We start from the raw sequence: 72,089 nt of genomic DNA, 5'->3' as shown, positions 1-72,089 counted from the left end.
TTATCTAGAAGAGAAGGAAGAAGAAGACCTACCTTTTGGAAGATCCGACGACCGGGGGGATGAAGAAGAGCGGACCTTGGCTGGAGGTAAACGTCTTCTACAGTTCAAGGATGCTGTACTTCACCAAAAACGGCACCTATTGCAGCTGCTACACGTTGGAGATCCACCGGTGATGGAATGTGAGCCGATTTCGCGATCGGAGGGTGTAGAAAGCCGGATGGAGGTAGGGCCGGCTCACCTTGGTGGTGTGTTGCGCACTCCCGCCCAAGGTTAATGGTCTCCACCTCTGCTACACCTGCAAAAGTACAGAAAAATGGTGAAAAGACAGCAAGGAATAAGAAAGAAATGAAAAGAAACCAAAGAAAGCTTGAAAATATGCTTGAAAATCAAGCATAGGTCGATCTTCAATGGCCAACACTTGGGGAAGATGGAGAGGAAGGAGCTGCTGCTGTAGAGTCACTGTAGGGGGCGTCCAAACACAGCCAAAGACGCCTAGGGTTCTTGAAAAAAAACTATTTATAGTTTTGACATTTTTCAGAAAGAGTGTTAAAAAATAAAATATTGCTAGGCGCCACTTTCTGGGGGGTTTTTAGAAAAACTTTTTGAAATGAGTATGGATAGGTGTGTGGATTGGGTTTTGGGCTTTCTAAGAGTTGATCCAAGGTCCAATTGACCTAATTGGGTCGGATATGGATCCGATCCACCTCGAAATCCGTGCCCAAACACTGAAATAGCCATAACTCTCTCATTTTAACTCCGATTTTTCTGAAATTCGAACCATAGCCCCTTACTATCAAAACACATCTAAACATGGGTTTAAAACCTTAAACTTGATACAAAACGCATGAAAAACTTGTTTACATGATGTGCATTTCATGCATCATCAAATACCCCCATGCTTGAATGTTTGTTAGTCCCTTAACAAACCCTAATCATGATATGCACTGAAGACAAGAAATGCTAAGCATGAATGCATAATACTACCTCACTTTCGTAGGAATCACGGTTGCATTTAGCGTATGCAACAAGCCCTTTAAACCCCTAGCTTACACTAGTGGACGAGTAAGGTCTCGTGAGGGTTTGCAGCGATGCTACCCACAAACATCAATAAAATGCAAGGATGATCTTTCAAAAATATTAGGCTCTTAAGAATGCAGTTGTAACAAATATTTCATGTAATTGACATTCTCAAAACAAGTTTAAAAATCTCATGCCTCCACAGTAAAAATTCTTTTCCTTCACTTTTCTAATATTGTAGCTAGTTCATGATTTTTCTCCGAAAATCAAGTATTCTCATGTTTTACTCATTTATTCTCACTTGTATATTTTCTGCACAGTAATGCACATATACTTAAGCAATGAAAATTTTCTCATTCAGCACATTCTTTTTCTTTCATTTTCAACTTTTGATCTCTTGCGTATTCTTCTCATATGAGCACTATTTCGAATAGTCAGTTTTCGTGACCCGTGTAGCGAGCTTTGGGTCAGTGACTCCCAAGTCGGCCGACCTTAGGGCACTAGATACAGAGTATCCCTCGGACTTAATTGCTCGAGTCACTAGACCTTCTATTCTAATAGTTTACGTATAGTCTTCCTCTTGTCATGTGCAATGTCTCTATCTCTTAGGCTTTCTATGCAGTCCATGTAACAAGCTTTCGAACCGGTGGCTCCCAAGTCAGTTGGCTTTGGGGCACCAGGTGTAAAACACCCTTCAGATTCTACTTACTCGAACTGCAAAGGCCACAAATATAGACTTAGACAAGAAGATGATCTCCTTCGTTATCCTTTTCGTTAAGACACTCAAACACTTCATCTCGTGTCTGAGTTCCACTACTAGGATTCACGAATACATCAACAACTAAACGTCGCTTTATTCTTTTAAACTCATTTTTCAAACACATCTTTCCATTGCTTATTTCTTCCTCAAAACATACTGTGCATACTTATACAAAAGTGATTCAACATTTTCTAACAATCAAATACTATCTTTTCTTTGAATTATCTCATAAACAACTACTATATTTGATTCAGTTCAGAAAAAAAATTTATGGGGCTTAAAAATTTTTAAACTGTTAGATTATGCCAAAAACAATCATATATGCTACACTTTGTTCTTAAATGCCTACTTTGATTACCAGTCATACAAATTTTTTTTTTTTTTTTTTTGTGTATTTTTGTGTGCATGCATCTAAACCACCCCCCCATGCTTGAATGACACTGTCTCTAGTGGCATACAAAATGAATAAAAATGTAATGCAAATGCACACTAAAAGACACTAACAAAAATATGGGAGAAAGGATAGATACAACCTGATTTGCTCTGAGCTTTTGAAGTTGATTTTCCTCTGATTCTTGAATTCTTTGAAAACTGTTCTCTGTACCTGGTAATTGATACACTAATTGTTAAGTTCATCCTGCATACATCAAAACACAAATTAGCACATGTGAAATGAAATACTAAATAAAAAAAAAAAAAACTCTGAAATGAAAAATAAATAATGTACATATCATACATCCCTCTGGTCGAATCTTCATGCCTTCGTGAGATGCACTATCTCACACTCACCATCCTGTAAGGCATCTGAAATGAATGGCTTCAGTCTTTGCCCATTTACTTTGAATGTACCTTGGGTCATAGGATCGAATAATGTCACTGCTCCATGGGGAAATACTTCTTTTACAATGTATGGACCTGTCCATCTCGATCTTAACTTCCCTGGGAATAAATGTAAACGAGAATTGTATAGCCACACTTTCTGATCTGGCTCAAACACTTTTCTGACAATATGCTTATCATGAAATGCTTTTGTGCGAGCCTTGTATAATTTGGCATTCTCATATGCATCATTCCTGAGTTCCTCTAATTCTGAGAGCTGCAGTGCTCTCTCTTTGCCAGCCTGGGTGAGGTCAAAATTCAATCTCTTTATAGCCCAGTACGCTCTATGCTCTAGCTCGACAGGAAGATGGCATGCTTTCCCGAATACAAGGCGATACGGAGACATGCCAATGGGAGTCTTGAATGCAGTTCTATATGCCCAAAGTGCATCATCTAAGCGCTGGGACCAATCCTTGCGGTCCGGACGAACTGTCTTTTCTAAAATTCGCTTAATCTCCCTATTGGACACTTCAACCTGTCCACTAGTCTGCGGATGATATGGAGTGGTGAATCTATGATTGACAGAATATCTTCTCAGCAGAGAAGCTATCTGAACATTCCTAAAATGCTTGCCACCATCGCTAATCATCGCACGTGGCACTCCAAAACGACTGAAAATGTTGTGCTTAATGAACTTAAGCACTACTCTGTGATCATTGGTCTTGGTGGCCACAGCCTCGACCCACTTGGACACATAATCAACTGCCACCAGAATATATAAATTTCCGAATGAGGGCGGAAATGGTCCCATGAAATCAATGCCCCAAACATCAAAAATTTCGACTATCAAAATCGGTAGCAAGGGCATCATGTCTCTCTTGGACATGTTTCCAATCTGCTGACATCGCAGGCATCGCCTACAGAACTCATGAGCGTCCCTGTGGAGTGTGGGCCAATAAAATCCTGACTGCAAAACCTTTGCAGCCGTCTTCCTACTACTAAAATGCCCTCCACAGGCTAACGAATGGGAAAAATTCAAAATGGATTGGTATTCCTCCTCCGGAACGCATCTCCTAATGATCTGATCTGCACAGTATTTGAACAACTCCGGTTCATCCCAATAATAGTGCCTCACCTGAGATAGGAACCTCTCACGCTCATTCTTGTTCCAATGCTCAGGTATCTGCCTCGAAACCAGATAGTTCACAATATCTGCAAACCAGGGTAACTGCGATGTACTGACTGACATGATCTACTCGTCGGGGAAAGAATCATTGATCGGTCTCTGATCCTGCGTGGTCTCCACGATCAGTCTGGAAAGATGGTCTGCTACTACATTCTCACTTCCTTTCTTATCTCGAATCTCGAGATCAAACTCCTGTAGTAGTAGGACCCAACGAATCAATCTCGGTTTGGTGTCTTTCTTATTCAACAAATATTTCAATGCAGAATGATCAGAATAGACAACCACCTTCGAACCGAGTAAATAGGACCTAAATTTATCCAATGCGAAAACTATCGCAAGTAGTTCCTTCTCTGTCGTAGTATAATTCATCTGTGCATCAGACAGAGTTCTACTCGCATAGTAGATCACATAGGGCTTCCTATCAATGCGTTGTCCTAGAATGGCCCCCATAGCATAATCAGAAGCATCGCACATAATCTCAAATGGGAGAGTCCAATCTGGAGGTCTCAAAATAGGTGCAGTAATCAAGGCCTCTTTGAGAATCTCAAAGGCCTTCATACAATCCTCACCGAAAACAAAGGGCTGGTCTTTCTTCAATAACGTGCAAAGCGGTCGAGAGATTTTGCTGAAATCTTTTATGAACCGCCTGTAAAATCCCGCATGCCCTAAAAATGATCGAATCTGCCTCACAGAGGTGGGTGGAGTCAAACGAGAAATGGATTCCACCTTTGCTCTGTCAACCTCAATACCATGCTTGGACACAATGTGTCCTAACACAATCCCCTCCTGGACCATAAAATGGCTCTTTTCCCAACTCAGGACGAGATTGGTCTCCACACACCTACTCAGTACTCGAGCAAGTTTACGGAGGCAATCTTCAAAAGAAGAGCCATACACTGAAAAGTCGTCCATAAAAACTTCCATCACATCATCAATCATGTCCGAGAAGATAGCAAGCATGCACCTCTGAAAAGTAGCCGGGGCATTACAGAGCCCAAAAGGCATACGTCTAAATGCGAAGGTGCCATAAGGACATGTAAACGTGGTCTTCTCTTGGTCGTCAGGATGGACAGCTACCTGATTGTATCCTGAATATCCGTCTAGAAAGCAGTAGTAGCTCTGTCCTGCGAGTCGCTCTAAGATCTGATCAATAAATGGCAATGGGAAATGATCTTTCCTAGTTGCCACATTCAACTTCCTATAATCGATGCAGACTCGCCATCCTGTAGTGGTCCTCATCGGAATTCTCTCACCCTTCTCATTCTCAACCACAGTGAGTCCTGACTTCTTCGGCACAACTTGAATCGGACTGACCCACTGACTATCAGAAATAGGATAAATGATTCCGGCATCCAACCACTTCACCACTTCTTTCTTCACCACTTCCTTCATGTTGGGATTTAGCCTTCTCTGCATATCCCTAAATGGCTTGATTTCCTCATTACAATGGATCCTATGCATGCAGAATGAAGGATCAATCCCCTTTAGATCAGCAACTCCCCATCCAATCGCTGCCTTGTGCTCCCGAAGAATAGTCAGCAATCTCTGTTCCTGCTCTTCAGTGAGCAAGGACGAGATGATCACAGGCAGAGTCTCATCATCTCCGAGATATGCATACTTGAGTGAATCCGGTAAGGGTTTCAACTCAAGTTTCGGAGGCGACTCGATCGACGATTTGGCGGGGGTCTCCGCAAGTGGTGGAAGGGGTTCCCTGACTGCTCCCCAAGGTGGTCTCTCCGACGACACTCTAGACACATCTACACTATCTAAACCGCTATTCTTCTCTATATGGTACAAATCTAAAGAATCCTCAGTAATGTACAACTCGGGCTGCTCCTCCACTAACTCCTGTGCAATGTCTACATGAAAGCAGTCCATGTCTCCTGCTGGTCCCATCGCGGCATTGAAAATATTCAGTTTTACCTTCCTATTGCCAAATGAGAGATCCATGGCTCCAGTTCTACAATTGATGCACGCATTGGCAGTCGCCAAGAATGGTCTGCCTAAAATAATCGGAGTCTGGTGCTGGCTGTCTACTCCTTCCATATCAAGGATAATGAAATCGACTGGAAAATAAAAGTCATCCACTTTAACTAGCACGTCCTCCAAGACACCTCTCGGTACCTTGACGGAACGATCTGCCAGTTGAAGTGTAATCGGAGTCGATCTCATCTCCCCTAACCCGAAAGAATCAAAGAAATATCCGGGCAGAATGTTCACGCTTGCTCCAAGATCGAGCAATGCGCGTTCTATCCGGATGTTCCCTATAGTACAAGCAATGATAGGTGCTCCAGGGTCCTTGAGCTTGGGTGGTGTCTGATGCTGAAGTACTGAACTCACCTGCTCAGTCAGATGGACCCTGTTAGGAACTCGCTCTCTGGATTTCCTCTTTTGCGTACATAGCTCCTTCAGAAATTTGGCATAAGCCGGCACCTGCTGAATCGCATCGAGCAAAGGTAGGTTGATCTGTACATGCTTGAAGATATCAAGCATGTCCTGGATCTTCGCACCTTGCTTCCCTCTATAACCAGGAGACTCTAATGCTTTGGGATAGGGTGGTGGGGGGATATACTCTGCTGGCTCCTCCTCTTTGAGAGAAGGCTCACTCCTATCCTTCTTCTTCTCTGAGGATAAAGATGATGAAGGTGATGATGGGGATGGGGATGATGATTGAGCCGACGTAGGTGAAACAATGGTCTCTGGCTCCTCTATCTTCTCTCTACTCTCAACGTGATACTCACGTCCACTCCTCAAGGCCATAACTGATTTAGCCTGCTGCTGTGTCTCAGTATGAAATAGGCCTCCAGTCATCTGGTCCTTACCCTTCGGGTTCATGACAGCCTGACTCGGCAATGTACCCTCGGGTCTCCTACTAATAGCCTCAGCTAACTGTCCCATTTGCGACTCTAACTTCGCAATGGACTGCGTATGTGAGCTCAAAATCTGGCTACACTTCTCGAAGGCGTTCTGATTAGAGGTTTTCACCTCTTGGAATGCCTGGAGAAGTCTCTCCTCAAAAGATGTCTGCGGGGCAGACTCCTGCTGAATCGGGGAAGGAACTGAAGAAGAAGAAGACTGAGCATAGTTCGGTCTTTGAAATGGCTGAGTAAAAGATGGCTGCCGAACTGGCTGAGAGGAAGAAGGCATCTGTATAGAAGACTGTGGATTCTTCCATGAAAAATTGGGATGGTTACGCCAACCCAGATTATATGTCGATGAAAATGGGTTATTTGGCGGTCTGACGTAACCCTGAGCTGCCTGAACTTGTTCTTGAACAAATTCAGGGTACTGAGCTGCTGAAGGGCACTCAGTGATCTCGTGTGCCGGACTGGCACAAAGAGTACACACCTGCTGTGTAGTGGATGGTCCTGAGAGAAGCTGGTCCAGCTTCTGAGCAATCATGTCTACTTTACACTGTAGTGCAGTAGATGGACCAATCTCAAGAACGCCAGCTTTCTTCTGAATGCTGGGTGTGGCTCTATCAGAATGAGAGCTCGAAGCATGGTGGAGTGAATTCTCGGCCAATGTATCAAATAGCCTCCATGCTTCGTCCTCGCTCTTCAGCATGAATGTCCCACCGCATGAAGAGTCGATCATCTGACGATTCTTGTCAGACAATCCATCATAGAAACTCTGCACCAGTTGCCATTTCGGCACCTGATGATGGGGGCATTTCCTGAGGAGATCCTTCATTCTCTCCCAGGTCTCATGAAAGCGCTCACCATCTAGCTCTGAAAAGCTAGTGATGGCTCTACGATATTGGTTCGTGCGACCAATGGGAAAGTATTTCCGAAGAAACTCCTGTTGCAACTGATCCCAGGACTCTATTTCTACAGAATCTAAGGACTTTAGCCAATACTTGGCTTTGTCCTTCAATGAAAAAGGGAATAGAGTCAACCTCAACGCATCATCATCGAAATTCTGTATCTTAACAGTAGAACAGATTTCGAGGAATTCATCTAAGTGTCGGTAGGGATCCTCATGACTAAGGCCATAAAAGGATGGAAGCATTTGAATAATGCTGGCCTTAATCTCATAATGTGGCGCTCCTACATCGGGTCTCCGAATGCAGGATGCCTGAACATAGTCTGTGGGAATGAAGTATTCCCGCAGAGGGCGCGAAAGAACTGGGGGTAGAGGTGGAGGATCCATGTCAGCCATTGTTGCCGAACTTCGATGAGAATGTAAAATTCTCTCTGGGTTGTCAACAAATGGGTGTAATGGGGTTCCTAGACCTCGTCGACCCTGCATACACTGGTACTAAGACCATATGTAAGCAAACGACCTAACTAAAAAAAAATTAAACTAGCACAGGTACTAAAATGTAAATAAGCAAATAACAGTAACTAAAAAAACAAACAAATATGCTATATAGCTATGTCAGAATTCTATACTAAATAATTAAATAACAAAGTAAACTATTCTAAAATGCTAAAACAAATAAATACAGGAAATCACAAACTATGTTTTTCTAAAACCCACCTGTCTAATCGCTCCTTGCAGAATGATAATTAAGTCAATCCTAAAAAGAACAATATGTGAATCCTATATTTACTAACTATGTTAATCCTATATTCACTTACTAATCCTACTAACTAAAAAGAAAACAACTAATTAACTAACTAAAACAAAATAATAATAAATTAAACTCTAAGAAATAAAGTAATTAATTCGCCGTTCCCCGGCAACGGCGCCAAAATTTGGTTGATATTTTGGAATGCTCTTTTTAAAACAGTTATTTTCAATAAAACTTTGGAAAATCGTCAACCAAAAATATAAAAACCGACTTTCCACAAAGTGGTAAGTACGGGTCGATCCTCAGGGAACAGGAATTAATCACTATAATTCTAGAAAATTTAATTTATTAATATCAAATGACAATCTACAATTATAAAGTGAATACAACTACAATTAAGCACTAAAAGAACAATAAACAAGCATTTAGTCTTCTGCTCCACGCCAAGGGTAATTCTGTCTTTTCGCCACTTAGAGAATCTTTTCACTTGTATACTAACCCTGGAAACTAAATATGCTTTTCAACCTAAAAAATGCAGAAAAATACAAAGTTAGTTTTCTATTTTAATGATGCAAACAACAATTAAAACTATGTCTAATTCTACGAAAATAATAAACAAATGCTATTTATCAAACAAAAATTAAATAACATACTAAATTAATTCTAAAATTAACCAAATTACTTCTACTAATGCTGTATGATGATTATGCAACTTCTAAAATACAGAAACTACTGAAAACAAGTCTAAAATGCCGAAACTAAGAAAATTACGAAACTGCCCCTAACTAGTGTAAACTAGCAATCTGACAGGTTATCGTAAAACCACTGTTTGATAGGGCAAACGAGGTCCGATTTTCCCGAAATTTGTTCTGTTCTGCAACTGACAGATTAAGTAAAATGACAGTTTTTACAGAATTAAAAAACAGTATCTGAAACTCCAGATATAAGCGTTTCAAATCTGGGAAAAATCAGGATATCGCCAGTCCTGTAATTTAAAATCCAGAAAAAGCGGTTTTCATAAAACGCTTAAAAATCAGACCAACTCAACTCCGAATGAGCTGAAATTCGGTCTGAAGTTAAATAACACGTCAATACAGTGAATAGAAAAAATAAATTTGGAAAACACAGAGTTTTTGATCAGAAAATAATTCTGTTTCGACAGGGCAAAAATCTGGTTTTTATTTGAGTGCACTATTCACTTTATGAACCTATGGAAACACTATCAAATGCAATCTACACCTAATGCAATCTAAATGACACTGTATAACAGTGTATATACAGATGATAATTAGGAAAATACTAAATGCACGACGCACAAAACCTACAAGCAATTTATGACTAGAACTAAGTTAACTCACAATGGAAATGCAACTATGCTAAATAATAAAATGCAATCTAACCACTAAGTTAACTAATATCTAACTATCATTCAAAACACAACAAAACACATTTCATACATATTGAATAAATACGTACACACACTTCTATACTAAAACTAAATTAGATAAATAAACTAATTAATATAGAAATCAAAGGAAATAATAAAAATGACTTACTTAACTAAAGAACGAAGGCTAAGGTTAGGATTCACTTGGTTGACTCGATCTAGGATCGGTTTCGACTTGAGTAGGTTCAGTTTGGGTTTGGATGCACTCGGATGGGATTAGGTAGGCTCGGTTTGACTAGGTTGAAAGAGATAGGTTCGAGCTAAGGTGAACTCACTAATTGAATTCGGTTTTGAGTTACCTTAGTCAACTAGGTTCGAATTGACTTAGGCTCAACTAAGTTGGACCCAGCTTAGGGTTTGACTAGGCTCGAATGGGCTAAGGTAAGCTCGGTTGACTCACTAGGTTTAGACTAAGTTTTGACCCGAGTTAGGTCTTTGACTAGGTTTGACCAAGATTGGGTTTTGGATGTAGGTTTAGCAAGACTAGGGTGAACTCGGTTTACGTAGGCTTGAACTAAGTTTGACTCAACTAGGGTTGACTTAGATAAGTTAGGTAGACTAGGTTGACCTAACTTAGGTTAAGGTTGACTCCACTAAACTTGACTAAGGTTGGGCTTTGGTCTTAGACTTGACCTAAGTGCGGTTTAGGCTTTGACTTGGGCTAGGCTAGGTTTTGACTAGACTCAAAGGGGGTGTAGACTAGGGGTTGATTCGACCTAGGCTCGGTTTGACTAGGTTAGGTCTAGACTAAAGTAGTAACCTCCTAATTAAGCTACAATTAATCCAAAGTTCACGATTTTAATGGAGGAGGTTGGAAAAAGGAATGTAATAATTACCAATATTCAAACTTTGAAATGCTTTGGATTCTCAAAAATCGCCCCATTTAAAGAGGGAGTTACACTCCTTAATTGCCTTTAATACCTTTTTGGAAATCTGAAAAGACCAATCTAGAAATCCACGATTTTTGCTTTTCAAGATGGAATTAAAATGCTTTTAATGCTCTATGGAAATCGTGTAACCTAGATTGGAATTTTGGTTTAATTGCAAAACACTTTCCAAAGTTAAGGAGTAACTCCTTCTTTAATACACATTCAAAATTCAAATTTTCCTTAAATGCCTCACACGATTTTTGAAGAATATCCTTTTTCCAAAAGCTTTCCAATTTTCAATTACTTTAATTACCTCCCTTCTCCAAAAATCGCCAACTTCAATGGATGCTACTTTCTAAACTAATAGACTTAATTATACCTAGGGAACAAAAGAACTTAAATGGAAAATCGATTTCCTAGGAGTTAATGCTAACCTAATTCCAAAACTTACCTAAATGCAACCCTAAAAACGGCTAAAAAAAAAAAAACCTAATACATTGAACCTAGACACCTTCTTAACTCAACTAATGACCATTAAGACTTGCTAAAAAAAAATCGACCAAGAGCTCCAGGGGAGCTCTAATGGCTGCCGCCCCACCTTGGGGAAGATGGAGAACCACACGAAAATAAAAAAAAAAAACTAAAATTATAAATTAACAAAAAGCAATAAAACTAAATAACCACTAATTTGATAAAACTAAATTAGAGAATAATACAAAGGACTCCTAATTACACCAAGGCTAACAAGAACAGCACTATGCTGGAATTAAAAACATGAAAAAAAAAAGAAAACTTGATTTTTATAATTTTCAACAATAGACTCAAAACACAAAAACGAAAAATTGATTAAAACAACTAATTAAATCAATCCTAAAACAATGAAATGACTAACACAAATATATACTGCTGTTAACACCTAAAACACACAGCAACTACACGATTCACCAACATCAACACAAACATTTAACAAAAATACAAAGATCGGCTAGAATATCTCTAGCCGATTTTTTTTTTTTCTTTTTCAAAAATACAATCAAAACAAGACAAGCAGCACCCACAATCAAAATGAATTAAAATAAACTTTTTGGAATAGGATTTTCAGCAAAACAACACAATACACATGCTAGACAAAACAAAAATATCAAAACAGAAAAATATTTTTGTAAAAATCAAGAATCGGCTAGAATAAGTCTAGCCGATTTTGGATTTTTTTTTTCTTTTTAATTAAAACCAAATACAACCCACTCAAAAACCGAATAAAGTAAATCAAAATGAACACTTTTTTTTTTGGATTTTCAGTAAAACAATATCAAGAACACTTATGACAAACTTGAAGAATCGGCTAGATGAAGATCTAGCCGATTTTTATAAAAAAGATGAAAAATCAATAAAAACTCGATTCCAATAAATCGATCAAATAAATAAACCTAAGCTAACGTGCTGGCCTATGCACGAATGCTATTCTAAGGTTGAAATAAAAAGAAAAACAAGAAACATACAGAAAATAACAAAACAAAAACCACACACACAAATCGGTTTTATCTAGAAGAGAAGGAAGAAGAAGACCTACCTTTTGGAAGATCCGACGACCGGGGGGATGAAGAAGAGCGGACCTTGGCTGGAGGTAAACGTCTTCTACAGTTCAAGGATGCTGTACTTCACCAAAAACGGCACCTATTGCAGCTGCTACACGTTGGAGATCCACCGGTGATGGAATGTGAGCCGATTTCGCGATCGGAGGGTGTAGAAAGCCGGATGGAGGTAGGGCCGGCTCACCTTGGTGGTGTGTTGCGCACTCCCGCCCAAGGTTAATGGTCTCCACCTCTGCTACACCTGCAAAAGTACAGAAAAATGGTGAAAAGACAGCAAGGAATAAGAAAGAAATGAAAAGAAACCAAAGAAAGCTTGAAAATATGCTTGAAAATCAAGCATAGGTCGATCTTCAATGGCCAACACTTGGGGAAGATGGAGAGGAAGGAGCTGCTGCTGTAGAGTCACTGTAGGGGGCGTCCAAACACAGCCAAAGACGCCTAGGGTTCTTGAAAAAAAACTATTTATAGTTTTGACATTTTTCAGAAAGAGTGTTAAAAAATAAAATATTGCTAGGCGCCACTTTCTGGGGGGTTTTTAGAAAAACTTTTTGAAATGAGTATGGATAGGTGTGTGGATTGGGTTTTGGGCTTTCTAAGAGTTGATCCAAGGTCCAATTGACCTAATTGGGTCGGATATGGATCCGATCCACCTCGAAATCCGTGCCCAAACACTGAAATAGCCATAACTCTCTCATTTTAACTCCGATTTTTCTGAAATTCGAACCATAGCCCCTTACTATCAAAACACATCTAAACATGGGTTTAAAACCTTAAACTTGATACAAAACGCATGAAAAACTTGTTTACATGATGTGCATTTCATGCATCATTAAATACCCCCATGCTTGAATGTTTGTTAGTCCCTTAACAAACCCTAATCATGATATGCACTGAAGACAAGAAATGCTAAGCATGAATGCATAATACTACCTCACTTTCGTAGGAATCACGGTTGCATTTAGCGTATGCAACAAGCCCTTTAAACCCCTAGCTTACACTAGTGGACGAGTAAGGTCTCGTGAGGGTTTGCAGCGATGCTACCCACAAACATCAATAAAATGCAAGGATGATCTTTCAAAAATATTAGGCTCTTAAGAATGCAGTTGTAACAAATATTTCATGTAATTGACATTCTCAAAACAAGTTTAAAAATCTCATGCCTCCACAGTAAAAATTCTTTTCCTTCACTTTTCTAATATTGTAGCTAGTTCATGATTTTTCTCCGAAAATCAAGTATTCTCATGTTTTACTCATTTATTCTCACTTGTATATTTTCTGCACAGTAATGCACATATACTTAAGCAATGAAAATTTTCTCATTCAGCACATTCTTTTTCTTTCATTTTCAACTTTTGATCTCTTGCGTATTCTTCTCATATGAGCACTATTTCGAATAGTCAGTTTTCGTGACCCGTGTAGCGAGCTTTGGGTCAGTGACTCCCAAGTCGGCCGACCTTAGGGCACTAGATACAGAGTATCCCTCGGACTTAATTGCTCGAGTCACTAGACCTTCTATTCTAATAGTTTACGTATAGTCTTCCTCTTGTCATGTGCAATGTCTCTATCTCTTAGGCTTTCTATGCAGTCCATGTAACAAGCTTTCGAACCGGTGGCTCCCAAGTCAGTTGGCTTTGGGGCACCAGGTGTAAAACACCCTTCAGATTCTACTTACTCGAACTGCAAAGGCCACAAATATAGACTTAGACAAGAAGATGATCTCCTTCGTTATCCTTTTCGTTAAGACACTCAAACACTTCATCTCGTGTCTGAGTTCCACTACTAGGATTCACGAATACATCAACAACTAAACGTCGCTTTATTCTTTTAAACTCATTTTTCAAACACATCTTTCCATTGCTTATTTCTTCCTCAAAACATACTGTGCATACTTATACAAAAGTGATTCAACATTTTCTAACAATCAAATACTATCTTTTCTTTGAATTATCTCATAAACAACTACTATATTTGATTCAGTTCAGAAAAAAAATTTATGGGGCTTAAAAATTTTTAAACTGTTAGATTATGCCAAAAACAATCATATATGCTACACTTTGTTCTTAAATGCCTACTTTGATTACCAGTCATACAAATTTTTTTTTTTTTTTTTTTGTGTATTTTTGTGTGCATGCATCTAAACCACCCCCCCATGCTTGAATGACACTGTCTCTAGTGGCATACAAAATGAATAAAAATGTAATGCAAATGCACACTAAAAGACACTAACAAAAATATGGGAGAAAGGATAGATACAACCTGATTTGCTCTGAGCTTTTGAAGTTGATTTTCCTCTGATTCTTGAATTCTTTGAAAACTGTTCTCTGTACCTGGTAATTGATACACTAATTGTTAAGTTCATCCTGCATACATCAAAACACAAATTAGCACATGTGAAATGAAATACTAAATAAAAAAAAAAAAAAAAAAAACTCTGAAATGAAAAATAAATAATGTACATATCATACATCCCTCTGGTCGAATCTTCATGCCTTCGTGAGATGCACTATCTCACACTCACCATCCTGTAAGGCATCTGAAATGAATGGCTTCAGTCTTTGCCCATTTACTTTGAATGTACCTTGGGTCATAGGATCGAATAATGTCACTGCTCCATGGGGAAATACTTCTTTTACAATGTATGGACCTGTCCATCTCGATCTTAACTTCCCTGGGAATAAATGTAAACGAGAATTGTATAGCCACACTTTCTGATCTGGCTCAAACACTTTTCTGACAATATGCTTATCATGAAATGCTTTTGTGCGAGCCTTGTATAATTTGGCATTCTCATATGCATCATTCCTGAGTTCCTCTAATTCTGAGAGCTGCAGTGCTCTCTCTTTGCCAGCCTGGGTGAGGTCAAAATTCAATCTCTTTATAGCCCAGTACGCTCTATGCTCTAGCTCGACAGGAAGATGGCATGCTTTCCCGAATACAAGGCGATACGGAGACATGCCAATGGGAGTCTTGAATGCAGTTCTATATGCCCAAAGTGCATCATCTAAGCGCTGGGACCAATCCTTGCGGTCCGGACGAACTGTCTTTTCTAAAATTCGCTTAATCTCCCTATTGGACACTTCAACCTGTCCACTAGTCTGCGGATGATATGGAGTGGTGAATCTATGATTGACAGAATATCTTCTCAGCAGAGAAGCTATCTGAACATTCCTAAAATGCTTGCCACCATCGCTAATCATCGCACGTGGCACTCCAAAACGACTGAAAATGTTGTGCTTAATGAACTTAAGCACTACTCTGTGATCATTGGTCTTGGTGGCCACAGCCTCGACCCACTTGGACACATAATCAACTGCCACCAGAATATATAAATTTCCGAATGAGGGCGGAAATGGTCCCATGAAATCAATGCCCCAAACATCAAAAATTTCGACTATCAAAATCGGTAGCAAGGGCATCATGTCTCTCTTGGACATGTTTCCAATCTGCTGACATCGCAGGCATCGCCTACAGAACTCATGAGCGTCCCTGTGGAGTGTGGGCCAATAAAATCCTGACTGCAAAACCTTTGCAGCCGTCTTCCTACTACTAAAATGCCCTCCACAGGCTAACGAATGGGAAAAATTCAAAATGGATTGGTATTCCTCCTCCGGAACGCATCTCCTAATGATCTGATCTGCACAGTATTTGAACAACTCCGGTTCATCCCAATAATAGTGCCTCACCTGAGATAGGAACCTCTCACGCTCATTCTTGTTCCAATGCTCAGGTATCTGCCTCGAAACCAGATAGTTCACAATATCTGCAAACCAGGGTAACTGCGATGTACTGACTGACATGATCTACTCGTCGGGGAAAGAATCATTGATCGGTCTCTGATCCTGCGTGGTCTCCACGATCAGTCTGGAAAGATGGTCTGCTACTACATTCTCACTTCCTTTCTTATCTCGAATCTCGAGATCAAACTCCTGTAGTAGTAGGACCCAACGAATCAATCTCGGTTTGGTGTCTTTCTTATTCAACAAATATTTCAATGCAGAATGATCAGAATAGACAACCACCTTCGAACCGAGTAAATAGGACCTAAATTTATCCAATGCGAAAACTATCGCAAGTAGTTCCTTCTCTGTCGTAGTATAATTCATCTGTGCATCAGACAGAGTTCTACTCGCATAGTAGATCACATAGGGCTTCCTATCAATGCGTTGTCCTAGAATGGCCCCCATAGCATAATCAGAAGCATCGCACATAATCTCAAATGGGAGAGTCCAATCTGGAGGTCTCAAAATAGGTGCAGTAATCAAGGCCTCTTTGAGAATCTCAAAGGCCTTCATACAATCCTCACCGAAAACAAAGGGCTGGTCTTTCTCCAATAACGTGCAAAGCGGTCGAGAGATTTTGCTGAAATCTTTTATGAACCGCCTGTAAAATCCCGCATGCCCTAAAAATGATCGAATCTGCCTCACAGAGGTGGGTGGAGTCAAACGAGAAATGGATTCCACCTTTGCTCTGTCAACCTCAATACCATGCTTGGACACAATGTGTCCTAACACAATCCCCTCCTGGACCATAAAATGGCTCTTTTCCCAACTCAGGACGAGATTGGTCTCCACACACCTACTCAGTACTCGAGCAAGTTTACGGAGGCAATCTTCAAAAGAAGAGCCATACACTGAAAAGTCGTCCATAAAAACTTCCATCACATCATCAATCATGTCCGAGAAGATAGCAAGCATGCACCTCTGAAAAGTAGCCGGGGCATTACAGAGCCCAAAAGGCATACGTCTAAATGCGAAGGTGCCATAAGGACATGTAAACGTGGTCTTCTCTTGGTCGTCAGGATGGACAGCTACCTGATTGTATCCTGAATATCCGTCTAGAAAGCAGTAGTAGCTCTGTCCTGCGAGTCGCTCTAAGATCTGATCAATAAATGGCAATGGGAAATGATCTTTCCTAGTTGCCACATTCAACTTCCTATAATCGATGCAGACTCGCCATCCTGTAGTGGTCCTCATCGGAATTCTCTCACCCTTCTCATTCTCAACCACAGTGAGTCCTGACTTCTTCGGCACAACTTGAATCAGACTGACCCACTGACTATCAGAAATAGGATAAATGATTCCGGCATCCAACCACTTCACCACTTCTTTCTTCACCACTTCCTTCATGTTGGGATTTAGCCTTCTCTGCATATCCCTAAATGGCTTGATTTCCTCATTACAATGGATCCTATGCATGCAGAATGAAGGATCAATCCCCTTTAGATCAGCAACTCCCCATCCAATCGCTGCCTTGTGCTCCCGAAGAATAGTCAGCAATCTCTGTTCCTGCTCTTCAGTGAGCAAGGACGAGATGATCACAGGCAGAGTCTCATCATCTCCGAGATATGCATACTTGAGTGAATCCGGTAAGGGTTTCAACTCAAGTTTCGGAGGCGACTCGATCGACGATTTGGCGGGGGTCTCCACAAGTGGTGGAAGGGGTTCCCTGACTGCTCCCCAAGGTGGTCTCTCCGACGACACTCTAGACACATCTACACTATCTAAACCGCTATTCTTCTCTATATGGTACAAATCTAAAGAATCCTCAGTAATGTACAACTCGGGCTGCTCCTCCACTAACTCCTGTGCAATGTCTACATGAAAGCAGTCCATGTCTCCTGCTGGTCCCATCGCGGCATTGAAAATATTCAGTTTTACCTTCCTATTGCCAAATGAGAGATCCATGGCTCCAGTTCTACAATTGATGCACGCATTGGCAGTCGCCAAGAATGGTCTGCCTAAAATAATCGGAGTCTGGTGCTGGCTGTCTACTCCTTCCATATCAAGGATAATGAAATCGACTGGAAAATAAAAGTCATCCACTTTAACTAGCACGTCCTCCAAGACACCTCTCGGTACCTTGACGGAACGATCTGCCAGTTGAAGTGTAATCGGAGTCGATCTCATCTCCCCTAACCCGAAAGAATCAAAGAAATATCCGGGCAGAATGTTCACGCTTGCTCCAAGATCGAGCAATGCGCGTTCTATCCGGATGTTCCCTATAGTACAAGCAATGATAGGTGCTCCAGGGTCCTTGAGTTTGGGTGGTGTCTGATGCTGAAGTACTGAACTCACCTGCTCAGTCAGATGGACCCTGTTAGGAACTCGCTCTCTGGATTTCCTCTTTTGCGTACATAGCTCCTTCAGAAATTTGGCATAAGCCGGCACCTGCTGAATCGCATCGAGCAAAGGTAGGTTGATCTGTACATGCTTGAAGATATCAAGCATGTCCTGGATCTTCGCACCTTGCTTCCCTCTATAACCAGGAGACTCTAATGCTTTGGGATAGGGTGGTGGGGGGATATACTCTGCTGGCTCCTCCTCTTTGAGAGAAGGCTCACTCCTATCCTTCTTCTTCTCTGAGGATAAAGATGATGAAGGTGATGATGGGGATGGGGATGATGATTGAGCCGACGTAGGTGAAACAATGGTCTCTGGCTCCTCTATCTTCTCTCTACTCTCAACGTGATACTCACGTCCACTCCTCAAGGCCATAACTGATTTAGCCTGCTGCTGTGTCTCAGTATGAAATAGGCCTCCAGTCATCTGGTCCTTACCCTTCGGGTTCATGACAGCCTGACTCGGCAATGTACCCTCGGGTCTCCTACTAATAGCCTCAGCTAACTGTCCCATTTGCGACTCTAACTTCGCAATGGACTGCGTATGTGAGCTCAAAATCTGGCTACACTTCTCGAAGGCGTTCTGATTAGAGGTTTTCACCTCTTGGAATGCCTGGAGAAGTCTCTCCTCAAAAGATGTCTGCGGGGCAGACTCCTGCTGAATCGGGGAAGGAACTGAAGAAGAAGAAGACTGAGCATAGTTCGGTCTTTGAAATGGCTGAGTAAAAGATGGCTGCCGAACTGGCTGAGAGGAAGAAGGCATCTGTATAGAAGACGGTGGATTCTTCCATGAAAAATTGGGATGGTTACGCCAACCCAGATTATATGTCGATGAAAATGGGTTATTTGGCGGTCTGACGTAACCCTGAGCTGCCTGAACTTGTTCTTGAACAAATTCAGGGTACTGAGCTGCTGAAGGGCACTCAGTGATCTCGTGTGCCGGACTGGCACAAAGAGTACACACCTGCTGTGTAGTGGATGGTCCTGAGAGAAGCTGGTCCAGCTTCTGAGCAATCATGTCTACTTTACACTGTAGTGCAGTAGATGGACCAATCTCAAGAACGCCAGCTTTCTTCTGAATGCTGGGTGTGGCTCTATCAGAATGAGAGCTCGAAGCATGGTGGAGTGAATTCTCGGCCAATGTATCAAATAGCCTCCATGCTTCGTCCTCGCTCTTCAGCATGAATGTCCCACCGCATGAAGAGTCGATCATCTGACGATTCTTGTCAGACAATCCATCATAGAAACTCTGCACCAGTTGCCATTTCGGCACCTGATGATGGGGGCATTTCCTGAGGAGATCCTTCATTCTCTCCCAGGTCTCATGAAAGCGCTCACCATCTAGCTCTGAAAAGCTAGTGATGGCTCTACGATATTGGTTCGTGCGACCAATGGGAAAGTATTTCCGAAGAAACTCCTGTTGCAACTGATCCCAGGACTCTATTTCTACAGAATCTAAGGACTTTAGCCAATACTTGGCTTTGTCCTTCAATGAAAAAGGGAATAGAGTCAACCTCAACGCATCATCATCGAAATTCTGTATCTTAACAGTAGAACAGATTTCGAGGAATTCATCTAAGTGTCGGTAGGGATCCTCATGACTAAGGCCATAAAAGGATGGAAGCATTTGAATAATGCTGGCCTTAATCTCATAATGTGGCGCTCCTACATCGGGTCTCCGAATGCAGGATGCCTGAACATAGTCTGTGGGAATGAAGTATTCCCGCAGAGGGCGCGAAAGAACTGGGGGTAGAGGTGGAGGATCCATGTCAGCCATTGTTGCCGAACTTCGATGAGAATGTAAAATTCTCTCTGGGTTGTCAACAAATGGGTGTAATGGGGTTCCTAGACCTCGTCGACCCTGCATACACTGGTACTAAGACCAGATGTAAGCAAACGACCTAACTAAAAAAAAATTAAACTAGCACAGGTACTAAAATGTAAATAAGCAAATAACAGTAACTAAAAAAACAAACAAATATGCTATATAGCTATGTCAGAATTCTATACTAAATAATTAAATAACAAAGTAAACTATTCTAAAATGCTAAAACAAATAAATACAGGAAATCACAAACTATGTTTTTCTAAAACCCACCTGTCTAATCGCTCCTTGCAGAATGATAATTAAGTGAATCCTAAAAAGAACAATATGTGAATCCTATATTTACTAACTATGTTAATCCTATATTCACTTACTAATCCTACTAACTAAAAAGAAAACAACTAATTAACTAACTAAAACAAAATAATAATAAATTAAACTCTAAGAAATAAAGTAATTAATTCGCCGTTCCCCGGCAACGGCGCCAAAATTTGGTTGATATTTTGGAATGCTCTTTTTAAAACAGTTATTTTCAATAAAACTTTGGAAAATCGTCAACCAAAAATATAAAAACCGACTTTCCACAAAGTGGTAAGTACGGGTCGATCCTCAGGGAACAGGAATTAATCACTATAATTCTAGAAAATTTAATTTATTAATATCAAATGACAATCTACAATTATAAAGTGAATACAACTACAATTAAGCACTAAAAGAACAATAAACAAGCATTTAGTCTTCTGCTCCACGCCAAGGGTAATTCTGTCTTTTCGCCACTTAGAGAATCTTTTCACTTGTATACTAACCCTGGAAACTAAATATGCTTTTCAACCTAAAAAATGCAGAAAAATACAAAGTTAGTTTTCTATTTTAATGATGCAAACAACAATTAAAACTATGTCTAATTCTACGAAAATAATAAACAAATGCTATTTATCAAACAAAAATTAAATAACATACTAAATTAATTCTAAAATTAACCAAATTACTTCTACTAATGCTGTATGATGATTATGCAACTTCTAAAATACAGAAACTACTGAAAACAAGTCTAAAATGCCGAAACTAAGAAAATTACGAAACTGCCCCTAACTAGTGTAAACTAGCAATCTGACAGGTTATCGTAAAACCACTGTTTGATAGGGCAAACGAGGTCCGATTTTCCCGAAATTTGTTCTGTTCTGCAACTGACAGATTAAGTAAAATGACAGTTTTTACAGAATTAAAAAACAGTATCTGGAACTCCAGATATAAGCGTTTCAAATCTGGGAAAAATCAGGATATCGCCAGTCCTGTAATTTAAAATCCAGAAAAAGCGGTTTTCATAAAACGCTTAAAAATCAGACCAAATCAACTCCGAATGAGCTGAAATTTGGTCTGCAGTTAAATAACACGTCAATACAGTGAATAGAAAAAATAAATTTGGAAAACACAGAGTTTTTGATCAGAAAATAATTCTGTTTCGACAGGGCAAAAATCTGGTTTTTATTTGAGTGCACTATTCACTTTATGAACCTATGGAAACACTATCAAATGCAATCTACACCTAATGCAATCTAAATGACACTGTATAACAGTGTATATACAGATGATAATTAGGAAAATACTAAATGCACGACGCACAAAACCTACAAGCAATTTATGACTAGAACTAAGTTAACTCACAATGGAAATGCAACTATGCTAAATAATAAAATGCAATCTAACCACTAAGTTAACTAATATCTAACTATCATTCAAAACACAACAAAACACATTTCATACATATTGAATAAATACGTACACACACTTCTATACTAAAACTAAATTAGATAAATAAACTAATTAATATAGAAATCAAAGGAAATAATAAAAATGACTTACTTAACTAAAGAACGAAGGCTAAGGTTAGGATTCACTTGGTTGACTCGATCTAGGATCGGTTTCGACTTGAGTAGGTTCAGTTTGGGTTTGGATGCACTCGGATGGGATTAGGTAGGCTCGGTTTGACTAGGTTGAAAGAGATAGGTTCGAGCTAAGGTGAACTCACTAATTGAATTCGGTTTTGAGTTACCTTAGTCAACTAGGTTCGAATTGACTTAGGCTCAACTAAGTTGGACCCAGCTTAGGGTTTGACTAGGCTCGAATGGGCTAAGGTAAGCTCGGTTGACTCACTAGGTTTAGACTAAGTTTTGACCCGAGTTAGGTCTTTGACTAGGTTTGACCAAGATTGGGTTTTGGATGTAGGTTTAGCAAGACTAGGGTGAACTCGGTTTACGTAGGCTTGAACTAAGTTTGACTCAACTAGGGTTGACTTAGATAAGTTAGGTAGACTAGGTTGACCTAACTTAGGTTAAGGTTGACTCCACTAAACTTGACTAAGGTTGGGCTTTGGTCTTAGACTTGACCTAAGTGCGGTTTAGGCTTTGACTTGGGCTAGGCTAGGTTTTGACTAGACTCAAAGGGGGTGTAGACTAGGGGTTGATTCGACCTAGGCTCGGTTTGACTAGGTTAGGTCTAGACTAAAGTAGTAACCTCCTAATTAAGCTACAATTAATCCAAAGTTCACGATTTTAATGGAGGAGGTTGGAAAAAGGAATGTAATAATTACCAATATTCAAACTTTGAAATGCTTTGGATTCTCAAAAATCGCCCCATTTAAAGAGGGAGTTACACTCCTTAATTGCCTTTAATACCTTTTTGGAAATCTGAAAAGACCAATCTAGAAATCCACGATTTTTGCTTTTCAAGATGGAATTAAAATGCTTTTAATGCTCTATGGAAATCGTGTAACCTAGATTGGAATTTTGGTTTAATTGCAAAACACTTTCCAAAGTTAAGGAGTAACTCCTTCTTTAATACACATTCAAAATTCAAATTTTCCTTAAATGCCTCACACGATTTTTGAAGAATATCCTTTTTCCAAAAGCTTTCCAATTTTCAATTACTTTAATTACCTCCCTTCTCCAAAAATCGCCAACTTCAATGGATGCTACTTTCTAAACTAATAGACTTAATTATACCTAGGGAACAAAAGAACTTAAATGGAAAATCGATTTCCTAGGAGTTAATGCTAACCTAATTCCAAAACTTACCTAAATGCAACCCTAAAAACGGCTAAAAAAAAAAAAAAACCTAATACATTGAACCTAGACACCTTCCTAACTCAACTAATGACCATTAAGACTTGCTAAAAAAAAATCGACCAAGAGCTCCAGGGGAGCTCTAATGGCTGCCGCCCCACCTTGGGGAAGATGGAGAACCACACGAAAATAAAAAAAAAAAAACTAAAATTATAAATTAACAAAAAGCAATAAAACTAAATAACCACTAATTTGATAAAACTAAATTAGAGAATAATACAAAGGACTCCTAATTACACCAAGGCTAACAAGAACAGCACTATGCTGGAATTAAAAACATGAAAAAAAAAGAAAACTTGATTTTTATAATTTTCAACAATAGACTCAAAACACAAAAACGAAAAATTGATTAAAACAACTAATTAAATCAATCCTAAAACAATGAAATGACTAACACAAATATATACTGCTGTTAACACCTAAAACACACAGCAACTACACGATTCACCAACATCAACACAAACATTTAACAAAAATACAAAGATCGGCTAGAATATCTCTAGCCGAAATTTTTTTTTTCTTTTTCAAAAATACAATCAAAACAAGACAAGCAGCACCCACAATCAAAATGAATTAAAATAAACTTTTTGGAATAGGATTTTCAGCAAAACAACACAATACACATGCTGGACAAAACAAAAATATCAAAACAGAAAAATATTTTTGTAAAAATCAAGAATCGGCTAGAATAAGTCTAGCCGATTTTGGATTTTTTTTTTTCTTTTTAATTAAAACCAAATACAACCCACTCAAAAACCGAATAAAGTAAATCAAAATGAACACTTTTTTTTTTGGATTTTCAGTAAAACAATATCAAGAACACTTATGACAAACTTGAAGAATCGGCTAGATGAAGATCTAGCCGATTTTTATAAAAAAGATGAAAAATCAATAAAAACTCGATTCCAATAAATCGATCAAATAAATAAACCTAAGCTAACGTGCTGGCCTATGCACGAATGCTATTCTAAGGTTGAAATAAAAAGAAAAACAAGAAACATACAGAAAATAACAAAACAAAAACCACACACACAAATCGGTTTTATCTAGAAGAGAAGGAAGAAGAAGACCTACCTTTTGGAAGATCCGACGACCGGGGGGATGAAGGAGAGCGGACCTTGGCTGGAGGTAAACGTCTTCTACAGTTCAAGGATGCTGTACTTCACCAAAAACGGCACCTATTGCAGCTGCTACACGTTGGAGATCCACCGGTGATGGAATGTGAGCCGATTTCGCGATCGGAGGGTGTAGAAAGCCGGATGGAGGTAGGGCCGGCTCACCTTGGTGGTGTGTTGCGCACTCCCGCCCAAGGTTAATGGTCTCCACCTCTGCTACACCTGCAAAAGTACAGAAAAATGGTGAAAAGACAGCAAGGAATAAGAAAGAAATGAAAAGAAACCAAAGAAAGCTTGAAAATATGCTTGAAAATCAAGCATAGGTCGATCTTCAATGGCCAACACTTGGGGAAGATGGAGAGGAAGGAGCTGCTGCTGTAGAGTCACTGTAGGGGGCGTCCAAACACAGCCAAAGACGCCTAGGGTTCTTGAAAAAAAACTATTTATAGTTTTGACATTTTTCAGAAAGAGTGTTAAAAAATAAAATATTGCTAGGCGCCACTTTCTGGGGGGTTTTTAGAAAAACTTTTTGAAATGAGTATGGATAGGTGTGTGGATTGGGTTTTGGGCTTTCTAAGAGTTGATCCAAGGTCCAATTGACCTAATTGGGTCGGATATGGATCCGATCCACCTCGAAATCCGTGCCCAAACACTGAAATAGCCATAACTCTCTCATTTTAACTCCGATTTTTCTGAAATTCGAACCATAGCCCCTTACTATCAAAACACATCTAAACATGGGTTTAAAACCTTAAACTTGATACAAAACGCATGAAAAACTTGTTTACATGATGTGCATTTCATGCATCATCAGCTCCCAAATGTCTTAGATCCACCTGTGTGTAGATGGGCTTCGGGCATCTTCGATCAATTTTGTGAAGCCTTCGCAGAGCGATTTTTAAATGCATCTTCCGCCCACTTATCGCACATTTCATCCCAGTAATCTCTCCTGATAGTAATAGGACCATGGCCCTTCCACAGTAATGGATCATCTACTACGCCCGATGCTTTTTTTGCTGCAGTCTTCATAGTGTGCAGCATGTCTGCAAATCGATTGACAGCCACCTTCTGCCACACCTTCCTTGCATCATTTTCTTCCACCGTAGTTGCGAAGCGATTCGAAGCCTAAAAATATTTTCAGAAAGTTAGTAGACATTGCTTAAATAAATTAAATATGAAACACATTAACTATGAGGAATAACTGTATACCCTGAATGAGGACCACAATCTGTCTAACACCTCCTTTGGGTACTCTTTCCATTGAGCAACTGGTCCTGGTAGATGTTGAAGAAGTGAATTCCTAATCTCTCGTACTACTTCTTGTGGCTCAAACCTCGTGCTGCACATGAATTGTTACACAGTAAATATCAATATAAAATATTTAAAAGATATGCAATAATTGAAAACAAAATACTTACGGTCGATTATCGATATACACTATTCGAATGAGTCTTCTTGTGCCAGTCTGAGAAGACCCTGTTTCCTGTGTTGGCTGTTGACTTGTGTGATCAACTGGTGTAGGTGGGTCGTGTACAGACGCAACATCATCTGTAAAAAAATACATTAGAAATTCTCAAAATGTGCATTTGAACTAATCAAGCATCTAATTAGTTATATGATATACCTATCACAGGAGCCCGTGAAGATGAAGGCTGAGCCTGGCTATTACTGGATGAGCGACCACTATAACCTCCACGAACCATATTCTAACAAATAACATATGTCATACAATAGATTCAAATAATTCACGTCAAGTATTACAATGCATTCAAGTCATTCACATCAAGCATTGCGATGCATTCAAATAATTCAAATCATTGACATCAAGTATTGCACTAATTCAAATCATTCGTTAATTGCATAAATTATAATATTTTCAGATAATTGAAATCATTCACATAAAGTATTACAATGCATTCGAATCATTCGTATCAAGTATTAATATACATTCAAATAAAAATTTTAATCATTCACACCAAGTATTGCAATACAACTCACATCAAGTATTACAATGCATTTAAATAGAGGTTTGTAGTATAAGATTTTGCTCACTAGCTTGAGAATTCTTCCTCGTCACTAGTTTGACTTTCTTCTTCTTCTTCTTCTTCTTCTTCTTCATTGTTTGCCCATCCACTTGGTACATCATTTGGATCACATTCCTCTATGAATGTTTCATCGGCCAATGGAGATATGACATGCATATCATGCGCAACATCGTGACCATAAGCGAAGTCATAGACATCATCTGATTGATAGTAATCACTGTCTTCAGCTAACTCATCTTCCTGTAACTGATCATACTCGGGGTATAGTTTGGATTTCACCTTGCAAACTGCCCACCATTCATTTCTATCTGACTTTTTTATACTCGAATATGAAGTATAATAAACTTGTTGAGCTTGCGAGGCTAATATGAATGGTTCATATGTTCCAAACCTGGATTTATGATTCACCTCCACAATGCCTGAAGCTTTGTCGAGTCTTGTTGCAGTTGGATCAAACCAATGACACTTGAATATCGTAACCCTGTTATTCATGCCTAAGTAAGTCAACTCCATTATTTCATCTATAACACCGTAGTAATCATGTTCATTTTCACCGTAGCTGCTACCCTTGACACACACGCCACTATTTATCGTTGATTTGTTTATACCGTAGTCTTTTGTATGGAATCGATAACCATTTACGATATACCCGTTGTAGCATTGCACAACTTTGGTCGGACCATTTTCTAAATCACATATTCCTTGATCTTTAACATCACCATGGCGAACCTACGCACAGACATAAACAATTATTGTGATCACGATCAATTAAGTAACTTAGTGTTGTTTATAAGTACAAAATTTATGTTAGCTTCTTTACCAACTGTTTCAACCACTCCACAAACTTAGTTTCACGTTCTTTTTGTACTTCTGCATGAGTGAGATGTGAAACTTCGCTTTGCAACTCCAGATCAAATCGTCTGCAAACCACAAATACTTATATTACCGAGCCATGTATCCACATATAGAACATAAAAGGATTTATAATTGAGTTGCATATACATATACTTACTCAATGTATGGGTCGATCACTGAGCAATTAAAAAGAATATAGATGTGTGCTGCATCTTGCTCTCGATCTGTCAATAGCCTTGATCGGCAACTACCAAATGCATGCCCAAGTGGTTGAAATATCGACAGCTTGTCAGCTATAATTACTTGTTCTCCATCATCGTTACGGGGCGGGCATGTGTAACGTGTTGGAATATGAGGTTCAAAGTACATAGATTTGAAATTTAAAATCTCTTCTAAAGTGTACGCCTCACAAATAGAACCTTCTACTCTTGCTTTATTACAAACCTTTTTTTTTAGGTCGAACATGCATCTGACAAGAATATACATTTCAAATTTTAAATATCTGTCATTAAAGAGACAAATATAAAAAAACATATACCTTTCAAATGAGTACATCCATCGATATTGCACAGGGCCACCAACCCTTAGTTCATATGGCAGATGTATGATCAAATGTTCCATAACATCGAAAAATGCTGGCAGAAATATCTTTTCTAACAGACAAACAGTGGTGATGACAGAATTCTCGAGATTCTTTACATCTGATACAACGACCTCCGATGCGCACAATGTTCTGAAAAATCCGCTCAACTCAGACAATACCCCCCCATATAGGTTTGTCTAACATATCATGGAATGCTAGGGGTATCAATCGTTGCATAAAGATATGACAATCATGGCTCTTCAACCCATATAACTGTCCATCGTCAATCTTCACAGCCCGAGCAATGTTAGAGACATATCCATCTGGAAATCTCAGTTGTCTCAACCATTGACATACACGTTTTATTTGATCAGGTCCGAGCACGTACTTCGTCTTTGGTTTCAGTACTTTGCCATTATACTCTTTGAGTTTCAATTCTGGTCTTTTACATATTAATTTTAAATCCATACGGGCCTTCGGATTATCCTTCGTTTTTCCTTTAATATTCATTACTGTATTGAACACATTTTCAAACACATTTTTCTCTACATGCATCACATCCAAATTATGTCGTATCAATAGGGTCGGCCAATACGGTAGTTCCCAAAAAATAAATTTTTTCGTCCAATTGTGATCCTTCCCAAATCCACAGAAGGGTGTAGTACTACGGGCATCTGTTAATACATCTGGAAAGTATCGCAATCTTCTTAGAATCTCTATGCCGGACAATCTTGAGGATGGACCTTCTGTTTCAGTTGTGCCTGCTTTAAATGCATTCTTTTGACGTCGGAACGGATGATCGCTGGGTAGAAATCGACGATGGCAATCAAACCAGCAAGGCTTCCTTCCATGCCTCAATCTAAAAGCTTTGGAATCCTCCATGCAGTACGAACAAGCCAACCTCCCACGTGTGCTCCAACCAGATAACATACCATATGCAGGGAAGTCACTGATTGTTCATAGAACAACGGCCTTCATGTTGAAATTTTGTTTTTTGTGGGCATCATACGTGGTAACACCGTCATCCCACAATACTTTTAATTCATCAATCAATGGCCTTAGATATACATCAAGATTTTGGCCAGGTGAGGTCGGACCAGGGATCAACAGAGACAAGAAAAGATTTGGACGTTTCATACACAAGCTTGGTGGAAGGTTGTATGGAGTTACAAATACTGGCCAGCATGAGTATGGAGTTGATCTACCCCCAAATGGATTAAATCCATCTGTACATAGACCGAGTCTAACATTTCACACTTCCATTGCGAAGTTCTGATGAGTATGATCAAAGTGCTTCCAAGCTTCATCGTCAACAGGATGCGTGATCTTGTTTTCATCATGTCGAACTTTATTTGCATGCCATCTCATGTGTTTAGCTGTCCTTGAAGACATATACAATCGCTGCAATCTAGGAGTGATAGGAAAGTAACGGAGCGACTTGTATGAAACTTCCTTTGATCTCGTGCTACCATTGCCTCTTGTCTTTGGCTTGAACCGAGGATGCCCACATGACGGGCATGATATGTCGTTTTCCTGCTCCTTGAAATACAACATGCAGTGATTTGGACAAACATCAATCTTTTTATAACCCATACCTAGAGCGTTGACCATAACTTTCGCACGATAGAAATTTTGTGGCAATTTCTCATCTTTAGGCAACATACTCTTCACAATCATGCACAAACGGTCAAAACATGATTGACTCAAATTATACTCGGACTTCAAATTCATTAGTTGAAGAACTGCAGACAAGATAGTGTGACTCTCACAACCGTTCCAAAGTGGCTCATCAGCATCTCTAAGTAAATCATAAAATCTACTAGCTGCATCGTTTGGTGATTCTTCATCTACGGCAGTTCTTACATCACTAGAACTCATAGCAGAACCCAGTTCTGTTCCTGTGGCATCAAATATCAAATTCGTATATGGATTATCGTGCACCACATTCACCCGTGCATCAAAATCGTTTCTAAATTCTTCTCCATGAAACGTCTAGTTCTGATAATCACTCACAAAACCCTTCTTGTATAGGTGATGTCTAACGCCATGAGGTTCTACAAATCGATTATTCTTACAAATCTTGCAGGGACACCTAATCCGACCTGTGGGATCTACCGTACTGACACTTGCCATTGCAAATTCAATAAAACTGTCAACACCATCCATATATTCATGCGATAACTCATTGTCCACTATCCTACGATACATCCATTCACGGTTTGCAGTCATTCTGTCGTATGATGTTACGAATAGTATCCTAACCAGTTAAAAGAGAACCATCAGAATGCTATGATGAAGAAAATATCAAATTTATCATGCAATATATGATGTCATACAATCACAAGAATTATGATGCATGCATTGATAACTTAATATTTTCATGTGCAAACTATTCATGACACAATACATTCATTTGAAGCATGCTTTCAGTATATAATTTCACATGGAAGACATAATCAAATTGAAAGTAACTACATGTAAGCATGGATACAATCACATCAAACATTGCAATACATCGAAATAATTCATATAAAACAAATGTCAAACATGTACCTGCAGCAAACACACTTCAATATCCCACTAACTACTACCATGCATAGCATGGACTCCGCACTCCAAAAATAAGAACACTTCCATATTCATACATTAAAATCATGCTCAGCATGATCTCCGAACTCCAACAAAGCAGTCCTAGATATCAACAACTAAGTGAGTGTGTGAACAATAAAGTGTTACATTCAATAAATTAAATAACATGTGATGCACTTGCATCACTTACTCACCACGGCTATTTACCCGATTTGCATTGTTTTTCTCACTTACTTACCAAGGGTGGCGGGGCACAAGCGAGTTCTGTTGAGAAATCTGCAAAAACCACTGTGTTAAAATGAATATTGAAGCTAATTAGGGAAACACAAACACTTATGCAATGCAAAAAACAACTAAACTGATGATGATATATCTAATGATGAAATGCGATGAAATAAAGTGTGCAAGTAATGTACTGCAATGAATATTGAAGCTAATTAGGGAAACACAAACACTTATGCAAAGGAAGCAAAAAGACTAAACAGAACTTTTACAAGAATGAAAAACTAAAAGATTAACAAAAATTAGCAGAATAATCAATCACCCATACAGGAGAAAATAAGCAAAACCATCGATGCTTGCAGCCAAGTCTTCCTCTCTCAATGACCATGGTGAACAGCCCATGACTATATATGAGCTTTAATTACTTGTAATTATGGAAACAATAAATGACATTTATTAGTCATACTGCAAAAATATTTATTTAAAAAAAAAATTTGCTAAGATATTTGTAGGTTTATATTTAAAAAATAAATTGCTAAGTTATTTGTAGGTTTATTAGACACATAAATTTGAGATTAACATGTTAATAATAAGTGCATATATGTTTTGTGAAAATGCATGAGCAGTCAATCATTATTAAGCAGCATCAAGTCATATGAGAAATTTTAGTGTATTTTAGAATATTGACTTTTGCAGTTGTTGGAAAACATAATTACAGTTTCCAATCACATGATTAAAAAAATTTTGCTTACTATCCATATAAAAGACGATCCATAAAGCAAAATATTTGTTTTTTGCCATCGGAATATACTGCTGACCAGTGATCACCTTCTTCGTCTTACATTTTTGCAGCAGAGTTTGATATTGTTGTTTTGACTATTTCCAAGTCGCCCAATTTGGTAGAGGTGGTTCGGAAACTATGGCGGAAGTTGGTGCATGCAAAAGACATGCCTAATTTTGTTGGCGAGAAAGATGCAATTGAGCAGCTAAGAAAGGCTGTACAAGACAGCACACCAAACCAGAAACGCGTTCTGGTAGTTCTTGATGATGTTTGGTCCGAATCCGATCTCGCCAATCTCGTCATCGAAAGAGGGGGCTTAATTAAAACCCTGGTCACCTCTAGAAAAAAGTTCCGTAAGTTCCAATGGATTTATCAAGTGCAAGAACTGAAGATGGAGGACGCCAAGTTGCTCTTGCTTGGCCATGCCCTTTCCCAACATGAAGACCCTGAAGACTTGAATGACGAGCTTCTGTCAAAAGCAAAAGATCTAGGCTTGGATGATGAGCTGGTGGAGAAGGTACGTATCCCATCTAGTTTAGCAATTAGCATTAGAGAAAAGCCCACAAGGGCTCGGCTCATCTGGTGGAAATGAAGGTGCAGCAGGTCTGAATAGACCAAGCAAAAGGGGCAGAGGAACAAAGGCTATATCAATACAGCAAAAGCCTCACTTCTCTCTGAACAACTTTGCTCATGATGAAGTAGATCGTTCTGCTGGTGTTGGACCTCAGCTCAAAGGCAAATCACAAGAGGAATCGGAGGAAGAAGAAGAAGAAGAAGAAGAAGAAGAAGAAGAAGAAGAAGAAGAAGAATGAAGATTACCTGCGCGTCGCCGGGCGGTGGCGGGAGGCTGACGGGGAGCGGCAGCTGGCGAGCGGTGGACGACTGGCGACTGGCGAGCGGTGGACGGGGAGCGGCGGCGGCCGGGCGGTGGCGAGAGCCGACGGGCGGCGGGAGGGAGAGGGCGGCGGGCGGGAGCAAGACAGCGAAACAGGAAAAAGAGAAAGAGGGATGGGATTAGGGATTTACGCGACATTTAGCGACGGCTTAGCGACGAAATTATTCCGTCGCTAAGCCGTCGTAAATCAAAAAACCAAAAAAGTGACGGAATATATTCTGTCGCTACGTCGTCGCGAATTAGCGACGAACTAGCGACGACAGAGTTCCCTCTCTAAATCCATCGCTAAAATGGTGTTCTTGTAATAAGAATTAGCGACAAAAAATTGCAGTCGCTAATCCGTCGCTAAGTAGCGTCAGATTATCGATAAAAGTTGTTTCCTCGCTAATCCATCGCGAATTAGCGACAGATTGTATCTCTAGCTAATCTGTCGCTAATTAGCGACGAAAAAAATCCGTCGCAAATTTCTGTCGCAAATTTCCGTCGCTAATTAACAATTTTCTTGTAGTGGGCGAGCTAGAAATATCGTCATCATTACTCAACAAAAACCATTTTTTAGTGATTTATCGGCGAGAATTCTCACCCTTATAGGCCTATAGTGACAAAAAATACGACGATAACAATGAGATATATCACCGTTATTGACCTGCATCCTTATAGTGTAACTTCCCTATAATGAGTAATGAGCATGGATGCATGACAAGCTGTCATATGCATCCATACCCATCTATTACCGTTTTCCAAAAACTCTCTGTCGTGGCTGTTGTTGATATTGCTGTTGCCTTCAAAATGATACGCAATATTTTTTAAAAATTAAAATTTATCAAATTATTGCTTATCAAACTGTTTTTATTAACATTTTTTTGGGTCATCCCAATGGCCAGCCACAGTCGTTTCATTCATGATTTTTTACCAGGTGGGCCTTGTGAATATGAAGTTTTGGTTAGAACGCCTACCGACCTATACTACCAAAGAATCTAATTTAGAATTAGTGGTCCATTAAACTGACTAAACAGTAAAAACTAATTACCTAATTCATTTTAGTTTACTTTTTCAATGACTGGTTCTTGAGAGAGAGAGTTTGGAAAACTGAAAATAGATCATGAATGCATGTCATGCATTCATACCCATCACCCAAAGTCAACAAATTAAATGAATGCTTTGGCACTTACGTTTTTAATTAGGCAACTGGCATTTATGAATTATGATGTATTTATAACTACTTAAGTAAATAAGAGAATGCATTTTAAGTGTTATCATAGTCTTTGGATCTTTTGAGATTCAACAGCTATAGAAAGGAAGTAAGTGCTCAGGAGCACCGTGTGTATATATATATATATATATATATATATATATATATATATATATATATATAGCAGAGCCCATATCTTCTGATGTAATTTTTTTTTAAGTTACGACTTGTAACGGTGGTTGCAACCTCCGCTAAAGGGTAATTTTTAATAAAAAACAACATTTTCCACCGCGATCTTGTGCAATCAGCAGTGGAAATCCGTTTGAAATCATCAAACTATGGACAATTCTTTTTCCTGCGGGGAGTGCCCCTTCGATAGTCATGGGAGCTACCACTCACCGGTCTCTGATTCTATTGCGGCTACACCAGCACTGAGCAGTCCTATCTCATCCTATATGGGTCTGTCCGTGGTCGAAGCCACTCAGCGTCTAGACTTATCGCTTCCTCAACCACAATTATAAAGCGTCGATTCAGTTATGCGTGAAACATTCGTCGCTATCGCTGATGTCTTTTCGACCTTGGTCGAGACAGAGTGGCATAGCCCTGACGTCATCCAAACCTCCAATTTTGGTCAGGGGGTTCTCTCCTTCAGGGCAGGGTGGTCCCCCAATCAGGAGACGTCATCGGCCTCTGCTTTCTCCATCCGGTGAGTTGAGGGTTTCTTCGAGGCGGTCTGTGAGGATTCGCACTCTGAGGGAATTTCTAAATTTTCAGTTATGAAGTTCTTGTGTTGGAATATTCGGAGCCTAAATTGCCCCTCTAAACAACTTTTCCTGGCAAGTTTGATCCGTCAAGAAAAGCCTGATCTCATTACCCTTTGCGAAACAAAGATGACACTTATCTCACGCTCTATCGTCTCAGAAATCTCGCATGGTGCAGATTTTTTCTTCAAGCCTGCGATTAACTATGCGGGAGATCTACTCATCCTTGGGAAGCTTTCTCTAGACTTACACCAGGTTGATGTAGGAACATTTTCCATATCCATCGCTTTTCCACTCTCGCATAAGTCGGCGCCAACTGTGGTCACAAAGGTTTACGATCCCAACCGCAACTCCTGACGAGAGGAGTTTTGGTCGGACCTGAATAGGGTCATTGCTACTTTCGGGGACCAGCATATTATCATGGGTGATTACAACTACCTTCTGTCGCCAACCGACTCAAGCCTTCCGGTTTCCTTCTCAACCTCAATGAGGGGCTTCAAAGTTTTATTCAGATAAACCAGCTGTACCCCGTCCCACATGTAGGTAAAGCGTTCTCTTAGACCAATCGACGTTCTCGATCGTGCTTCCGTCTGCTAGATTGGGTGCTCATATCGCCAAATCTTCTGAACTCTATTAATGACATTTCTTGTTGTCTTTTTCCTCCTTCTGTCTCGGGCCATAGTCAGATTGTTATCTGATGGAGTCAAAGCTTCTCCGGCAACAGAACCTTCAGATTTGAGCAATGGTGGCTTAATGAGGTAGGTTTCGAGTCGTTAGTCCAACAATCTTGGAATAGACCTTTCTATGCGGACCGGGCGGCTTCATAGTGCATGGTTAAACTGCTTCGGTTATCTTGCGACATTAAATCTTGGCTTGTCTCCAATAACATAATCAAATTCCAAAATATGGGGGAGTGGGAGTGCGAGCTGTCTAACATCAATCAGTCGCTCTTGGTTATGACCTCAATGTCTGCATCCGATATTGAAAGCCTCAATGCTAGATCAGTCGAGTTGTCTCTACTGTTACAATCTTGGCATCTAAAAGATAAGATACGCTTAAAGCAATAGTTAAGGGTGATTTGGCTTAAAGCAAGTGATGAGAATACAAGGTTCTTTAATTCTTTCGCCTCTCATTAGCATAGAAGTCATGTGATTCTTTCTATGTCTATCGATGGGGTATCCTACTCGAGCGATCAGGTACTTCATGTTGTCACCAACTATTTCACTAACCTGTATTCCTGCAGCCGCGCGACAGGCGGCGCAATGGGTACTGCATTATTCTTGTCCATGAATTAGGCACTCTCAAAGTTGATTCAGGTATCGTTCTCTGAAGATGAAATCTTATCAGTTGTGCGGGATTTGTCTGGGTGGAAAGCTCCAGAATTTGATGGGTATCCCATGGATTTCTTTTGCATTTTTTGGCAATGTGTTAAGAGTGACATCCTTAGTGTTTTCGCGGAGTTTCATCATTACGACCGATTGTTGATTCATTCCCACTTCACCATTGTGTCTCTTATTCCTAAGGAGATTGCCGCATCAGACATCTCGCTGTTCCGCTCTATTTCTGTTTTAGGAGGTTTATACCACATTATCGCAAAAGTTTTGGCAAATAGGATGCGGTCAGTCGCTCCTAGGATTTTTTCGGACGCTCAGTTCGCCTTTATCCCTAATAGAAGGCTTCAACATTCTTTCATTTTGGCCACAGAAGTATTGTATTCACTCAAGATCAGCGGGGGGGCTTTCTTCTCTCTTAAGCTTGACTTTCATAAAGCCTACGACTCAGTTCATTGGTCGTTTCTTTTCAACATGTTGGCGAATTTAAGCTTCGACAGACGTTTCTCTAGCTGGGTGTAGGAGCTGGTTACCAATGCCCAGTCACAAATTCAGATCAATGGGGTAAGGGGCAAGCAGTTCAAACTTGATCGTGGTCTTCGACAAGGTTGTCCCTTGTATCCTTTACTCTTCAACGTAGTCTCCGAGGGCCTTGTGGTTTTGGTTAAGAAAGTAGTGAAGTGTGGTCTAATTGAGCCACTCGGTATTCTAGAGTTCCCGTGTCATATCCAGACCTACGCCGACGATATGATTATCTTTGGAAGGGCTTCAATCCAACAAATGTTAAGATTCAAGCTTGTCCTTCTTTTTTTCCTATCGATGTTAGGTTTATCTATGAACTACAATAAGTGTTGTTTGTCCTTGGTAAATGCCCCAAAGTCGATGCTAGTCATGGGCCAACAAATTTTCGGATGCATGGTAACAGACAACTCCTTTTCTTATTTGGATCTGCCGCTTCAGCTAAGCAAGGTCAGAAAGGCAACCTAGAGCACGACTCTTCAAAGGGTTCAGAATAAAATTTTGGCTTGGCAAGCTTCCTACCTTTCCATCGCAGGTAGACTGACTTTCATCAAACACGTCCTAAACGCCATGCCAGAATTTGTTATGTCAATGTTCCTGATGCCTGTGGGGGTTGGTAAGAAGCTATCTCGGGTCTTGGCGAACTTTCTGTGGTCAGGAAGTGGTTCCAACAACAAGCACCACCTGATAGGGTGGGAAACCCTAAGGCTTCCTCTTTATAGGGGGGTTTGGGAATCAAAGACCCCAGATTGAGGAGTATGATTCTCGTCGTGAAGCAGAGCTGGCTTGCGCACCAACATGGGTCCCCATGCGCAAGCGTTCTTCTTGCTAAATACGGGGGTGTTGAATCGTTGGTTGGGGCCATTCACGTGAATCAGCAAGCAATGTCAAAGCTTCGTCGCTTATGGATCCAAGCTTTGTCTGCGGTTCTTTTAAATAATGACATTATTGACTCGCAGTCCCCGTTCTTAGGATGCGCCTTTGCTCCTAACGACTCTTTCCATGAAAAAGAATGCTACCTCTCTCTCCTTCCTTCGGGGGTGGACCAGTTCCTGACAAGCTTTATCTGAGGCAAGGGACCAACTCCTAGATCTTGTTTCCTAGCATGGCTCATCCTTCACGATTGGGTGCAGACTGACAACTTCCTCAAAACCATCATATTTCAGCTTCCGAGTAAATGTGTGTTATGCGAGGCAGCCAAAGAAACTGCGTTTTACCTATTTTGGGAGTGCATTGTATTTCAAAACATCTTTAAGGTCACCTGGAATAAGCCTGTGGTCAGCGTACGCCACAAATCGTTCACCAATGACTTGTTGTGGGGTCTTCAACTAGTACGTCAGTGCAACAAATAACAGATTATTTGACGAACTTGTCTTCTCTCGTCCTGGTGGGCCATTTGGATGACCCGCAACAACGCCATTTTTCGGCGCTAAATTCCAGTAGTTTTCAATAAACTAGTGAATCTGATATTGGCAGACGCGTACACCATTCTACGCATCAGCCTTCCTAAGCTTCAGCGCAATCAACACCCATCGACACCTCTTGAACCAGGGTGACGCTCGTCCATCATCTGTATTTATATCTTGCTCTCTTTTCTGAGCTTCTAGGCCTGTTTTGGTTTTTTTTTTGTATTTCCGACAGGTTCAATGTTGGTTGAACTTGTTTTTCGCAATGTTGATGGTAATAGTTCGTCTCTCTCTCTCTCTCTCTTTATATATATATATATATATGAGAAGAAAGTATTGGTAGATGCCCAAACAGTGGACATTGTAGTCGGACGAGCACACACTATTAATTGTATGTGCGACTGATAACGCGCCTGTTTTGCACAAAAAATGGGCCTTTAGTGACGAGGCCCTTTGGGTGGATGCATGGAGTGTGATTGTCGTTCGATGTTTTAAGTCGTTTGACATTACTTTGTTCTCATACCATATAAGTAATGTATTCTTTAGGCCTCTTTTTCGTTAGGTCTTGTTAGGCCCATTCAAAAATAGTAGTTTTAAGTATTCTTTCTCACGTCTAACGCTGTAGATGTAATCTATACATTTTGCTTAGTGGGAACCAGCTTTTGGATTGTCAGAATCTCTAACCGGGATACAGGTTTACCTGGTGATACAAAATCGATGACTCAAAAAAATGTTTTTCATCGAAAGACGTGATCCAAGAGTCGATTCTTTCTAAATCTATCATGATAAACACATCTAACAGTTCAGATTATCATAAGACACTTAAAACCTATCGGCTAATAGGTATGCAAGATAAGTGCTAAATGCGTTTTTCAGGTTCTTTTGTTTTATTTATAAATTCTGTTCGTACAGATCTATGTACTTGATTTTATAGGGATATTCTCTTGAAGTGTTCGATTCTGACACATGGGTAGGTTTCTATAAGGTTCAAAAAATAAATGGTACAAAATCTGTAATTTTTTGAAGCTCCAGTATCATTTTCATGGAAAACACATGATCCAGGTGTGGATTCCACGTAAATCAACCATGCCCAACACATTCATGAGGTCAAAGCTGCTAAAAAAAACAACGGAAAGGCAGAATACCCCAGTTTGCACTTACTCATTTCTTTTATATATATATATATATATATATATATACATATATATATATATATATATATATATATATATATATATATATATATATATATAATGGGTAGGTGCAAAATGACAGGTGCTAAATGAGTTTTTCAGAGTTTTTTTATTTTAATTTTAAATTTTGACTGTACAAATGTATAATCTATGTACTTGATTTTATAGGGATCAGCTCTTGAAGCGTTGGATTCCCATGATAAGTTTTTATAAGGTTCAAAATCAACAGTCCAAAAACTTTGTAAATTTTTGAGGCTCCAAATATCATTTTTTTTCGTTGAAAACACATGATCCATGTGTGGATTCCCTGTAAATCAACCATGCCCAACACATTTATGGGGTTGAAACTGCGAAAAAACACCAAAAAGTGCAGAAAAACCTATTTAGTATATAACAATTTTGCAACTACCCATTTCTCTCTCTCTCTAGAGAGAGAGCGATGCCAAAACCATGGGTTGATAGTCCATCACGCACGTTGATGGACTGTCAATGCAAAACAAAACAAAAAATCACATTTTGATGAGTTTTTCCTCTAAAGGAGCATAAGAGGAACGAAATTGTCGCCCCTAATGCTCGGGGTAAAAAAATGAGCATTAGTGGCGATAAAAATCGCTGCAAATGACCTTTAACGGTGATTTTTGTTGCATGCTCGTTTGATCATCAGCAACAATAATTTGTACATGACCGTCCATCAACACACGAGATGGACGGCCAGCGCGATTGACCAACTATTTAATACCTACGCTTTTTGCATCTACCATTTTTTCGTATATATTTTCTTTTTGTGCTATAAGCTAGATTTGAGCTGGATCAAATAGAATAGACCAAGGTTTCTGGGAAGGGTAAACATCATGGAAAATGATTTTTTTTTAGTTCATGTGAAGGGGTGCAGGAAACAAGAGGGAAACAGTCGGGGAAATTATGGTAAAGTGAGTTGAGAATTACTTAATTTTTAAAATTCATGAAATGTTTTAATTGATAACATGACAATAATAATAATAATATAATGCAGAAACTTACAAGGTTTCAATTGCACCGTTGCAAAAAATGTGCCGCCATCAGCTGCATGGGCGCTGCAAAAAAAGTGCCGCTAAAGGCTGTTTGAGGGGATGTGCAGTGTGCGACCGTGCATCCGCTGGTTAGATGGAAGAGGGGCTTTAATTATGCCTCTCAATATATATATATATATATATATATATATATATATATATATATATATATATATATATATATATATATATATATATATATAATGTGTTTCCTAGGGCCTTTTTCTTTTGTTAGGTCCATTCAAAAGTCATAGTTTTATGTTTTTTTTCTCATATCTAGCACCATAGATGTGATCTATAGGTTTTGTTTAGTAGGAACCGACTTTTGGATCATCGGAATCGAACTACAGGTTTTTCTGGTTATCCAAAATCAATGGCTACTAAGGTATCAGTTTTTCCTGACTCATAAAAATATCTTTTTTTTATCAAAAAAACATGATCCAAGAGGCGATTTTCACTAAATCGAGCATGCTAAACACATCTAACAGTTAAAGATGTATCATAAAACACTTAAAACCTATGGGGCTGAACAGGGCAGAATGAAAAATGAGGCCTCATATGTTCAGTTCCCTCTCTCTCTCTCTCTCTATATATATATATATAGATAGAGAGAGAGAGAGTAATTTACTCTTCTGCCCCCACAAAAAATCATTGGTTTTGGTTATTTTTCTCACATTTAACACCAGATCTATATGTTTTGTTTAGTGGGAACAGGCTTTTGGATCACCGAAATCTTACATGTATGATAATCTAAAATCAATGGCTATAGAGGTACCAGTTTTTTCCAGCTCATAAAAACATGTTTTTTTGTCGAAAAACATAATTCAAGAATCGATTCTCACTAAATCAAGCATACTAAACACATCTAACGGTTCAGCTCTATCATAAAACACTAGGGCAGAACAAGAAGTGAGACCTAATATGTTTGAGTTCTCTCTCTCTCTCTCTCTCTCTCTATATATATATATATATATATATATATATAAAACAATGTTTGATGTCATATATGTATTGGTTTTAACATGTTGGATTTAATTAGTGACCGGGGCGATGATCTCTAATGCCCCTATTGGCTAATTTTTTGTTAGTGCACTCACCTAGTTAAGTCTTTTAGGTTACTCTATTTATTATGCCTTACAAGGGTGACAACTGTATGTTTGTTATTATCTACAGTTGTAGTAGAAGCTTATGTTTTTTTCTATTCCAAGATGATCTTAGGATTGTCGTAATACTGCTCTATGCTACTTTATATTTGACCATCAAATATATTCCCCAGGTTATTATTTACCTCACCATGTTCCTTATACTCCGGACAGAGGTGGATATATTTTTTACCTTAGTAATTGTGTTTTTTGCTCTTTTAGTTATTACTCTTGCTACTTGATGATTTGGAATAATTAACTTAAACGGTTCAGTGTAAGCTAACAACTAGATATTTCTTAAATTTAATATAATGGCAATGCCTTGTAACAATGACAACCACCAAAAAAGTATTTGAGTTTGTTAGAAAAATGGCTTACCTTAAAATTAGTTGAGCAAACTTTTTCATTTATTTGTTGTAATACTTTGGTGGTGGCATCTTGTGCAATCTATCAAAGAGCTTTTTACAAGACATCTTTTGAAAACATATATAAGTCATCTTTTGAATGATTTTTTTTTAAACTAATTTTTAGTTTTTTGTTTGCAGGTTTATAGCCTAAGGACGAGATCCTTGTCTCACAGTTACAGGTGAGATCCCTGCCTCATCGTTATAGCTTATATCGGTGAGTTAATTCTCTCTGTATAACCTATAACAGCAAGTAGGGATCTCGTCATTATAACCTATAACGACAAAAATAGTATGGGGAGCCAGATATCTCACCGTTATATCCTATGTCACCGTTAAAACAACTTCGTTGTTAAAGAATGTTACATACACCTTTATTGGTGTTCTCAATTTTGGCAAGATTCTTTGTTGGTTTTGGTTCACCCTTTAATGGCCACTACAACAAAGCAATAGATTAGCGACGACAACATTCCGTCGCTAATCCGTCGCTAACATGGTTAGCGACGGATTAGCGACAACGAGGCGACAGTATGCTTACGTCGCGAATATTTCGACGCTAACTGGTGACGGAATTATTCCGTCGCCAGGTCCGTCGCTAATTGCGACGGAATAACGAGCGCTATATTCCGTCGCCAATCCGCCGGTACTAAACGGCGACCACGGCTTGGCGACGGATTTACTTCCGTCGCTATGCCGTCGCTAGATTAATATGAATAGCGACGGATGGTTCCGTCGCTATTCCATTGCAAACACGAAAAAAATTAAAACAAATTTATTTGAAAATTAAATACCGAGAACTGTACAATTTCTATTTCCTGTACAATTTATATTTCCTGTAAATAAAAAACAAACCACACAAAAAAATTCATATAACAAGAATCTACAACAATTAATCGTTCCACCTTAAAATTAAGAAGTTTAATTATTTATAATTCAACAATTACAATTAGGAAAAATAAAAAAAATAGAACTTCTTCAACACAGTCCTCTAATCATCGCCAAGATTTTGTGCGTCTTCTTGTTCATTGTCTTTATCTGTCCCTTCAGCTCCACTACCCTGATTATCGCTAGCAGCCTACACAAGAAAAGAACAGTCAGTATTGATAAACAAAATATAATAAAATAAATTACACACTATATGTGATTCTATCATGTGCTCATGTGTGATCTAAGGCAATAAAAAAACTCTATATGTGATTCTATCATGCTCATATGTGCTCTAAGGCAGACAAAAAGTTATATATATATATATATATATATGTGTGTGTGTGTGTGATTCTATCATGCTCATATGTGTGCTAAGGCAGTCAAAAAATTGAATATGTGATTATAGCATGTTCATATGTGTTCTAAGGCATCTAAAAAAACTCTATATGTGATTCTACCATGCTCAGATGTGCTTTAAGGTAGGCAAAAAACTATATATGTGATTCGATCATGCTCGTATGTGTGCTAAGGCAGTAAAAAAATTGAATATGTGAATATAGCATGCTCATATATGCTCTAAGGCAGGCAAAGCCAAAATTTTTATATGTGATTCTATCATAAATGATATATAACATGTTAATATGTATTCTAAGGCAGTAAAAAAACTCTATATGTTATTATAGCATGCTCATATATGTGCTAAGGCAGTCAAAAAACTGAATATGTGATTATAATATGCTCATATGTGTTCTTAGGCAGTCAAAAAACTGAATATGTGATTATAGCATGCTCATATGTGTTCTAATGCAGTAAAAAAAACTTTATATATGATTCTATCATGCTCATATGTGCTCTAAGGAAGACAAAATATATATATATATATATATATATATATATATATATATATATATATATATATATATATATATATATATATATATATATGTGATTCTATCATGCTCATATGTGTGCTAAGGCAGTCAAAAAATTGAATATGTGATTATAGCATGTTCATATGTGTTCTAAGGCATCTAGAAAAACTCTATATGTGATTCTACCATGCTCAGATGTGCTTTAAGGCAGGCAAAAAACTATATATGTGATTCGATCATGCTCTTATGTGTGCTAAGGCAGTCAAAAAATTGAATATGTGAATATAGCATGCTCATATGTGCTCTAAGGCAGGCAAAGCAAAAAAATTTATATGTGATTCTATCATAAATGATATATAGCATGTTCATATGTGTTCTAAGGCAGTAAAAAAACTCTATATGTTATTATAGCATGCTCATATGTGTGCTAAGGCAGTCAAAAAACTGAATATGTGATTATAATATGCTCATATGTGTTCTTAGGCAGTCAAAAAACTGAATATGTGATTATAGCATGCTCATATGTGTTCTAATGCAGTCAAAAAAACTTTATATGTGATTCCATCATGCTCATATGTGCTCTAATGCAGTCAAAAAAACTTTATATGTGATTCTATCATGCTCATATGTGCTCTAAGGCAGACAAAAAAACTTTATATGTGATTATAGCATGCTCATATGTGCTCTAATGCAATAAAAAAACTCTATATGTTATTATAGCATGCTCATATGTGCTCTAAGGCAATCAAAAAACTGAATATGTGATTATACCTGAGAGGGACCTGGAATCGAAGATCCCCTATCCTGAACAGCGACCTTGATCTCATTTCGGAGAAAGGGGGCGACGGTGTATTGAAAGTAGTTATTCAGTGATTCATTAATGATCTGGCGTACATCATCACCAGAAAGAATAATCGGCTGCTTGGAGCTTATGTCGGCGCAAGAAGTCGGTGAGCCGTAACTAGACGAACCAATAACTGGTGAAGTGTTCATATTACTCCCAAACTCGAACACGCGACCTTTTTTGGGTTCACCTGCTGCAGTCACCCATGCTGTAGGATCAAATGATGGATGCTGAGTAGCGTCATCGCCATATCGCTCTACCATCTGTTGCTCATATGCCTCCTACAAAATAATGTTTAAAGTATTCATTAATAATTAATGATAACATTATGATAACTTGCATATATATTGCAATGATTATTAATAGAATTAATACATACCGTTGTCGTTCTCGCCTTCTCTGATACGAAGACTCCCGTGGTCTTTCGTTTATGTGTTTCTACAAACACATCCTTATATGGTACACTGTCTCCTTTTTCTGCTTCCTGCGAAGTTAAATGACAAAAGATTTAGTACACAAGTTTGCAACAATACTTATAAAATTAATATTATATATTGATGAGTTACCATTTTCTTTAGGTGGCTCCTGGTTGATATTTTGGAATGCTCTTTTTAAAACAGTTATTTTCAATAAAACTTTGGAAAATCGTCAACCAAAAATATAAAAACCGACTTTCCACAAAGTGGTAAGTACGGGTCGATCCTCAGGGAACAGGAATTAATCACTATAATTCTAGAAAATTTAATTTATTAATATCAAATGACAATCTACAATTATAAAGTGAATACAACTACAATTAAGCACTAAAAGAACAATAAACAAGCATTTAGTCTTCTGCTCCACGCCAAGGGTAATTCTGTCTTTTCGCCACTTAGAGAATCTTTTCACTTGTATACTAACCCTGGAAACTAAATATGCTTTTCAACCTAAAAAATGCAGAAAAATACAAAGTTAGTTTTCTATTTTAATGATGCAAACAACAATTAAAACTATGTCTAATTCTACGAAAATAATAAACAAATGCTATTTATCAAACAAAAATTAAATAACATACTAAATTAATTCTAAAATTAACCAAATTACTTCTACTAATGCTGTATGATGATTATGCAACTTCTAAAATACAGAAACTACTGAAAACAAGTCTAAAATGCCGAAACTAAGAAAATTACGAAACTGCCCCTAACTAGTGTAAACTAGCAATCTGACAGGTTATCGTAAAACCACTGTTTGATAGGGCAAACGAGGTCCGATTTTCCCGAAATTTGTTCTGTTCTGCAACTGACAGATTAAGTAAAATGACAGTTTTTACAGAATTAAAAAACAGTATCTGAAACTCCAGATATAAGCGTTTCAAATCTGGGAAAAATCAGGATATCGCCAGTCCTGTAATTTAAAATCCAGAAAAAGCGGTTTTCATAAAACGCTTAAAAATCAGACCAACTCAACTCCGAATGAGCTGAAATTCGGTCTGAAGTTAAATAACACGTCAATACAGTGAATAGAAAAAATAAATTTGGAAAACACAGAGTTTTTGATCAGAAAATAATTCTGTTTCGACAGGGCAAAAATCTGGTTTTTATTTGAGTGCACTATTCACTTTATGAACCTATGGAAACACTATCAAATGCAATCTACACCTAATGCAATCTAAATGACACTGTATAACAGTGTATATACAGATGATAATTAGGAAAATACTAAATGCACGACGCACAAAACCTACAAGCAATTTATGACTAGAACTAAGTTAACTCACAATGGAAATGCAACTATGCTAAATAATAAAATGCAATCTAACCACTAAGTTAACTAATATCTAACTATCATTCAAAACACAACAAAACACATTTCATACATATTGAATAAATACGTACACACACTTCTATACTAAAACTAAATTAGATAAATAAACTAATTAATATAGAAATCAAAGGAAATAATAAAAATGACTTACTTAACTAAAGAACGAAGGCTAAGGTTAGGATTCACTTGGTTGACTCGATCTAGGATCGGTTTCGACTTGAGTAGGTTCAGTTTGGGTTTGGATGCACTCGGATGGGATTAGGTAGGCTCGGTTTGACTAGGTTGAAAGAGATAGGTTCGAGCTAAGGTGAACTCACTAATTGAATTCGGTTTTGAGTTACCTTAGTCAACTAGGTTCGAATTGACTTAGGCTCAACTAAGTTGGACCCAGCTTAGGGTTTGACTAGGCTCGAATGGGCTAAGGTAAGCTCGGTTGACTCACTAGGTTTAGACTAAGTTTTGACCCGAGTTAGGTCTTTGACTAGGTTTGACCAAGATTGGGTTTTGGATGTAGGTTTAGCAAGACTAGGGTGAACTCGGTTTACGTAGGCTTGAACTAAGTTTGACTCAACTAGGGTTGACTTAGATAAGTTAGGTAGACTAGGTTGACCTAACTTAGGTTAAGGTTGACTCCACTAAACTTGACTAAGGTTGGGCTTTGGTCTTAGACTTGACCTAAGTGCGGTTTAGGCTTTGACTTGGGCTAGGCTAGGTTTTGACTAGACTCAAAGGGGGTGTAGACTAGGGGTTGATTCGACCTAGGCTCGGTTTGACTAGGTTAGGTCTAGACTAAAGTAGTAACCTCCTAATTAAGCTACAATTAATCCAAAGTTCACGATTTTAATGGAGGAGGTTGGAAAAAGGAATGTAATAATTACCAATATTCAAACTTTGAAATGCTTTGGATTCTCAAAAATCGCCCCATTTAAAGAGGGAGTTACACTCCTTAATTGCCTTTAATACCTTTTTGGAAATCTGAAAAGACCAATCTAGAAATCCACGATTTTTGCTTTTCAAGATGGAATTAAAATGCTTTTAATGCTCTATGGAAATCGTGTAACCTAGATTGGAATTTTGGTTTAATTGCAAAACACTTTCCAAAGTTAAGGAGTAACTCCTTCTTTAATACACATTCAAAATTCAAATTTTCCTTAAATGCCTCACACGATTTTTGAAGAATATCCTTTTTCCAAAAGCTTTCCAATTTTCAATTACTTTAATTACCTCCCTTCTCCAAAAATCGCCAACTTCAATGGATGCTACTTTCTAAACTAATAGACTTAATTATACCTAGGGAACAAAAGAACTTAAATGGAAAATCGATTTCCTAGGAGTTAATGCTAACCTAATTCCAAAACTTACCTAAATGCAACCCTAAAAACGGCTAAAAAAAAAAAAAAACCTAATACATTGAACCTAGACACCTTCTTAACTCAACTAATGACCATTAAGACTTGCTAAAAAAAAATCGACCAAGAGCTCCAGGGGAGCTCTAATGGCTGCCGCCCCACCTTGGGGAAGATGGAGAACCACACGAAAATAAAAAAAAAACTAAAATTATAAATTAACAAAAAGCAATAAAACTAAATAACCACTAATTTGATAAAACTAAATTAGAGAATAATACAAAGGACTCCTAATTACACCAAGGCTAACAAGAACAGCACTATGCTGGAATTAAAAACATGAAAAAAAAAAGAAAACTTGATTTTTATAATTTTCAACAATAGACTCAAAACACAAAAACGAAAAATTGATTAAAACAACTAATTAAATCAATCCTAAAACAATGAAATGACTAACACAAATATATACTGCTGTTAACACCTAAAACACACAGCAACTACACGATTCACCAACATCAACACAAACATTTAACAAAAATACAAAGATCGGCTAGAATATCTCTAGCCGATTTTTTTTTTTTCTTTTTCAAAAATACAATCAAAACAAGACAAGCAGCACCCACAATCAAAATGAATTAAAATAAACTTTTTGGAATAGGATTTTCAGCAAAACAACACAATACACATGCTGGACAAAACAAAAATATCAAAACAGAAAAATATTTTTGTAAAAATCAAGAATCGGCTAGAATAAGTCTAGCCGATTTTGGATTTTTTTTTTCTTTTTAATTAAAACCAAATACAACCCACTCAAAAACCGAATAAAGTAAATCAAAATGAACACTTTTTTTTTTGGATTTTCAGTAAAACAATATCAAGAACACTTATGACAAACTTGAAGAATCGGCTAGATGAAGATCTAGCCGATTTTTATAAAAAAGATGAAAAATCAATAAAAACTCGATTCCAATAAATCGATCAAATAAATAAACCTAAGCTAACGTGCTGGCCTATGCACGAATGCTATTCTAAGGTTGAAATAAAAAGAAAAACAAGAAACATACAGAAAATAACAAAACAAAAACCACACACACAAATCGGTTTTATCTAGAAGAGAAGGAAGAAGAAGACCTACCTTTTGGAAGATCCGACGACCGGGGGGATGAAGAAGAGCGGACCTTGGCTGGAGGTAAACGTCTTCTACAGTTCAAGGATGCTGTACTTCACCAAAAACGGCACCTATTGCAGCTGCTACACGTTGGAGATCCACCGGTGATGGAATGTGAGCCGATTTCGCGATCGGAGGGTGTAGAAAGCCGGATGGAGGTAGGGCCGGCTCACCTTGGTGGTGTGTTGCGCACTCCCGCCCAAGGTTAATGGTCTCCACCTCTGCTACACCTGCAAAAGTACAGAAAAATGGTGAAAAGACAGCAAGGAATAAGAAAGAAATGAAAAGAAACCAAAGAAAGCTTGAAAATATGCTTGAAAATCAAGCATAGGTCGATCTTCAATGGCCAACACTTGGGGAAGATGGAGAGGAAGGAGCTGCTGCTGTAGAGTCACTGTAGGGGGCGTCCAAACACAGCCAAAGACGCCTAGGGTTCTTGAAAAAAAACTATTTATAGTTTTGACATTTTTCAGAAAGAGTGTTAAAAAATAAAATATTGCTAGGCGCCACTTTCTGGGGGGTTTTTAGAAAAACTTTTTGAAATGAGTATGGATAGGTGTGTGGATTGGGTTTTGGGCTTTCTAAGAGTTGATCCAAGGTCCAATTGACCTAATTGGGTCGGATATGGATCCGATCCACCTCGAAATCCGTGCCCAAACACTGAAATAGCCATAACTCTCTCATTTTAACTCCGATTTTTCTGAAATTCGAACCATAGCCCCTTACTATCAAAACACATCTAAACATGGGTTTAAAACCTTAAACTTGATACAAAACGCATGAAAAACTTGTTTACATGATGTGCATTTCATGCATCATCAAATACCCCCATGCTTGAATGTTTGTTAGTCCCTTAACAAACCCTAATCATGATATGCACTGAAGACAAGAAATGCTAAGCATGAATGCATAATACTACCTCACTTTCGTAGGAATCACGGTTGCATTTAGCGTATGCAACAAGCCCTTTAAACCCCTAGCTTACACTAGTGGACGAGTAAGGTCTCGTGAGGGTTTGCAGCGATGCTACCCACAAACATCAATAAAATGCAAGGATGATCTTTCAAAAATATTAGGCTCTTAAGAATGCAGTTGTAACAAATATTTCATGTAATTGACATTCTCAAAACAAGTTTAAAAATCTCATGCCTCCACAGTAAAAATTCTTTTCCTTCACTTTTCTAATATTGTAGCTAGTTCATGATTTTTCTCCGAAAATCAAGTATTCTCATGTTTTACTCATTTATTCTCACTTGTATATTTTCTGCACAGTAATGCACATATACTTAAGCAATGAAAATTTTCTCATTCAGCACATTCTTTTTCTTTCATTTTCAACTTTTGATCTCTTGCGTATTCTTCTCATATGAGCACTATTTCGAATAGTCAGTTTTCGTGACCCGTGTAGCGAGCTTTGGGTCAGTGACTCCCAAGTCGGCCGACCTTAGGGCACTAGATACAGAGTATCCCTCGGACTTAATTGCTCGAGTCACTAGACCTTCTATTCTAATAGTTTACGTATAGTCTTCCTCTTGTCATGTGCAATGTCTCTATCTCTTAGGCTTTCTATGCAGTCCATGTAACAAGCTTTCGAACCGGTGGCTCCCAAGTCAGTTGGCTTTGGGGCACCAGGTGTAAAACACCCTTCAGATTCTACTTACTCGAACTGCAAAGGCCACAAATATAGACTTAGACAAGAAGATGATCTCCTTCGTTATCCTTTTCGTTAAGACACTCAAACACTTCATCTCGTGTCTGAGTTCCACTACTAGGATTCACGAATACATCAACAACTAAACGTCGCTTTATTCTTTTAAACTCATTTTTCAAACACATCTTTCCATTGCTTATTTCTTCCTCAAAACATACTGTGCATACTTATACAAAAGTGATTCAACATTTTCTAACAATCAAATACTATCTTTTCTTTGAATTATCTCATAAACAACTACTATATTTGATTCAGTTCAGAAAAAAAATTTATGGGGCTTAAAAATTTTTAAACTGTTAGATTATGCCAAAAACAATCATATATGCTACACTTTGTTCTTAAATGCCTACTTTGATTACCAGTCATACAAATTTTTTTTTTTTTTTTTGTGTGTATTTTTGTGTGCATGCATCTAAACCACCCCCCCATGCTTGAATGACACTGTCTCTAGTGGCATACAAAATGAATAAAAATGTAATGCAAATGCACACTAAAAGACACTAACAAAAATATGGGAGAAAGGATAGATACAACCTGATTTGCTCTGAGCTTTTGAAGTTGATTTTCCTCTGATTCTTGAATTCTTTGAAAACTGTTCTCTGTACCTGGTAATTGATACACTAATTGTTAAGTTCATCCTGCATACATCAAAACACAAATTAGCACATGTGAAATGAAATACTAAATAAAAAAAAAAAAAAAAAAAACTCTGAAATGAAAAATAAATAATGTACATATCATACATCCCTCTGGTCGAATCTTCATGCCTTCGTGAGATGCACTATCTCACACTCACCATCCTGTAAGGCATCTGAAATGAATGGCTTCAGTCTTTGCCCATTTACTTTGAATGTACCTTGGGTCATAGGATCGAATAATGTCACTGCTCCATGGGGAAATACTTCTTTTACAATGTATGGACCTGTCCATCTCGATCTTAACTTCCCTGGGAATAAATGTAAACGAGAATTGTATAGCCACACTTTCTGATCTGGCTCAAACACTTTTCTGACAATATGCTTATCATGAAATGCTTTTGTGCGAGCCTTGTATAATTTGGCATTCTCATATGCATCATTCCTGAGTTCCTCTAATTCTGAGAGCTGCAGTGCTCTCTCTTTGCCAGCCTGGGTGAGGTCAAAATTCAATCTCTTTATAGCCCAGTACGCTCTATGCTCTAGCTCGACAGGAAGATGGCATGCTTTCCCGAATACAAGGCGATACGGAGACATGCCAATGGGAGTCTTGAATGCAGTTCTATATGCCCAAAGTGCATCATCTAAGCGCTGGGACCAATCCTTGCGGTCCGGACGAACTGTCTTTTCTAAAATTCGCTTAATCTCCCTATTGGACACTTCAACCTGTCCACTAGTCTGCGGATGATATGGAGTGGTGAATCTATGATTGACAGAATATCTTCTCAGCAGAGAAGCTATCTGAACATTCCTAAAATGCTTGCCACCATCGCTAATCATCGCACGTGGCACTCCAAAACGACTGAAAATGTTGTGCTTAATGAACTTAAGCACTACTCTGTGATCATTGGTCTTGGTGGCCACAGCCTCGACCCACTTGGACACATAATCAACTGCCACCAGAATATATAAATTTCCGAATGAGGGCGGAAATGGTCCCATGAAATCAATGCCCCAAACATCAAAAATTTCGACTATCAAAATCGGTAGCAAGGGCATCATGTCTCTCTTGGACATGTTTCCAATCTGCTGACATCGCAGGCATCGCCTACAGAACTCATGAGCGTCCCTGTGGAGTGTGGGCCAATAAAATCCTGACTGCAAAACCTTTGCAGCCGTCTTCCTACTACTAAAATGCCCTCCACAGGCTAACGAATGGGAAAAATTCAAAATGGATTGGTATTCCTCCTCCGGAACGCATCTCCTAATGATCTGATCTGCACAGTATTTGAACAACTCCGGTTCATCCCAATAATAGTGCCTCACCTGAGATAGGAACCTCTCACGCTCATTCTTGTTCCAATGCTCAGGTATCTGCCTCGAAACCAGATAGTTCACAATATCTGCAAACCAGGGTAACTGCGATGTACTGACTGACATGATCTACTCGTCGGGGAAAGAATCATTGATCGGTCTCTGATCCTGCGTGGTCTCCACGATCAGTCTGGAAAGATGGTCTGCTACTACATTCTCACTTCCTTTCTTATCTCGAATCTCGAGATCAAACTCCTGTAGTAGTAGGACCCAACGAATCAATCTCGGTTTGGTGTCTTTCTTATTCAACAAATATTTCAATGCAGAATGATCAGAATAGACAACCACCTTCGAACCGAGTAAATAGGACCTAAATTTATCCAATGCGAAAACTATCGCAAGTAGTTCCTTCTCTGTCGTAGTATAATTCATCTGTGCATCAGACAGAGTTCTACTCGCATAGTAGATCACATAGGGCTTCCTATCAATGCGTTGTCCTAGAATGGCCCCCATAGCATAATCAGAAGCATCGCACATAATCTCAAATGGGAGAGTCCAATCTGGAGGTCTCAAAATAGGTGCAGTAATCAAGGCCTCTTTGAGAATCTCAAAGGCCTTCATACAATCCTCACCGAAAACAAAGGGCTGGTCTTTCTCCAATAACGTGCAAAGCGGTCGAGAGATTTTGCTGAAATCTTTTATGAACCGCCTGTAAAATCCCGCATGCCCTAAAAATGATCGAATCTGCCTCACAGAGGTGGGTGGAGTCAAACGAGAAATGGATTCCACCTTTGCTCTGTCAACCTCAATACCATGCTTGGACACAATGTGTCCTAACACAATCCCCTCCTGGACCATAAAATGGCTCTTTTCCCAACTCAGGACGAGATTGGTCTCCACACACCTACTCAGTACTCGAGCAAGTTTACGGAGGCAATCTTCAAAAGAAGAGCCATACACTGAAAAGTCGTCCATAAAAACTTCCATCACATCATCAATCATGTCCGAGAAGATAGCAAGCATGCACCTCTGAAAAGTAGCCGGGGCATTACAGAGCCCAAAAGGCATACGTCTAAATGCGAAGGTGCCATAAGGACATGTAAACGTGGTCTTCTCTTGGTCGTCAGGATGGACAGCTACCTGATTGTATCCTGAATATCCGTCTAGAAAGCAGTAGTAGCTCTGTCCTGCGAGTCGCTCTAAGATCTGATCAATAAATGGCAATGGGAAATGATCTTTCCTAGTTGCCACATTCAACTTCCTATAATCGATGCAGACTCGCCATCCTGTAGTGGTCCTCATCGGAATTCTCTCACCCTTCTCATTCTCAACCACAGTGAGTCCTGACTTCTTCGGCACAACTTGAATCGGACTGACCCACTGACTATCAGAAATAGGATAAATGATTCCGGCATCCAACCACTTCACCACTTCTTTCTTCACCACTTCCTTCATGTTGGGATTTAGCCTTCTCTGCATATCCCTAAATGGCTTGATTTCCTCATTACAATGGATCCTATGCATGCAGAATGAAGGATCAATCCCCTTTAGATCAGCAACTCCCCATCCAATCGCTGTCTTGTGCTCCCGAAGAATAGTCAGCAATCTCTGTTCCTGCTCTTCAGTGAGCAAGGACGAGATGATCACAGGCAGAGTCTCATCATCTCCGAGATATGCATACTTGAGTGAATCCGGTAAGGGTTTCAACTCAAGTTTCGGAGGCGACTCGATCGACGATTTGGCGGGGGTCTCCGCAAGTGGTGGAAGGGGTTCCCTGACTGCTCCCCAAGGTGGTCTCTCCGACGACACTCTAGACACATCTACACTATCTAAACCGCTATTCTTCTCTATATGGTACAAATCTAAAGAATCCTCAGTAATGTACAACTCGGGCTGCTCCTCCACTAACTCCTGTGCAATGTCTACATGAAAGCAGTCCATGTCTCCTGCTGGTCCCATCGCGGCATTGAAAATATTCAGTTTTACCTTCCTATTGCCAAATGAGAGATCCATGGCTCCAGTTCTACAATTGATGCACGCATTGGCAGTCGCCAAGAATGGTCTGCCTAAAATAATCGGAGTCTGGTGCTGGCTGTCTACTCCTTCCATATCAAGGATAATGAAATCGACTGGAAAATAAAAGTCATCCACTTTAACTAGCACGTCCTCCAAGACACCTCTCGGTACCTTGACGGAACGATCTGCCAGTTGAAGTGTAATCGGAGTCGATCTCATCTCCCCTAACCCGAAAGAATCAAAGAAATATCCGGGCAGAATGTTCACGCTTGCTCCAAGATCGAGCAATGCGCGTTCTATCCGGATGTTCCCTATAGTACAAGCAATGATAGGTGCTCCAGGGTCCTTGAGCTTGGGTGGTGTCTGATGCTGAAGTACTGAACTCACCTGCTCAGTCAGATGGACCCTGTTAGGAACTCGCTCTCTGGATTTCCTCTTTTGCGTACATAGCTCCTTCAGAAATTTGGCATAAGCCGGCACCTGCTGAATCGCATCGAGCAAAGGTAGGTTGATCTGTACATGCTTGAAGATATCAAGCATGTCCTGGATCTTCGCACCTTGCTTCCCTCTATAACCAGGAGACTCTAATGCTTTGGGATAGGGTGGTGGGGGGATATACTCTGCTGGCTCCTCCTCTTTGAGAGAAGGCTCACTCCTATCCTTCTTCTTCTCTGAGGATAAAGATGATGAAGGTGATGATGGGGATGGGGATGATGATTGAGCCGACGTAGGTGAAACAATGGTCTCTGGCTCCTCTATCTTCTCTCTACTCTCAACGTGATACTCACGTCCACTCCTCAAGGCCATAACTGATTTAGCCTGCTGCTGTGTCTCAGTATGAAATAGGCCTCCAGTCATCTGGTCCTTACCCTTCGGGTTCATGACAGCCTGACTCGGCAATGTACCCTCGGGTCTCCTACTAATAGCCTCAGCTAACTGTCCCATTTGCGACTCTAACTTCGCAATGGACTGCGTATGTGAGCTCAAAATCTGGCTACACTTCTCGAAGGCGTTCTGATTAGAGGTTTTCACCTCTTGGAATGCCTGGAGAAGTCTCTCCTCAAAAGATGTCTGCGGGGCAGACTCCTGCTGAATCGGGGAAGGAACTGAAGAAGAAGAAGACTGAGCATAGTTCGGTCTTTGAAATGGCTGAGTAAAAGATGGCTGCCGAACTGGCTGAGAGGAAGAAGGCATCTGTATAGAAGACTGTGGATTCTTCCATGAAAAATTGGGATGGTTACGCCAACCCAGATTATATGTCGATGAAAATGGGTTATTTGGCGGTCTGACGTAACCCTGAGCTGCCTGAACTTGTTCTTGAACAAATTCAGGGTACTGAGCTGCTGAAGGGCACTCAGTGATCTCGTGTGCCGGACTGGCACAAAGAGTACACACCTGCTGTGTAGTGGATGGTCCTGAGAGAAGCTGGTCCAGCTTCTGAGCAATCATGTCTACTTTACACTGTAGTGCAGTAGATGGACCAATCTCAAGAACGCCAGCTTTCTTCTGAATGCTGGGTGTGGCTCTATCAGAATGAGAGCTCGAAGCATGGTGGAGTGAATTCTCGGCCAATGTATCAAATAGCCTCCATGCTTCGTCCTCGCTCTTCAGCATGAATGTCCCACCGCATGAAGAGTCGATCATCTGACGATTCTTGTCAGACAATCCATCATAGAAACTCTGCACCAGTTGCCATTTCGGCACCTGATGATGGGGGCATTTCCTGAGGAGATCCTTCATTCTCTCCCAGGTCTCATGAAAGCGCTCACCATCTAGCTCTGAAAAGCTAGTGATGGCTCTACGATATTGGTTCGTGCGACCAATGGGAAAGTATTTCCGAAGAAACTCCTGTTGCAACTGATCCCAGGACTCTATTTCTACAGAATCTAAGGACTTTAGCCAATACTTGGCTTTGTCCTTCAATGAAAAAGGGAATAGAGTCAACCTCAACGCATCATCATCGAAATTCTGTATCTTAACAGTAGAACAGATTTCGAGGAATTCATCTAAGTGTCGGTAGGGATCCTCATGACTAAGGCCATAAAAGGATGGAAGCATTTGAATAATGCTGGCCTTAATCTCATAATGTGGCGCTCCTACATCGGGTCTCCGAATGCAGGATGCCTGAACATAGTCTGTGGGAATGAAGTATTCCCGCAGAGGGCGCGAAAGAACTGGGGGTAGAGGTGGAGGATCCATGTCAGCCATTGTTGCCGAACTTCGATGAGAATGTAAAATTCTCTCTGGGTTGTCAACAAATGGGTGTAATGGGGTTCCTAGACCTCGTCGACCCTGCATACACTGGTACTAAGACCAGATGTAAGCAAACGACCTAACTAAAAAAAAATTAAACTAGCACAGGTACTAAAATGTAAATAAGCAAATAACAGTAACTAAAAAAACAAACAAATATGCTATATAGCTATGTCAGAATTCTATACTAAATAATTAAATAACAAAGTAAACTATTCTAAAATGCTAAAACAAATAAATACAGGAAATCACAAACTATGTTTTTCTAAAACCCACCTGTCTAATCGCTCCTTGCAGAATGATAATTAAGTGAATCCTAAAAAGAACAATATGTGAATCCTATATTTACTAACTATGTTAATCCTATATTCACTTACTAATCCTACTAACTAAAAAGAAAACAACTAATTAACTAACTAAAACAAAATAATAATAAATTAAACTCTAAGAAATAAAGTAATTAATTCGCCGTTCCCCGGCAACGGCGCCAAAATTTGGTTGATATTTTGGAATGCTCTTTTTAAAACAGTTATTTTCAATAAAACTTTGGAAAATCGTCAACCAAAAATATAAAAACCGACTTTCCACAAAGTGGTAAGTACGGGTCGATCCTCAGGGAACAGGAATTAATCACTATAATTCTAGAAAATTTAATTTATTAATATCAAATGACAATCTACAATTATAAAGTGAATACAACTACAATTAAGCACTAAAAGAACAATAAACAAGCATTTAGTCTTCTGCTCCACGCCAAGGGTAATTCTGTCTTTTCGCCACTTAGAGAATCTTTTCACTTGTATACTAACCCTGGAAACTAAATATGCTTTTCAACCTAAAAAATGCAGAAAAATACAAAGTTAGTTTTCTATTTTAATGATGCAAACAACAATTAAAACTATGTCTAATTCTACGAAAATAATAAACAAATGCTATTTATCAAACAAAAATTAAATAACATACTAAATTAATTCTAAAATTAACCAAATTACTTCTACTAATGCTGTATGATGATTATGCAACTTCTAAAATACAGAAACTACTGAAAACAAGTCTAAAATGCCGAAACTAAGAAAATTACGAAACTGCCCCTAACTAGTGTAAACTAGCAATCTGACAGGTTATCGTAAAACCACTGTTTGATAGGGCAAACGAGGTCCGATTTTCCCGAAATTTGTTCTGTTCTGCAACTGACAGATTAAGTAAAATGACAGTTTTTACAGAATTAAAAAACAGTATCTGGAACTCCAGATATAAGCGTTTCAAATCTGGGAAAAATCAGGATATCGCCAGTCCTGTAATTTAAAATCCAGAAAAAGCGGTTTTCATAAAACGCTTAAAAATCAGACCAAATCAACTCCGAATGAGCTGAAATTTGGTCTGCAGTTAAATAACACGTCAATACAGTGAATAGAAAAAATAAATTTGGAAAACACAGAGTTTTTGATCAGAAAATAATTCTGTTTCGACAGGGCAAAAATCTGGTTTTTATTTGAGTGCACTATTCACTTTATGAACCTATGGAAACACTATCAAATGCAATCTACACCTAATGCAATCTAAATGACACTGTATAACAGTGTATATACAGATGATAATTAGGAAAATACTAAATGCACGACGCACAAAACCTACAAGCAATTTATGACTAGAACTAAGTTAACTCACAATGGAAATGCAACTATGCTAAATAATAAAATGCAATCTAACCACTAAGTTAACTAATATCTAACTATCATTCAAAACACAACAAAACACATTTCATACATATTGAATAAATACGTACACACACTTCTATACTAAAACTAAATTAGATAAATAAACTAATTAATATAGAAATCAAAGGAAATAATAAAAATGACTTACTTAACTAAAGAACGAAGGCTAAGGTTAGTATTCACTTGGTTGACTCGATCTAGGATCGGTTTCGACTTGAGTAGGTTCAGTTTGGGTTTGGATGCACTCGGATGGGATTAGGTAGGCTCGGTTTGACTAGGTTGAAAGAGATAGGTTCGAGCTAAGGTGAACTCACTAATTGAATTCGGTTTTGAGTTACCTTAGTCAACTAGGTTCGAATTGACTTAGGCTCAACTAAGTTGGACCCAGCTTAGGGTTTGACTAGGCTCGAATGGGCTAAGGTAAGCTCGGTTGACTCACTAGGTTTAGACTAAGTTTTGACCCGAGTTAGGTCTTTGACTAGGTTTGACCAAGATTGGGTTTTGGATGTAGGTTTAGCAAGACTAGGGTGAACTCGGTTTACGTAGGCTTGAACTAAGTTTGACTCAACTAGGGTTGACTTAGATAAGTTAGGTAGACTAGGTTGACCTAACTTAGGTTAAGGTTGACTCCACTAAACTTGACTAAGGTTGGGCTTTGGTCTTAGACTTGACCTAAGTGCGGTTTAGGCTTTGACTTGGGCTAGGCTAGGTTTTGACTAGACTCAAAGGGGGTGTAGACTAGGGGTTGATTCGACCTAGGCTCGGTTTGACTAGGTTAGGTCTAGACTAAAGTAGTAACCTCCTAATTAAGCTACAATTAATCCAAAGTTCACGATTTTAATGGAGGAGGTTGGAAAAAGGAATGTAATAATTACCAATATTCAAACTTTGAAATGCTTTGGATTCTCAAAAATCGCCCCATTTAAAGAGGGAGTTACACTCCTTAATTGCCTTTAATACCTTTTTGGAAATCTGAAAAGACCAATCTAGAAATCCACGATTTTTGCTTTTCAAGATGGAATTAAAATGCTTTTAATGCTCTATGGAAATCGTGTAACCTAGATTGGAATTTTGGTTTAATTGCAAAACACTTTCCAAAGTTAAGGAGTAACTCCTTCTTTAATACACATTCAAAATTCAAATTTTCCTTAAATGCCTCACACGATTTTTGAAGAATATCCTTTTTCCAAAAGCTTTCCAATTTTCAATTACTTTAATTACCTCCCTTCTCCAAAAATCGCCAACTTCAATGGATGCTACTTTCTAAACTAATAGACTTAATTATACCTAGGGAACAAAAGAACTTAAATGGAAAATCGATTTTCTAGGAGTTAATGCTAACCTAATTCCAAAACTTACCTAAATGCAACCCTAAAAACGGCTAAAAAAAAAAAAAAACCTAATACATTGAACCTAGACACCTTCCTAACTCAACTAATGACCATTAAGACTTGCTAAAAAAAAATCGACCAAGAGCTCCAGGGGAGCTCTAATGGCTGCCGCCCCACCTTGGGGAAGATGGAGAACCACACGAAAATAAAAAAAAAAACTAAAATTATAAATTAACAAAAAGCAATAAAACTAAATAACCACTAATTTGATAAAACTAAATTAGAGAATAATACAAAGGACTCCTAATTACACCAAGGCTAACAAGAACAGCACTATGCTGGAATTAAAAACATGAAAAAAAAAGAAAACTTGATTTTTATAATTTTCAACAATAGACTCAAAACACAAAAACGAAAAATTGATTAAAACAACTAATTAAATCAATCCTAAAACAATGAAATGACTAACACAAATATATACTGCTGTTAACACCTAAAACACACAGCAACTACACGATTCACCAACATCAACACAAACATTTAACAAAAATACAAAGATCGGCTAGAATATCTCTAGCCGAAATTTTTTTTTTCTTTTTCAAAAATACAATCAAAACAAGACAAGCAGCACCCACAATCAAAATGAATTAAAATAAACTTTTTGGAATAGGATTTTCAGCAAAACAACACAATACACATGCTGGACAAAACAAAAATATCAAAACAGAAAAATATTTTTGTAAAAATCAAGAATCGGCTAGAATAAGTCTAGCCGATTTTGGATTTTTTTTTTTCTTTTTAATTAAAACCAAATACAACCCACTCAAAAACCGAATAAAGTAAATCAAAATGAACACTTTTTTTTTTGGATTTTCAGTAAAACAATATCAAGAACACTTATGACAAACTTGAAGAATCGGCTAGATGAAGATCTAGCCGATTTTTATAAAAAAGATGAAAAATCAATAAAAACTCGATTCCAATAAATCGATCAAATAAATAAACCTAAGCTAACGTGCTGGCCTATGCACGAATGCTATTCTAAGGTTGAAATAAAAAGAAAAACAAGAAACATACAGAAAATAACAAAACAAAAACCACACACACAAATCGGTTTTATCTAGAAGAGAAGGAAGAAGAAGACCTACCTTTTGGAAGATCCGACGACCGGGGGGATGAAGAAGAGCGGACCTTGGCTGGAGGTAAACGTCTTCTACAGTTCAAGGATGCTGTACTTCACCAAAAACGGCACCTATTGCAGCTGCTACACGTTGGAGATCCACCGGTGATGGAATGTGAGCCGATTTCGCGATCGGAGGGTGTAGAAAGCCGGATGGAGGTAGGGCCGGCTCACCTTGGTGGTGTGTTGCGCACTCCCGCCCAAGGTTAATGGTCTCCACCTCTGCTACACCTGCAAAAGTACAGAAAAATGGTGAAAAGACAGCAAGGAATAAGAAAGAAATGAAAAGAAACCAAAGAAAGCTTGAAAATATGCTTGAAAATCAAGCATAGGTCGATCTTCAATGGCCAACACTTGGGGAAGATGGAGAGGAAGGAGCTGCTGCTGTAGAGTCACTGTAGGGGGCGTCCAAACACAGCCAAAGACGCCTAGGGTTCTTGAAAAAAAACTATTTATAGTTTTGACATTTTTCAGAAAGAGTGTTAAAAAATAAAATATTGCTAGGCGCCACTTTCTGGGGGGTTTTTAGAAAAACTTTTTGAAATGAGTATGGATAGGTGTGTGGATTGGGTTTTGGGCTTTCTAAGAGTTGATCCAAGGTCCAATTGACCTAATTGGGTCGGATATGGATCCGATCCACCTCGAAATCCGTGCCCAAACACTGAAATAGCCATAACTCTCTCATTTTAACTCCGATTTTTCTGAAATTCGAACCATAGCCCCTTACTATCAAAACACATCTAAACATGGGTTTAAAACCTTAAACTTGATACAAAACGCATGAAAAACTTGTTTACATGATGTGCATTTCATGCATCATCAGCTCCCAAATGTCTTAGATCCACCTGTGTGTAGATGGGCTTCGGGCATCTTCGATCAATTTTGTGAAGCCTTCGCAGAGCGATTTTTAAATGCATCTTCCGCCCACTTATCGCACATTTCATCCCAGTAATCTCTCCTGATAGTAATAGGACCATGGCCCTTCCACAGTAATGGATCATCTACTACGCCCGATGCTTTTTTTGCTGCAGTCTTCATAGTGTGCAGCATGTCTGCAAATCGATTGACAGCCACCTTCTGCCACACCTTCCTTGCATCATTTTCTTCCACCGTAGTTGCGAAGCGATTCGAAGCCTAAAAATATTTTCAGAAAGTTAGTAGACATTGCTTAAATAAATTAAATATGAAACACATTAACTATGAGGAATAACTGTATACCCTGAATGAGGACCACAATCTGTCTAACACCTCCTTTGGGTACTCTTTCCATTGAGCAACTGGTCCTGGTAGATGTTGAAGAAGTGAATTCCTAATCTCTCGTACTACTTCTTGTGGCTCAAACCTCGTGCTGCACATGAATTGTTACACAGTAAATATCAATATAAAATATTTAAAAGATATGCAATAATTGAAAACAAAATACTTACGGTCGATTATCGATATACACTATTCGAATGAGTCTTCTTGTGCCAGTCTGAGAAGACCCTGTTTCCTGTGTTGGCTGTTGACTTGTGTGATCAACTGGTGTAGGTGGGTCGTGTACAGACGCAACATCATCTGTAAAAAAATACATTAGAAATTCTCAAAATGTGCATTTGAACTAATCAAGCATCTAATTAGTTATATGATATACCTATCACAGGAGCCCGTGAAGATGAAGGCTGAGCCTGGCTATTACTGGATGAGCGACCACTATAACCTCCACGAACCATATTCTAACAAATAACATATGTCATACAATAGATTCAAATAATTCACGTCAAGTATTACAATGCATTCAAGTCATTCACATCAAGCATTGCGATGCATTCAAATAATTCAAATCATTGACATCAAGTATTGCACTAATTCAAATCATTCGTTAATTGCATAAATTATAATATTTTCAGATAATTGAAATCATTCACATAAAGTATTACAATGCATTCGAATCATTCGTATCAAGTATTAATATACATTCAAATAAAAATTTTAATCATTCACACCAAGTATTGCAATACAACTCACATCAAGTATTACAATGCATTTAAATAGAGGTTTGTAGTATAAGATTTTGCTCACTAGCTTGAGAATTCTTCCTCGTCACTAGTTTGACTTTCTTCTTCTTCTTCTTCTTCTTCTTCTTCATTGTTTGCCCATCCACTTGGTACATCATTTGGATCACATTCCTCTATGAATGTTTCATCGGCCAATGGAGATATGACATGCATATCATGCGCAACATCGTGACCATAAGCGAAGTCATAGACATCATCTGATTGATAGTAATCACTGTCTTCAGCTAACTCATCTTCCTGTAACTGATCATACTCGGGGTATAGTTTGGATTTCACCTTGCAAACTGCCCACCATTCATTTCTATCTGACTTTTTTATACTCGAATATGAAGTATAATAAACTTGTTGAGCTTGCGAGGCTAATATGAATGGTTCATATGTTCCAAACCTGGATTTATGATTCACCTCCACAATGCCTGAAGCTTTGTCGAGTCTTGTTGCAGTTGGATCAAACCAATGACACTTGAATATCGTAACCCTGTTATTCATGCCTAAGTAAGTCAACTCCATTATTTCATCTATAACACCGTAGTAATCATGTTCATTTTCACCGTAGCTGCTACCCTTGACACACACGCCACTATTTATCGTTGATTTGTTTATACCGTAGTCTTTTGTATGGAATCGATAACCATTTACGATATACCCGTTGTAGCATTGCACAACTTTGGTCGGACCATTTTCTAAATCACATATTCCTTGATCTTTAACATCACCATGGCGAACCTACGCACAGACATAAACAATTATTGTGATCACGATCAATTAAGTAACTTAGTGTTGTTTATAAGTACAAAATTTATGTTAGCTTCTTTACCAACTGTTTCAACCACTCCACAAACTTAGTTTCACGTTCTTTTTGTACTTCTGCATGAGTGAGATGTGAAACTTCGCTTTGCAACTCCAGATCAAATCGTCTGCAAACCACAAATACTTATATTACCGAGCCATGTATCCACATATAGAACATAAAAGGATTTATAATTGAGTTGCATATACATATACTTACTCAATGTATGGGTCGATCACTGAGCAATTAAAAAGAATATAGATGTGTGCTGCATCTTGCTCTCGATCTGTCAATAGCCTTGATCGGCAACTACCAAATGCATGCCCAAGTGGTTGAAATATCGACAGCTTGTCAGCTATAATTACTTGTTCTCCATCATCGTTACGGGGCGGGCATGTGTAACGTGTTGGAATATGAGGTTCAAAGTACATAGATTTGAAATTTAAAATCTCTTCTAAAGTGTACGCCTCACAAATAGAACCTTCTACTCTTGCTTTATTACAAACCTTTTTTTTTAGGTCGAACATGCATCTGACAAGAATATACATTTCAAATTTTAAATATCTGTCATTAAAGAGACAAATATAAAAAAACATATACCTTTCAAATGAGTACATCCATCGATATTGCACAGGGCCACCAACCCTTAGTTCATATGGCAGATGTATGATCAAATGTTCCACAACATCGAAAAATGCTGGCAGAAATATCTTTTCTAACAGACAAACAGTGGTGATGACAGAATTCTCGAGATTCTTTACATCTGATACAACGACCTCCGATGCGCACAATGTTCTGAAAAATCCGCTCAACTCAGACAATACCCCCCCATATAGGTTTGTCTAACATATCATGGAATGCTAGGGGTATCAATCGTTGCATAAAGATATGACAATCATGGCTCTTCAACCCATATAACTGTCCATCGTCAATCTTCACAGCCCGAGCAATGTTAGAGACATATCCATCTGGAAATCTCAGTTGTCTCAACCATTGACATACACGTTTTATTTGATCAGGTCCGAGCACGTACTTCGTCTTTGGTTTCAGTACTTTGCCATTATACTCTTTGAGTTTCAATTCTGGTCTTTTACATATTAATTTTAAATCCATACGGGCCTTCGGATTATCCTTCGTTTTTCCTTTAATATTCATTACTGTATTGAACACATTTTCAAACACATTTTTCTCTACATGCATCACATCCAAATTATGTCGTATCAATAGGGTCGGCCAATACGGTAGTTCCCAAAAAATAAATTTTTTCGTCCAATTGTGATCCTTCCCAAATCCACAGAAGGGTGTAGTACTACGGGCATCTGTTAATACATCTGGAAAGTATCGCAATCTTCTTAGAATCTCTATGCCGGACAATCTTGAGGATGGACCTTCTGTTTCAGTTGTGCCTGCTTTAAATGCATTCTTTTGACGTCGGAACGGATGATCGCTGGGTAGAAATCGACGATGGCAATCAAACCAGCAAGGCTTCCTTCCATGCCTCAATCTAAAAGCTTTGGAATCCTCCATGCAGTACGAACAAGCCAACCTCCCACGTGTGCTCCAACCAGATAACATACCATATGCAGGGAAGTCACTGATTGTCCATAGAACAACGGCCTTCATGTTGAAATTTTGTTTTTTGTGGGCATCATACGTGGTAACACCGTCATCCCACAATACTTTTAATTCATCAATCAATGGCCTTAGATATACATCAAGATTTTGGCCAGGTGAGGTCGGACCAGGGATCAACAGAGACAAGAAAAGATTTGGACGTTTCATACACAAGCTTGGTGGAAGGTTGTATGGAGTTACAAATACTGGCCAGCATGAGTATGGAGTTGATCTACCCCCAAATGGATTAAATCCATCTGTACATAGACCGAGTCTAACATTTCACACTTCCATTGCGAAGTTCTGATGAGTATGATCAAAGTGCTTCCAAGCTTCATCGTCAACAGGATGCGTGATCTTGTTTTCATCATGTCGAACTTTATTTGCATGCCATCTCATGTGTTTAGCTGTCCTTGAAGACATATACAATCGCTGCAATCTAGGAGTGATAGGAAAGTAACGGAGCGACTTGTATGAAACTTCCTTTGATCTCGTGCTACCATTGCCTCTTGTCTTTGGCTTGAACCGAGGATGCCCACATGACGGGCATGATATGTCGTTTTCCTGCTCCTTGAAATACAACATGCAGTGATTTGGACAAACATCAATCTTTTTATAACCCATACCTAGAGCGTTGACCATAACTTTCGCACGATAGAAATTTTGTGGCAATTTCTCATCTTTAGGCAACATACTCTTCACAATCATGCACAAACGGTCAAAACATGATTGACTCAAATTATACTCGGACTTCAAATTCATTAGTTGAAGAACTGCAGACAAGATAGTGTGACTCTCACAACCGTTCCAAAGTGGCTCATCAGCATCTCTAAGTAAATCATAAAATCTACTAGCTGCATCGTTTGGTGATTCTTCATCTACGGCAGTTCTTACATCACTAGAACTCATAGCAGAACCCAGTTCTGTTCCTGTGGCATCAAATATCAAATTCGTATATGGATTATCGTGCACCACATTCACCCGTGCATCAAAATCGTTTCTAAATTCTTCTCCATGAAACGTCTAGTTCTGATAATCACTCACAAAACCCTTCTTGTATAGGTGATGTCTAACGCCATGAGGTTCTACAAATCGATTATTCTTACAAATCTTGCAGGGACACCTAATCCGACCTGTGGGATCTACCGTACTGACACTTGCCATTGCAAATTCAATAAAACTGTCAACACCATCCATATATTCATGCGATAACTCATTGTCCACTATCCTACGGTACATCCATTCACGGTTTGCAGTCATTCTGTCGTATGATGTTACGAATAGTATCCTAACCAGTTAAAAGAGAACCATCAGAATGCTATGATGAAGAAAATATCAAATTTATCATGCAATATATGATATCATACAATCACAAGAATTATGATGCATGCATTGATAACTTAATATTTTCATGTGCAAACTATTCATGACACAATACATTCATTTGAAGCATGCTTTCAGTATATAATTTCACATGGAAGACATAATCAAATTGAAAGTAACTACATGTAAGCATGGATACAATCACATCAAACATTGCAATACATCGAAATAATTCATATAAAACAAATGTCAAACATGTACCTGCAGCAAACACACTTCAATATCCCACTAACTACTACCATGCATAGCATGGACTCCGCACTCCAAAAATAAGAACACTTCCATATTCATACATTAAAATCATGCTCAGCATGATCTCCGAACTCCAACAAAGCAGTCCTAGATATCAACAACTAAGTGAGTGTGTGAACAATAAAGTGTTACATTCAATAAATTAAATAACATGTGATGCACTTGCATCACTTACTCACCACGGCTATTTACCCGATTTGCATTGTTTTTCTCACTTACTTACCAAGGGTGGCGGGGCACAAGCGAGTTCTGTTGAGAAATCTGCAAAAACCACTGTGTTAAAATGAATATTGAAGCTAATTAGGGAAACACAAACACTTATGCAATGCAAAAAACAACTAAACTGATGATGATATATCTAATGATGAAATGCGATGAAATAAAGTGTGCAAGTAATGTACTGCAATGAATATTGAAGCTAATTAGGGAAACACAAACACTTATGCAAAGGAAGCAAAAAGACTAAACAGAACTTTTACAAGAATGAAAAACTAAAAGATTAACAAAAATTAGCAGAATAATCAATCACCCATACAGGAGAAAATAAGCAAAACCATCGATGCTTGCAGCCAAGTCTTCCTCTCTCAATGACCATGGTGAACAGCCCATGACTATATATGAGCTTTAATTACTTGTAATTATGGAAACAATAAATGACATTTATTAGTCATACTGCAAAAATATTTATTTAAAAAAAAAATTTGCTAAGATATTTGTAGGTTTATATTTAAAAAATAAATTGCTAAGTTATTTGTAGGTTTATTAGACACATAAATTTGAGATTAACATGTTAATAATAAGTGCATATATGTTTTGTGAAAATGCATGAGCAGTCAATCATTATTAAGCAGCATCAAGTCATATGAGAAATTTTAGTGTATTTTAGAATATTGACTTTTGCAGTTGTTGGAAAACATAATTACAGTTTCCAATCACATGATTAAAAAAATTTTGCTTACTATCCATATAAAAGACGATCCATAAAGCAAAATATTTGTTTTTTGCCATCGGAATATACTGCTGACCAGTGATCACCTTCTTCGTCTTACATTTTTGCAGCAGAGTTTGATATTGTTGTTTTGACTATTTCCAAGTCGCCCAATTTGGTAGAGGTGGTTCGGAAACTATGGCGGAAGTTGGTGCATGCAAAAGACATGCCTAATTTTGTTGGCGAGAAAGATGCAATTGAGCAGCTAAGAAAGGCTGTACAAGACAGCACACCAAACCAGAAACGCGTTCTGGTAGTTCTTGATGATGTTTGGTCCGAATCCGATCTCGCCAATCTCGTCATCGAAAGAGGGGGCTTAATTAAAACCCTGGTCACCTCTAGAAAAAAGTTCCGTAAGTTCCAATGGATTTATCAAGTGCAAGAACTGAAGATGGAGGACGCCAAGTTGCTCTTGCTTGGCCATGCCCTTTCCCAACATGAAGACCCTGAAGACTTGAATGACGAGCTTCTGTCAAAAGCAAAAGATCTAGGCTTGGATGATGAGCTGGTGGAGAAGGTACGTATCCCATCTAGTTTAGCAATTAGCATTAGAGAAAAGCCCACAAGGGCTCGGCTCATCTGGTGGAAATGAAGGTGCAGCAGGTCTGAATAGACCAAGCAAAAGGGGCAGAGGAACAAAGGCTATATCAATACAGCAAAAGCCTCACTTCTCTCTGAACAACTTTGCTCATGATGAAGTAGATCGTTCTGCTGGTGTTGGACCTCAGCTCAAAGGCAAATCACAAGAGGAATCGGAGGAAGAAGAAGAAGAAGAAGAAGAAGAAGAAGAAGAAGAAGAAGAAGAAGAATGAAGATTACCTGCGCGTCGCCGGGCGGTGGCGGGAGGCTGACGGGGAGCGGCAGCTGGCGAGCGGTGGACGACTGGCGACTGGCGAGCGGTGGACGGGGAGCGGCGGCGGCCGGGCGGTGGCGAGAGCCGACGGGCGGCGGGAGGGAGAGGGCGGCGGGCGGGAGCAAGACAGCGAAACAGGAAAAAGAGAAAGAGGGATGGGATTAGGGATTTACGCGACATTTAGCGACGGCTTAGCGACGAAATTATTCCGTCGCTAAGCCGTCGTAAATCAAAAAACCAAAAAAGTGACGGAATATATTCTGTCGCTACGTCGTCGCGAATTAGCGACGAACTAGCGACGACAGAGTTCCCTCTCTAAATCCATCGCTAAAATGGTGTTCTTGTAATAAGAATTAGCGACAAAAAATTGCAGTCGCTAATCCGTCGCTAAGTAGCGTCAGATTATCGATAAAAGTTGTTTCCTCGCTAATCCATCGCGAATTAGCGACAGATTGTATCTCTAGCTAATCTGTCGCTAATTAGCGACGAAAAAAATCCGTCGCAAATTTCCGTCGCAAATTTCCGTCGCTAATTAACAATTTTCTTGTAGTGGGCGAGCTAGAAATATCGTCATCATTACTCAACAAAAACCATTTTTTAGTGATTTATCGGCGAGAATTCTCACCCTTATAGGCCTATAGTGACAAAAAATACGACGATAACAATGAGATATATCACCGTTATTGACCTGCATCCTTATAGTGTAACTTCCCTATAATGAGTAATGAGCATGGATGCATGACAAGCTGTCATATGCATCCATACCCATCTATTACCGTTTTCCAAAAACTCTCTGTCGTGGCTGTTGTTGATATTGCTGTTGCCTTCAAAATGATACGCAATATTTTTTAAAAATTAAAATTTATCAAATTATTGCTTATCAAACTGTTTTTATTAACATTTTTTTGGGTCATCCCAATGGCCAGCCACAGTCGTTTCATTCATGATTTTTTACCAGGTGGGCCTTGTGAATATGAAGTTTTGGTTAGAACGCCTACCGACCTATACTACCAAAGAATCTAATTTAGAATTAGTGGTCCATTAAACTGACTAAACAGTAAAAACTAATTACCTAATTCATTTTAGTTTACTTTTTCAATGACTGGTTCTTGAGAGAGAGAGTTTGGAAAACTGAAAATAGATCATGAATGCATGTCATGCATTCATACCCATCACCCAAAGTCAACAAATTAAATGAATGCTTTGGCACTTACGTTTTTAATTAGGCAACTGGCATTTATGAATTATGATGTATTTATAACTACTTAAGTAAATAAGAGAATGCATTTTAAGTGTTATCATAGTCTTTGGATCTTTTGAGATTCAACAGCTATAGAAAGGAAGTAAGTGCTCAGGAGCACCGTGTGTATATATATATATATATATATATATATATATATATATATATATATATATATATATATATATATATATATATAGCAGAGCCCATATCTTCTGATGTAATTTTTTTTTAAGTTACGACTTGTAACGGTGGTTGCAACCTCCGCTAAAGGGTAATTTTTAATAAAAAACAACATTTTCCACCGCGATCTTGTGCAATCAGCAGTGGAAATCCGTTTGAAATCATCAAACTATGGACAATTCTTTTTCCTGCGGGGAGTGCCCCTTCGATAGTCATGGGAGCTACCACTCACCGGTCTCTGATTCTATTGCGGCTACACCAGCACTGAGCAGTCCTATCTCATCCTATATGGGTCTGTCCGTGGTCGAAGCCACTCAGCGTCTAGACTTATCGCTTCCTCAACCACAATTATAAAGCGTCGATTCAGTTATGCGTGAAACATTCGTCGCTATCGCTGATGTCTTTTCGACCTTGGTCGAGACAGAGTGGCATAGCCCTGACGTCATCCAAACCTCCAATTTTGGTCAGGGGGTTCTCTCCTTCAGGGCAGGGTGGTCCCCCAATCAGGAGACGTCATCGGCCTCTGCTTTCTCCATCCGGTGAGTTGAGGGTTTCTTCGAGGCGGTCTGTGAGGATTCGCACTCTGAGGGAATTTCTAAATTTTCAGTTATGAAGTTCTTGTGTTGGAATATTCGGAGCCTAAATTGCCCCTCTAAACAACTTTTCCTGGCAAGTTTGATCCGTCAAGAAAAGCCTGATCTCATTACCCTTTGCGAAACAAAGATGACACTTATCTCACGCTCTATCGTCTCAGAAATCTCGCATGGTGCAGATTTTTTCTTCAAGCCTGCGATTAACTATGCGGGAGATCTACTCATCCTTGGGAAGCTTTCTCTAGACTTACACCAGGTTGATGTAGGAACATTTTCCATATCCATCGCTTTTCCACTCTCGCATAAGTCGGCGCCAACTGTGGTCACAAAGGTTTACGATCCCAACCGCAACTCCTGACGAGAGGAGTTTTGGTCGGACCTGAATAGGGTCATTGCTACTTTCGGGGACCAGCATATTATCATGGGTGATTACAACTACCTTCTGTCGCCAACCGACTCAAGCCTTCCGGTTTCCTTCTCAACCTCAATGAGGGGCTTCAAAGTTTTATTCAGATAAACCAGCTGTACCCCGTCCCACATGTAGGTAAAGCGTTCTCTTAGACCAATCGACGTTCTCGATCGTGCTTCCGTCTGCTAGATTGGGTGCTCATATCGCCAAATCTTCTGAACTCTATTAATGACATTTCTTGTTGTCTTTTTCCTCCTTCTGTCTCGGGCCATAGTCAGATTGTTATCTGATGGAGTCAAAGCTTCTCCGGCAACAGAACCTTCAGATTTGAGCAATGGTGGCTTAATGAGGTAGGTTTCGAGTCGTTAGTCCAACAATCTTGGAATAGACCTTTCTATGCGGACCGGGCGGCTTCATAGTGCATGGTTAAACTGCTTCGGTTATCTTGCGACATTAAATCTTGGCTTGTCTCCAATAACATAATCAAATTCCAAAATATGGGGGAGTGGGAGTGCGAGCTGTCTAACATCAATCAGTCGCTCTTGGTTATGACCTCAATGTCTGCATCCGATATTGAAAGCCTCAATGCTAGATCAGTCGAGTTGTCTCTACTGTTACAATCTTGGCATCTAAAAGATAAGATACGCTTAAAGCAATAGTTAAGGGTGATTTGGCTTAAAGCAAGTGATGAGAATACAAGGTTCTTTAATTCTTTCGCCTCTCATTAGCATAGAAGTCATGTGATTCTTTCTATGTCTATCGATGGGGTATCCTACTCGAGCGATCAGGTACTTCATGTTGTCACCAACTATTTCACTAACCTGTATTCCTGCAGCCGCGCGACAGGCGGCGCAATGGGTACTGCATTATTCTTGTCCATGAATTAGGCACTCTCAAAGTTGATTCAGGTATCGTTCTCTGAAGATGAAATCTTATCAGTTGTGCGGGATTTGTCTGGGTGGAAAGCTCCAGAATTTGATGGGTATCCCATGGATTTCTTTTGCATTTTTTGGCAATGTGTTAAGAGTGACATCCTTAGTGTTTTCGCGGAGTTTCATCATTACGACCGATTGTTGATTCATTCCCACTTCACCATTGTGTCTCTTATTCCTAAGGAGATTGCCGTATCAGACATCTCGCTGTTCCGCTCTATTTCTGTTTTAGGAGGTTTATACCACATTATCGCAAAAGTTTTGGCAAATAGGATGCGGTCAGTCGCTCCTAGGATTTTTTCGGACGCTCAGTTCGCCTTT

The 72,089-nt window shown here is 38.9% G+C and overlaps 3 non-coding genes across 3 annotated transcripts; all 3 read left to right on the top strand.

The window, feature by feature from the left end:
- The first annotated feature begins 7,437 nt into the window (after nucleotides 1-7,437).
- LOC149829614 (small nucleolar RNA R71) lies at nucleotides 7,438-7,540 on the top strand. The gene has a single exon (XR_016433970.1). It is a non-coding gene; the product is annotated as a small nucleolar RNA R71 (small nucleolar RNA).
- A 12,055-nt stretch (nucleotides 7,541-19,595) lies between these two features.
- LOC149829613 (small nucleolar RNA R71) lies at nucleotides 19,596-19,698 on the top strand. Its single transcript, XR_016433969.1, has one exon. It is a non-coding gene; the product is annotated as a small nucleolar RNA R71 (small nucleolar RNA).
- Nucleotides 19,699-55,694: 35,996 nt separating this feature from the next.
- On the top strand, nucleotides 55,695-55,797 carry LOC149829612 (small nucleolar RNA R71). The gene has a single exon (XR_016433967.1). It is a non-coding gene; the product is annotated as a small nucleolar RNA R71 (small nucleolar RNA).
- Nucleotides 55,798-72,089: the final 16,292 nt, after the last annotated feature.

This window comes from Nuphar pumila, chromosome 8, assembly GCF_984573655.1.
Source record: "Nuphar pumila chromosome 8, dmNupPumi1.hap1.1, whole genome shotgun sequence".
NCBI classification, from domain to species: Eukaryota; Viridiplantae; Streptophyta; class Magnoliopsida; order Nymphaeales; family Nymphaeaceae; genus Nuphar; species Nuphar pumila.
The sequence above is the reverse complement of the archived record's forward strand: the minus strand, read 5'-3'. Positions and strand labels throughout refer to the sequence as shown.